Source organism: Lathyrus oleraceus, chromosome 3 (assembly GCF_024323335.1).
Source record: "Lathyrus oleraceus cultivar Zhongwan6 chromosome 3, CAAS_Psat_ZW6_1.0, whole genome shotgun sequence".
NCBI lineage: Eukaryota > Viridiplantae > Streptophyta > Magnoliopsida > Fabales > Fabaceae > Lathyrus > Lathyrus oleraceus.
The window spans coordinates 289,073,249-289,145,337 of NC_066581.1; the positions used below are offsets into that span (position 1 = coordinate 289,073,249).

The 72,089-nt window shown below is 37.8% G+C and overlaps 4 protein-coding genes across 5 annotated transcripts; 2 read left to right on the forward strand and 2 right to left on the reverse strand.

Moving 5' to 3' along the window:
* Positions 1 to 36,033: 36,033 nt before the first annotated feature.
* Positions 36,034 to 41,979, forward strand: LOC127127112 (DEAD-box ATP-dependent RNA helicase 8). Of its 2 annotated transcripts, XR_007805229.1 has the most exons (10): positions 36,034 to 36,781; positions 37,740 to 37,800; positions 38,381 to 38,615; positions 39,300 to 39,538; positions 39,845 to 40,096; positions 40,180 to 40,360; positions 40,716 to 40,804; positions 40,886 to 40,959; positions 41,037 to 41,167; positions 41,643 to 41,979. XR_007805229.1 is itself a non-coding variant. In XM_051056230.1 (9 exons), the coding sequence occupies exons 1-9, from the start codon at positions 36,504 to 36,506 to the stop codon at positions 41,113 to 41,115; spliced, it is 1,488 nt and encodes a 495-aa protein (XP_050912187.1). In that variant the 5' UTR covers positions 36,034 to 36,503; the 3' UTR covers positions 41,116 to 41,222. The 2 variants fall into 2 exon arrangements, 1 of the variants encoding a protein (XP_050912187.1); XM_051056230.1 differs by lacking the exon at positions 41,643 to 41,979 and having other exon boundaries at positions 41,037 to 41,222.
* A 504-nt stretch (positions 41,980 to 42,483) lies between these two features.
* Positions 42,484 to 43,294, reverse strand: LOC127127113 (kiwellin-1). The gene has a single exon (XM_051056231.1). It carries the CDS (start codon positions 43,268 to 43,270, stop codon positions 42,701 to 42,703), a length of 570 nt encoding a protein of 189 aa, XP_050912188.1. The 5' UTR covers positions 43,271 to 43,294; the 3' UTR covers positions 42,484 to 42,700.
* Positions 43,295 to 56,263: 12,969 nt separating this feature from the next.
* On the forward strand, positions 56,264 to 58,635 carry LOC127127114 (transcription factor MYB17). Its single transcript, XM_051056232.1, has 3 exons — positions 56,264 to 56,974; positions 57,545 to 57,674; positions 57,800 to 58,635. Exons 1-3 carry the CDS (start codon positions 56,839 to 56,841, stop codon positions 58,413 to 58,415), a joined length of 882 nt encoding a protein of 293 aa, XP_050912189.1. The 5' UTR covers positions 56,264 to 56,838; the 3' UTR covers positions 58,416 to 58,635.
* An 82-nt stretch (positions 58,636 to 58,717) lies between these two features.
* On the reverse strand, positions 58,718 to 59,984 carry LOC127127115 (uncharacterized protein At3g61260). Its single transcript, XM_051056233.1, has 5 exons — positions 59,761 to 59,984; positions 59,573 to 59,635; positions 59,376 to 59,463; positions 59,179 to 59,260; positions 58,718 to 59,085 (listed from the first exon to the last, which is right to left on the reverse strand). The coding sequence occupies exons 1-5, from the start codon at positions 59,873 to 59,875 to the stop codon at positions 58,891 to 58,893; spliced, it is 543 nt and encodes a 180-aa protein (XP_050912190.1). The 5' UTR covers positions 59,876 to 59,984; the 3' UTR covers positions 58,718 to 58,890.
* Positions 59,985 to 72,089: the final 12,105 nt, after the last annotated feature.

A 72,089-nucleotide genomic window follows, 5' to 3' on the forward strand; every position in this document is an offset into this window, starting at 1 on the left:
AACAAAGGATCTTCAGGGTAGGTTCAAGCATGACCGGACCCCGGAATAAAAAGGTTCAATGACAGGTTCAAACATGACCTGAATAGGATTGAACAAAGAATCTTCAGAGCAGGTTCAAGCATGACCGGACCCCGGAATAAAAAGGTTCAATGACAGGTTCATACATGACCTGAATAGGATTGAACAAAGAATCTTCAGAGTAGGTTCAAGCATGACCGGACCCCGGAATAAAAGGGTTCAAGAACAGGTTCAAACATGACCTGAATAGGATTGAACAAAGAATCTTCAGAGCAGGTTCAAGCATGACCGGACCCCGGAATAAAAAGGTTCAATGACAGGTTCATACATGACCTGAATAGGATTGAACAAAGAATCTTCAGAGTAGGTTCAAGCATGACCGGACCCCGGAATAAAAGGGTTCAAGAACAGGTTCAAACATGACCTGAATAGGATTGAACAAAGAATCTTCAGAGCAGGTTCAAGCATGACCGGACCCCGGAATAAAAAGGTTCAATGACAGGTTCATACATGACCTGAATAGGATTGAACAAAGAATCTTCAGAGTAAGTTCAAGCATGACCGGACCCCGGAATAAAAAGGTTCAATGACAGGTTCATACATGACCTGAATAGGATTGAACAAAGAATCTTCAGAGTAGGTTCAAGCATGACCGGACCCCAGAATAAAAAGGTTCAATGACAGGTTCATACATGACCTGAATAGGATTGAACAAAGAATCTTCAGAGCAGGTTCAAGGATGACCTGACTCCGGAATAACAACAATTGGACTTTGAAATGAGTTCCAGTAACAACTGAGCTTGGAATAATGCCTAACAACAACTGATTTTTAGGAGACACCAATGAGCCTTGAAACAATTCCAGGGAATGACATAGGGGTTCTGGAATTTCGTCAGAATAAAAGTGACATGTCTGGGAATTCATCAGAGAGTAAAAGAAACAAATTCTGGAAATGCATCAGAATTACAAGTGATATTCCGGAAATACAACAGAATGCAGACACATTTGGTAATATATCAAGGAAATTCTGGAAATACATCAGAATATAGACACATCAGAGAACACCTCAGATAGATGGTGAAACATCTGGAAATACATCAGACAAGTTGTGGAAATTCATCAATAAACCAAGGAGTAATCCGGAAATTCATCGGATAATCCAAAAAGAAAATGAACCTAAATGGAAAATTTTCTAATAGGTGCCGACTGGGTTGGATTTGAAAATGACTACAAAAATCGGATGATGGTTTAAGGGCACCAAAGACAAACTGGAATTAGAGGTCAAAGGATATAGGATCAACAACAAGACCTGGGTCAATGCAAAATGAGCACGAAGTACATTTCGGCCATGCATGATTTGTATTCTTTTATGCATGATATATGAATGATCATGCTATGAGAATGCTGACGCCTGAGTGGACTGGGAGTTGGTAAAGGCTTTTTATGGAAGCTCATGATTCCTCAACACCGAGAACTCAACCAAATATTTTATGATAGATGTTGTCAAAGGAGGATTCTATCCAGTTTGATAGCCACAGCTTAGCCAATGGATCCTTTTGGAGGATTAATGAATCGTGCTAGCATAATTTTCGGGCACTCGTCTTGAACTCAATAGTTGTTGACGTATGGCAAAATTTGTTTGAGCAGTTTGAAAGCACGAAGAAAGAGGTTCTTCCCCTCTGTGGCTCATCTTGCCCCAGTCTGTTGGGACTTCGGAAATGTTCACCTTGAAAGTGGATTTGGAAACGACTGGCCATGAGACTACCTCGATATGGCTTGCCCCAAGTGTTTGAAACTTGCAATGGTCCGAACTTGACTAACCAAATGCTGGAATGGTAGACTCTTGACTGACTTTCCTTGGATAGTTGGACTCATTGAGCTCTGAGGTGGCTTGCCCCGGTCTAAGTCTTGAAGCAAATAACTCTTGGTTAACTGAACCTTGGAGTGATTGGACTTACTGAACTCTGAGGTGGCTTGCCCCAGTCTGATTCTTGAAACAGATTACTCTTGGCTAGATGATCCTTAGGGTGATTAGCTCGAATTAACGGATGCTCAAAGTGATTTGCCCCTGACTAGACTTCTTTCACTTTATCAATTTTTCCATTGTATTTGGCATTTCTTTGATGCTAAGCGTCGACTCGCAAATAAAATTGTTCATTCAAAAATGGTAATTTTAATGCAATGTTTATGCAAAAATTTGAACTCAAAATTTATTGATATGAACGGGTGAAATACAGTGAACGAGTCGTTGATAAGAACACAATGGTAATCAAGTCATTCACAGTATGCAAGTTGGTGCTATCAAATGATTAACAAAAATCGTTTGGAGTCAAGTTAACACAAACTTGTTATAGTATGCTTTCAAGATAAACCCTGCCTCAATTAGGTCTTTGAAGGGTTGTAACGTGGTTTGGTTCACGGTTTTTTGAAACAAAAGGATATAAGGCTCAAAATTTATTTTTACCCACCCCTTCTTCTTGATGATCTCCAGTTCCTACGTTCAGTTAATTCAATACACGCATTCGACTTCCAAGAGGGTTCGAAGGTGTGATGAGGATTCAAGACGAATTTTTCTTGAAATGGCAGTCACCTTATTTTTTTGTTTTGTTGAGGGTTTTGGTGACCTCTTTTTGTTTTTCTTTGTCCCTTATTTGCCTGGACCGCTTCTTTGAAGCTTTCGGTCCATCGGGATACCCTGACTTTTGCCTAAGTCATTTTTGTGGTGTTTGACTTAGCGGACTTTTATTTTTTATTTTTTAAAGGTATTGACTGCCACATTATTGGTGGATAAGGATCAACCAACACTAATTTTAGCTTTTCTTAACTTCTTCAACACTTCAACATGTGTGCGAAGGATAACACGTGGTTGAACCTAATTGGAGGGTGTTCATATGGACGATTTTTGAAAGATCGAATACATGATCAAAATATCTGAACACAACTACCCTGCCCCAGGTTAAGATTAAGGGTTTTAGATCCAAAATAAACACCAACTTCTAGGCTCAAAGTGGTTGACTAGGGATTAACTCCTTATAACTTCAGTGTTTGGGGATTTGAAACAATGCCTTACATCATCGGCAAGGTTTTACTTAAAAGCATACCACAACAATTTCAGGTGTTTCGTTTTCATCATCCTCCCTCCAATCTTTGTTAACACAACAGTTTGATAAACAAAAGTGAATGAGAGGAGTATTTTGTTTTTAAAAACGAGTGAATACGAATGGATCAATTCAAAAGATGCATAAACATTTCATTAATCTTACCAATTCAAATAAAACAACAATGTTTAAAAGCAAATAACAACCAACATGCAAAGAAACTACAAAAGAAGTGTTGAAACAACCAAATGATTGCCAGCTCTAGGGAATTGACTTCTTCAAACTTGAAGGTTTGGATCAACAAGCTTTTCGACATTGGCATGATGATCTTCAAATTCTTTTCCTTCATTCTCATCGTTGAACGCAACCCTCTTGGATCCACTACTCACTTCTCCTTTTCTTTCATTGGTTAGGGTCGCGACATTGGAAATCCAAGACGGTATCTCAATGCTCTTACCAGGAAACAATGATAGCTCACTAGCCATATCCCTGACATCTTCCTTGTGGTACAAAACCTTGAGGGGTATCAAGGGTTTTTTCCCTTTATCATTACTTGGCCCAGAGATCAAGGTATATGTACTTGAGACTTCCTCCTTGAGTGTTGGTGACCTTGTGTCAATCAATCTTTGCAACTTGAGCTTAAAACTCACGCATTCCTCGATGGAGTGCCCCATTGTTCCAGTATGGTATTCACACTTGATCTTCGGGTGATCTTCTTCAAAGACTAAGCTCTTCTGGTTAATCAGTCCTCGTACCAAATATTTTAGCGCACAGCAAGAATCTAGGTCATGTCCCAATGCCCCTTTATGGAATTCACATGTTGCATTTGGATTGTACCATGGTAGGTCTGGTGACACAGGCGTGAGAGCTCGAGGGGTCACCAAAGCATTCTGGATCAGTAGCGGGTAAAGCTTGCTATATGGTACCGGAATCGAGTCATTGTGATCCTGGTTCTTCTTGCTCTGATTCCGATTTTTGTTTTGAACCTGACTTCGGTGATTTTGAGGAGGAATGGCCAGAGGATGTTGATGATGACGCCTTGAGGGAGGTCCATATACTGGTAAATGAGGAGTTGCCACATAGAATTTCCCTTGACTTGGGGTAACACCATATGGATGTGGCGTAGTAGCTCTCTTTGTTGCAGCAACGTATATTGGGTGACCCTCTTTTCCCAACAAGACTTGCAGGGTTTCTAAGACCCATCTCATTTGGATCTTCAAAAGATTAAGTTCCTCATTCAGTGCTTCTTGGCTTTTCCTTAGCTCGTCCATCATCTCCTGAGACATGGTTCTTTGTTCTAAACGCGTGTTAGGAATCACTTTGCTTCACGGACAAAAGATGGATGAGTTTTTTTTTGGTATTTTGTCTGGAGAATGACATGCATTATGATGCGATGCAAATGCAATGGAATGCGAATGAATGCAATGCAAGCCATGCACATTTGTTTTTTTTTATACACGGGTTCAAAAGTCTGAGGTACTGATGAATCTGATTGCTTTGTATAGAACATGGTTCTCACCAGGTATGGTCTAAGATTTTTGAAAAAGTTCCTAGAGTCATGGATCCATTAGACTGTTTGCTACCTGCGGCAACTTACTTGCCGGGCATCAACTCCATCTAAAGAATCTACTCTAAGTGAGGTTCTCGCATCGATCCAACGAGAAATACATCTCGCAGACCCACACTACGCAACCATCTTTCCTAGTTGGGCAAAGAACTAAGGTTCTACAAATGGTTCTCAGAGTCATGGATCCTAAAGAAAATATCGAAGCTTTCGGCAACTTACTTGCCGAGCGACAACATCCTCTCAAGGATCTACTCTAAGTAAGGTTCTCGTACCGACCCAACGAGAAATACATCTCGCGGACCCGCACTACTCAACCTCGTCCTATCTTATGTTTTTACTCGAGACTCGGGTAAAAGTCTTTCCCACAAGGTTTGCAATCAGAGTCTCTCCAAGTACCAAACCATAATCGAACCAATACAACAAATTCATATAACTATGACAATAGAGATAGTAAAAACAATAAAGAAAAGCCACATAGGTAAACAAACAAAGGCACACAAACGACCTAACTAGGCTTGACTCACTTAGGGATGATAGAGTCCCCAGCAGAGTCGCCATCTGTCGCACCTCGAAAAAATGGGGATACGACTTCAAAGCGAAGCGCGATCGCACGCTCGCAATGATGGATTGAACAGAGTCGCCACCGAACTTTATTTATTCCTAAAAAGGAAAGGGGAAATATCGATAAAACCCAAGACAAAAGAAAGGATAAGATATGGTCATCGCAACCAATATCAGGGTTCGGGAGTCGATTACGCAAGGGGAAGGTATTAGCACCCCTCACGTCCGTTGTACTCAACGGGAACCATTAGGTCAGTTGTGTGCATTAATGTTAGTTTGAAATGTTAGGCTTTTCAAATTATTAGGTGGGAAAGAAAGAATAGAAGATAGAAGAAATGTTTTTGGATTTTTGACGAAGGACTAAACCTAAGTTTTTTATTAGTGGGCCTGACAAGATTTAAAAATCCTGCTCCTACGTATCTCAAAAGAGAAATCAAGGCTTACGTAGTTCTGGGTAGAAAAATGTTTGTTTGTGGGTCGATTTTAGCGAAAGCCATATTGTATTAATCGACAAAAACATCGTTTTACCCAAAACAGATGAGGAGTGGACGCGTACCACACATCGAACGGATTCATAAATCTACATTCGGAAAAGCGTCACTTATCTCTACTCAACAATCGTGGCCGAAACATTGTTTTGTATCACTTAAGACAATATATCTTCCATTTAGGAAAAAGGTTTTCTGATTAGTCGCACGGCGGCGAGAAAAGAGTTTGATTGGTTGGATGTATTTTGAATGATGGTGAGAACTTGGATGAGCGAGATATACATCTCGAATCCTAGCCTCAGGAGTGCATGGTATACACCATGTTCCATTTCCATCTTTATTGAAAAAGTATTAAGGTAGGAATTAGGTGTTTTGAAGTTTGAAAGACGAGTACTTGTGACCTACAAGCTCTTACAGCTTGGGTCTAGTACTCGGGACTACATCTGGACCTTCCACCCAGGCAGTCTGTTTCTTTCCAATATTTGTTAAGAAAATGAATCGAATATTTATGAAGGTTTTGGAGGGACGACGAATATTTATGGCTTGCAAACTCTTACAGCTTGAGCCTAATATTCGGGATTACGACTGGACCTTCCATCCAGGTAATCTTTTTCTTCACGTTTTATTTAGAAGGTGATTTGGGATATTTACGGGTATTTTGGCGAGAAGACGAATATTTATGACTTACAAGCTCTTACAGCTTGAGCCTAATATTCGGGATTACGACTGGACATTCCATCCAGGTAACCTTTTTCTTCACGTTTTAATAAAATGATTTTTGAATATTAGAGTGTTAAAGAGAAGACGAATATTTATGGCTTGCAAGCTCTTACAGCTTGAGCCTAATATTCGGGATTACGACTGGATATTCCCTCCAGGTAATCTTTTTCTTCCAACCTTATTTAGAAAATGATTTTTGAATATTAGAGTGTTAAAGAGAAGACGAATATTAACGGCTTGTAAGCTCTTACAGCTTGAGCCTAATATTCGGGATTACGACTGGACCTTCCATCCAGGTAATCTTTTTCTTCACGTTTTATTTAGAAGGTGATTTGGGATATTTACGGGTATTTTGGCGAGAAGACGAATATTTATGACTTACAAGCTCTTACAGCTTGAGCCTAATATTCGGGATTACGACTGGACATTCCATCCAGGTAACCTTTTTCTTCACGTTTTAATAAAATGATTTTTGAATATTAGAGTGTTAAAGAGAAGACGAATATTTATGGCTTGCAAGCTCTTACAGCTTGAGCCTAATATTCGGGATTACGACTGGATATTCCCTCCAGGTAATCTTTTTCTTCCAACCTTATTTAGAAAATGATTTTTGAATATTAGAGTGTTAAAGAGAAGACGAATATTAACGGCTTGTAAGCTCTTACAGCTTGAGCCTAATATTCGGGATTACGACTGGACATTCCACCCAGGTAATCTTTTTCTTCCAAATTTGCTTAAGGAAAGGGTTTGAATATTATGTTTGATTTGTGAAATGATCTTGAAATGATTCACGTTTATTTTTGGAATGTATTTTGAAATTGAGGAAAGTTGAAATTGATTTTGAAATCAAATGAAATTTGAGTACGATTATTTACACGTGTAAAAGTATGGATATGGGTATTAATAACATAACTAAACTAGTTAACACACAAAAGTCGACTAATCGAATAAAATAATATCGGAAATTCAACCATTAATTAAATCTAAAAGGTAAACATTTAAAGATACAAACAACTAAATATTAATTAAATTAGATTGATAGAAACTTCAAATAAAATAAATAGTAGAAGTTATATACAAAATTTAAATAAAATAGTAAGTATAACAAATATAAGCATGAAGATTTGCTATCTCCAAGTATTGAACCCACCCCCCTAAAGGCAATGAAAGTAATCTCTCTCCACTAGGCCATTCATAATTATTTATTATTACAACAACAACCGAAATACATAAACCAGAACAGATTGGAATAAAAACTAAAAAAAGAAACTAAAATAAAGTAGTCTGTTAGACTACCAATTAAAAGTAGAAAAAACAAAGTCCCAAGACAAATAACCCAGCCGCCTGGCTGTTGGGTTCATGGACTAATAACTAATAAATTTCTAGGGAATAAAAAAGACAAAGCATTAATATTCACTATTAAATAAAACATAGGAAGCTTAAACGTAAAAAATTAAACGTTTGTTTTGTTAATAAATAAAAAGGGATAAATGATTAAAAAAAAAGGGTGAAAGGTGCTGTAACAGAACCTATTCCTCGTCCTCAATCTCTTTCAAACTTTGCTCACCTCTCTCAATCGCACACTCCCAAAATCACTCTCAACCTCGCGTCTCTCTCCCAATCGCCCTCTCTCACTATGAACATGCAAAAATTCCATGGCATCAAAAGAGAAGTCAAGTAAAAAGCTCACCTCCGGCGGTGACGACGGCAACGGCGAGGTTAAAATCTTCCTGCTTCAACCTCAGTTCTTTCGCCGTTTCTCGATTAGGTTTCTTTCTTCTCTTTTTTTTGAATTAGGGTTTCGTGTTTATGGTCGCCTCCCTCTCTCTATTTTTTCGTGTGCTCTACTGATTTCGTTCTCCCTATTTATGCTCTGTTGATTTAGGGTTTCGGTTGGTGCTCAAAGGTTCCAAAGGAGAAAGTTCTCAGAAGCACTTTTGTCCGCTCAGAAACGAGTTATCCTGTTTGATGCTATTTTCTGGAAAGGTAATCTGTACCTAGCTTTTTCCTTTGCTTTTGTCCCAATTCCAATTTGGGAACTTTTTGAGATTTAACTTTCCGCTGTTAATCTTTTGTTACTGCAGTGAAATCGGTTTGGCTTTTCTCACAACCTTGTTGGCGCACTCGGTTTAACACCCGTCCAAGAATTCGGTTTGGCCTTTCTCACAACCTTGTTGGCTTTTCTCACATTAATGCTGATGTCTTTAATGAAACCAGAAGCTCGCAAGCAAATTTCCCCATCCACTCCTGAGCTCTTCTTTATACCGGTTATTCGCAGCAGCTGGTGTGAATTTTCCTGAAGGTAGTCGTTTGGGTCACACTTGATTCTTATGAAGCTTCTAACTACTTTGGTCTCAAAAGTTTCAAGATCCTTTAAGAGTTCCTCAACTAGACTCCTCTTTAGATAAACAAACTTGATGTTGATAGGATTGATAGCGACAAAACAGCTTCTTGGTTTTTCCACAACAGAAGACAATGCTTATTGCTCTTGCCGGCTAGTTTTGGCACACGGTTACATTTCAGGTTTGCCTTTGACAAACTCGGCAATGATGATATTTTTTGCTGCTTGTGACCTTGGTTCTGTTACGATTCCTCTTGTTTTTTTTTAGTTTTCTATGCAGGCAACTTGGTGAATGGGAGTTATCTCACTCAGTATCCTGTCTCTGCAGCCCCAATGACATCCTCCCCTTGATGAGCAGCAGACGGAATACAACTTTTTGTATCGGTGTTGGTTCCTTGAATCCCAACTTGTGTATTGCTTCCATTAAAAGAGGATGAAGCCTTAACTCGTTCCATGCATAATATTCAGTTTCATCAATGGTCTCTTCAAGTGAAAGAAAACCTCCTTCGAATTCAATGGAGCCGGTGAAGAGTGAACAAGTGTTGTCGTCTTGTTCATCATGTTGAGGGAGAGAAGAGTTCCATGGAAGCGATTCGAGGCGGTCGAGCTCGGGATCCACTCTGGAGAGTTTCCTAAAGATTTGATTTGTTTTTCTGTTTATTGTTTTTTTTTTGTTTTTCTGAGTTGGGTATGGATGCAACTGAAGTCACGAGAATTTGGTTTGATTCTTTGCAGGTTTCATGTGTGTTTTGAACCGTACCAAGAACTACTTCTGCATTCAACTGATCGGCCAACTTTGAAATAAACCGGCTCTCAACAGGAAGTTGTTGGTTCATGAGAAAGAGGTAATATTGTAACTCACTGTGGCCAGTAACAATTATTCCCTCGCCATAAGAATCATATTGGGGCCTTTAATTATCACTGTATGGGTAGGAAGATTCACACCCCAGGCAAGGATAGCAGTGGATACCAAAACTTGTGCATGTCCATCAGCAAACAGATCCTCAACAAGTTGTGCATAAGTTCGGTCTCCGGACTTTCGTGTGATAATATCCCACTTCTCAGGAGTTGTCACAATGGTTTGAGTCTCTTCTATCTGCTGTCTTGTTAGTGCTTTCTTGATAATCTCCATGGCTGCCGTTGTTGAATTCCAACGTTTGATGATTAAAAAGATGTGTTGGATGCAGAAACAACATGATGTTGTTGGGTCTGAAAAAAGAAATTTGCAAGTTGTTGATTCCCCTCAGAATTGTTCTTCCAATTGTAGCTGAGCTATTCCGGATGATGTGAATATGTCCATATCATTTTGTATAACTGGCTGGACTGTTGAAGATGTTCCTTGCGGTAACAGAACTGCTTTTGCTGCTTTTGCATAGTTCTTTAATGTCGTCAATTATTATTCATCTTTGTCTCTGTTCCTGTTAGGTGTAAGTCCTTAACGCGTGTTTCCAACTCTGTTTCAGGTAGCGTTGTAGCAGAAATACCCCCAATCTGAAGTTTGGGCTGCGGCGGCTGGAAGCATTGCAGAATTGGCATGGCTTCGGGATGGAGAGAATAGCATTTGGAGGAAGTTCTACATTGTGATTAGCAGATAGTTTACCGGCTTTTCTTTCATCATTATGTAAAACAACAACTGTATACAATCCTGTCATAATTATATACAAGTCATAGGCTTACGGTTGAAATGACCCCAAAAGGGGTTTGCGAAATCAAAATGTTGTCTAGATTTGGAGCTCTGTGGTAAGGACAGTTATGAAACCATTTTTGTTATTGTCTTTCCATTTTTTCGAACAATGCAAATCCATACGGTAACCGCCTTTCATGCACACATGGCATGGAAATAAGTGGAGCATTTGTAGCACGGTGTGCAGGAACCGTGAATTTGCTTGCAAATAACACAGGTTTTCACAAAAGAAATTGATGGGATACTAAGAATTCCCAAAGCAGGTTCCAACTTCAACAGATAAAATCAAATGTCCAATTGAGATAAGCACTACCAACATTTGATCATCTAACCATATGCCAACCCTATATTCGTCCCGTCGAGAGACCATTCTCCAATACTTTCAATTTTATTTCAACAAATCTTGCAACCTGACCTTTCCGCCCCCAAACAAATGCAAGCGACGAAACTCTTTCAACAACTCTGGCCGACACATTTTCAGCAGAAACTACATGTTTGTGGCATGTGCTATTTTGATTTTGAAATGTACTATGGATATAAAATGGATTTTTTTTAGAAATAATCAAAGACTAATTTTAAATATCAATTTAAATAATAATAACAAATCAGTAAAAAACCAAATTAAAATCAAATTAAAAATAATTCATTTAAAATTACTTGGATATCGACTCTAACATTCATTTGGAAATAAAAATCAATTAGAGTTTTAATCGTTAGTAAAAATAAACAATTAAGATTAAATTGACAATTGGAATTAAACTTAATTCGAAATTAAAATCAAATTAAAAATAAAAAAGTCAAGATATTAAAATCCGTTTTATACTGATGAATGTATGCAAAATGCAAAAAAATAAAAGAAAAAATGGAAAAATTTCAGGATCAAAATCGGGGTATGACAGATAGATTGCATATCCCTACCTTCCACCAATTGCCTCTTTAGAGGACTTTACCTGCTTAGGCACAAAAAATAAACAACCACAATCATTGCCTCTTAAGGAGGACTTCAGACATTTATTTGCCCGTCCCGGTAACAGCCGGGTCTCCAGACTACATGAAGTTAGGAAGTTATACCTCAATGCAAGTTGCTTAAGCAAAGCAAAGCAAAAGTTCACAAGGAACTGAGCAACTAAAAGTACCTGGAAACAGTCAAACACAGTTAGTATTCAGACAGACAAAACTAAACAGCAAGTATCAACCAATTAATCTATACAGATCAATGCACAACAAAGCAAGCTCAAAGCTTAATCCCAAACTTCACAACCTACAAAACAATGTTATGTTAGTGTACAAACATCAAACAACATCAATTGCATTTAACTTGATTCATTCTCCATGTGCATTATGCTTTTGATCCTGAAAAATCAAGCAAATATTAGCAACAAGACCACTAGGCTAAGCCTAGGGTCCAAAGGCAAGAAAAAATCCTAAACAGCAAGGTATCTCTAACCAAACTCAAGCTAAAGTCAAACAAGAGCCAACACAATTAGTCCCATGTTTATATCATTCATCATGCTCATGTTATGCACAAAACAATCCACCTTGGTCCAAATGAAGCATCAAACATGCAAACAGAACTATTGCATTCAAATCCACATCAAAACAACTTCAAAAATTCTCAAATAAATTACACATAAACAGGGGATATTCAAAGTCTACCATGTCAAATTTGAGCTCAATTGGGTAAATGGAACCATGTCAATGAAAATCAACAAAAACAGATACAATTACATGCTCCAATTCACAACATCAATACATGAACTCACTTCAAAAATCCATAACTTCATGAAAACAAAAAAGAAATGGATAAGACCAAAACAGGGATGTCACACAATGTGTCTATTACAAGCATATCAAATTTCATGACAATCCAATACCATATGAGCATTTCTCAAAAGATTTGCCAACCTATGTCACATGAACTTGCAATTTCAACCACCAGAGATGAAAAATACCAAACAATTTGAAAATGCAATGTAAAATTCCACAAAAATTCACAAAGCATCTTAACATGTTAATGATTCACCATGCAAAATTTCATTTCATTCTAACAAGTATAGACCACTCAATTAAATCCAGCAAGTTGACATAATGAGGTGTGACACAAATTGTCACACCTAAGTTCAAAAATTTGTATCTCCATGGCCAGGTATCAAAAACTCATGAAATTTACATATAAATGAACATCAGCCAGTCAACAATCATCTCAAAAATTTTCAAGAATTTATTTTACATTATGAGCATTTCATAAACCAAATGGTAAAATGTATCAATTTTGAACACATGTGAAATAAGCCTAGGTCAAACAATATTTTTGCCATGCACAACTTTGACCAATAGGTCAAACAAATTCTACCCTCAACAACAAAGTCAAAGAAACAATTCTCATATTTTTCTGATATTTCTATGATTTTTTATGAATTATTTCATGTGTTAATGATTTTTTATGAATTATTTAAATTAAATGAAATTTACAATGGCAGTTTGGTAATTAAATTAGGCGGGGGCGGTAAACGCCTGGTTTGAAAATTCAAACCAAAAATTGGATCAAACAGTGTTTCATCATCACCTTCAGCGCAACATTTCCAGAAATTCACAAAATTGAAGAACATCAAATCTTCATGGAAATTAACAAGCATGGGACCATTCGAACCGTATGAACATCAACAACACGAATATGAACTTATTTTTGTCCAACTCTTCCTAAATCATGTGAATCTATCGATCTAGGGTTTGGACATGAAACTTCAAATCACGATTGCGCAGCCTATGGTTCATTATTTGCTAAACTACATATATCATCATAACCTACGTAGCATGAACTTCCAAACACATATGAACAATTAACAAATCGTGAGAATCGAATTTCTTCAAACCTGGAAATGGCAGCAGTGAGATCAGTGTTCTTCGAGCTTTTCTTCCTCAAACAGATGCGCTATGACCTTGTGGAAATGAGATGCTATGCTCAGATGCACTCGATTTTGCTCCTAATGCTCGAAATCACAATTCACCATTGTTGAGGTTGTTATGAACAGTCACGATCCAAGCCTTTTCCACCTTCAATCTCCACAAACAGATGATCACGAGGATAGAAGAAGTTCAATGCAAAAGGAATTATGAAGATTGATTGAGATTTGGTGAAGAATTGTGGATTTGAAGTTCAATGTTCTTGAGAGAAAACTTGAGAAAATGAAGAGTTTTAGATCTGAATTTTGGTGAAATGATTTTTTTGTTATGCTTAGCATGTGATTAAGATTATATATGATGCACTAATCCAAGCTTAATCATGTAATTATGCAAATTGGAATTGTTAATGAAAGTGCTAATTTTTCAAGCGAGGGCAAAATGGGAATTTCATAGGACAGCTCAATGCCACCTGTTTGACAGCTCACACAACTTCCAAATGCCATGTGTGAGCTGTTGAAACTTGTCCCACTCTCATTGGTTGTGTAATTTGCAAAATCACATGTGAATGCCACTTTGTCCATTTTTGCCATTTCATTTTTCAAGCCAAATCTCAAATTACAAGCCTTAGGCATGAAGTGATGATTCCAACAAATTTTAAATACCATTCATGAGGTGTTGCAAAAATCCCCACTCAAAAATTCCAATTATTTCACAAGTTGGACAATTTTGCCCCTGGTCCATTTAACTGTCCAGTTGAAATTTGACTTTTTGCATTGACCACTTTTGGAAAAATCCAATTATGCACCATGAAAGTACATGTCAAATGGAGTTTGTGCATATAAAGAACTTGCAATTTGGACAAACCATGTGGAAGTTATGGCCTCCTGATTATGGGTCATTTTTGAAATTCACTGAGCCATAACTTTCCAACCATACATGGGATTTTCAAGTTCTTGGACTTTTTGGAAAGGTGAGAACAAGATCTACAACTTTCATGTTGAACAATTTTTCATTTGAAGCTTCCTTGGACACGTGGCTCTGAGGTCCAAAACTTTCCATTTTTGGAAACTTCAATTACAAGTCACTTTCTATTTTTGGCAGTTTTTGTTCTGACTTGATTTTCTTCATTCTTAAGCTTTGAGATGTCATATAACACTTGTTCCAACATGAATGAAGTGTATCCAACTCATTTCCACCTCCAAATCCATCAGATCATGTACAGTTGACCACAGTTGACTTTTTCATCTGATAGATGAATCTGGCCATGCATAGATCAATCTGAGCCCCAATCTTCAACTGAAATGGCTCAAGGGTGAAACCCTAGCCTCAATTATCTCCATAAAATCACATAATGAACCCCATAACCATCATAAACCTCATCTCCTGATCATGCCCTGACTGGCCCAATGCAGCTGATTAGGGTTGACCAGTGGTCAAAACCCTAATCTCAAGGAATCTTCTTCAATCACTTGATGACACCCAATCATGATGATGATGATGTATCATTGCAATCAAGATGAAGACCAACCTCCATTGAGAATCACAAAACCCTAATTCACAGCCCAATCCTCAGATGGCCAATGATCAGTCAATAAACCCTAGCTCGCACTTTGACTTCCTCATCTCCTGATCAAGACTTGGGAGAATGGCTTGCACAATGTAACCACATGATATGCAATATGCAATGCCTAATGACCTAAAAATGTAATGCAATATGTTAAGCTTAGTCCCAAGAGAGGAGGGCAAATTTTGAGGTGTTACAGCTGCCCCTATTCAATCCACTGTGAACCTGTTGATACGAAATAGCCTCGGCTTTCGGATGATCAGGATGAAGAGTGATTGAATACCAAGAACAGACGAACAATTTGCACTCTGATGGGATAATAATTAACAACGCCTGTCAGCATCGGCGAAGAACAAACTTGAAACCGTCGACCTGGATACCAAAATACATGGTAACGCAGGGATAACCATGGCTTGACCACCACATCCGCTGGGGATTATTATACCTCTTCTTTTTATGCTTTTCTTGGACCCCGAATTTTCTCTCCTTGTGATGACTCCGCTGGCAATCGTCGGAAATAACACCAATCACCACTCTGATGGCGACATATCAGAGGGTACACCTTCAACCAGACACTGACAGATGACCGGGAAGAAACTCGATGTTTACTGGACATCGAACGATGATGTTTTACAGGACACCAAAGAAAACTCGACCAAACATTAAACAATGACTGGGAGAAAACTCGATGTTTACAGGCATCGGACAATGATGTTTACAGGCATCAAACAATGATGTTTACAGGCATCAAATAATGATGTTTACAGGCATCGAACAATGATGTTGACAGGACATCGAACTATGATGTTTACAGGCATCGAACAATGATGTTGACAGGACATCGAACTATGATGTTTACAGGCATCAAATAATGATGTTTACAGGCATCAAACAATGATGTTGACAGGACATCGAACAATGATGTTGACAGGACATCAAACAATGATGTTTACAGGCATCAAGCAATGATGTTTACAGGCATCAAACAATGATGTTGACAGGACATCAAACAAGGATGTTTTACAGGACATCAAAGAAAACTCAACCAGACACTTACTGATGACTGGGAAATACTGCTGCTCACAATGCTGAACTCCTCGGAGTATCGTCTTCACTGTCCGGCAAAACCAAATCCCAAGCGGTAACCACGGCTTGAATCGCGCTGATCGCGTAACGTCCTTTGATGTTATTTCCATCTCTGTCCGACGGAAACATTTCCTCCAATATCGCACTACTGGGGAACATTGTTGATCTGACGTCGTGATGCTGAACCCATCAGAGTAACATCTTCCAACTTCTGTCGAAACCACCTCTCAAACAATAACCACAGCTTGAGACTAGCTTATGCTTGCAATATGATGCATGATCTTTTTCTGCGTAATGCTCCATAATTATGGAAATGCTACGCAATTTATTATTTTTTCTATGCAATATGCTATGCTCATTTACATGATGAATGCATAAAAAGTATCCCCCTCAAGGGACTCTTCTGGGGAGCACGAGACACTCTACTGAGGAACTCATCAATACTCCGATCTCCACCCTGCTGGGGAATACCACTGCTGCTGGGAAAAGGTAACCCTTACTGGGGAAGAACCTCCTTTGCACCTAATCCGCTTGGGAAACTGCTGGGGATAAGCACCACCAACACTCTGTGGGGATACAACAGTTTTTGACTTGCTGGGGATATCAATCCCGACTCTGCTTTGAGAACCCTCACAGATACCTGACGACTTTACTGAGGAAATGCTCACAGATACTCCGCTGGGGAAATAGCAATCTTCAGGTCTGGCAACTGGGGAAGCATCGATCTGACACCTGCTGGGGATAACCATCCGGACCATGCTAGGGAAACGAATGCTACTCCGCTGGGAACAACCCATGCAATCCACACGTAGGATACACTCAGCTGGGGATGCAAAATCCGTCCGCTACGGGAACTTGTCCAATCCACTGGTAGGATGAACACTGCTGGAGATATATTTCATTGAAACCCGCTCCACTCGGGGAATAGCAACCTTCGGGCCTGGCTGCTGAGGAAACACCGCTGTTGTAAACCTGCCGGGGATAACCATCCTGACTCGGCTGGAGAAGTCCACAGACATTGGATCTGCTGGGGAGCTAGTCCTCTAACTCTGCTTGGGGACCTAGCTGGGAAATGAGAAAAGTTGGTATAGAACACCCATCGACTCGTCGAACCACGGCATCCACCTCCAATACTCGCATCGGCTTTCCACTTTTGAGAATTCCCAGACTCGTCTGGACCTTTTCTGCTCCATCATCTTATATTCCAAGTCGCTCCGTGCTCGACGAGAGATGTACTCCTGGGAGTTATACAGAAATTTCAATCTTTCGACTTTGAAGAGTCTTCTTGATTAATTTCAAGGGTCGTCGGACGCCTCTCGTCGTCTCTTCGTCACCCTTCTTCGTGCACTCGTCCCTGATCGAACTCTGCGGGGAATTACATACTTTCCAATCTTTCGATTTTGAAGAGTCTTCTTGATTACCATCAAGGATCGTCGTATGTCTCAACGTCCTCGCCACTTTCGTTCCTGAGCGAACTCTCTGGGGATCTGTTACAAAGCTCCCACATCACAACCTGCAAGTGAGTGAAGAATATCCAACAGTTCCTGCAAAACAGATCGTTAGATAAAACCGTGCCCCAGGCGTGTCAAGATTTCAACACTTGGGTCACTCAACCTTCCAAATAAGATTTCAAGTTTTCAATCTTATAAACATGCATTGGAAGGAACCTGTATGTCTTAAAATGCAAGATTCTTTATCAAAAATATCTGGATGTTTTTGCAATCAAAGCGGTAATGAAAAACAAAAACAAAATTATTTGACTGAATATGCATTTTATTGATTGGAAAAGTGTGGATCAGATGAGCAATACGAAAGGAAGCAACTCCTGAAAAGAGGTAATTGCACACAAAAGGAAAAATCTATCCTAATGGCAATGTGAAACTCATGATCTCATCGAGTTCCAACTCGGTTACACCCCATATGTCCTCAGACTCTCCATGCTTTCTGCCTTCTGAACAAGACGATTCTGACTGATCCCCACCGGGTATTATCCATGATGCTTTAACCAAAGCGCAAACGATCATGCTTGACGCAGTTGTTCGTTTCAATCCCTCTTTTGCCTGGACCGCCCTTTCGGGTTTTCAATCCACCGGGATACCCCTTTTTGCCCAAGTCGCCTTCTCAGGTTTTCGACTTGCCGGGTGTACAGTTATTTCATTTTATCCCTAATTTTTGCCCGAACCTTTCTTTCTGTTTTTGGTTCGCCGGGATGCCCATTTTTGCCTGGACTATTTTGTTCTTTTCGTCCAGCGGGTCAATTTATACGAAGTATTTTTTAACTGCGTCCGCATTCACAGGGGATGGAAAATCCTCGCCATCCCTGGTCGTTAACAACAAGGCTCCGCCAGAGAAGACCTTCTTGACCAATAGGACCTTCGTAATTCGGCGCCCATTTGCCCCTTCGATCGTTTTGAGGAGGAAGGATCCTTTTCAGCACCATATCACCCACGTGATATACCCGAGGTCGCACCTTCTTGTCAAAAGCACGCTTCATCCTCTGCTGATACAACTGCCCATGACGGATGGCCACCAGCCTCTTCTCTTCAATCAAGCTCTCTGAGTGAGAAAGGCGTTTGCCCCCGCAGACGTACGTACCGCGGTACGGTACCCAGGATACAAACTTCGTATTCAGTCACCATCGTCGGTACATTCCCTCGTGCCCCGGGAAGCACTACCTCATCCACCTTATCCTCCCCCATCAGACATCAGAACCCGTTCGGATTCAGGGTCAGGCCCCTCCTCCGGGATCGGTCACTCTCAATCTTTCGATTAGAGCACCTCGAGATGTCCTCATCAGGGAACTCAAACTTCATCGGTTGATAACCCTCAGTGAGTTGCGGAACGACGTAATCAGACGATACACTCCTTGATTGCTTTCTGAGAGTATCACAAATCAGTCAACATTCTCTTGCACTCTCATAACCCGTCCGGTCGATGCTGGATGCTCAAACCCATACTTGATCGGATCCATCTTGGAAACCCACAAAGTGGTATGAACCAGCATACACTGTCTCAGTCGGCGAGCAGCCTATGCCAAAGTACAGCAAGTTTTCTCGAACAGTGAATGTACTGTTTCACAGTCAATAAACTTTTTGCTAAGGTAAATTGCATGCACTTTTCGACAAGACTCGTCACGCTGACCCATTTCACCTCGTAGACCCCTTGAAGGCCGTCAAGTACAAGATTGACAATTGCTCCTTCCACAGGAAGTATCAGAATCAGAGGTTCCTGCAACTTATTCTTTCTTTCTTTCAATGCCCCTTGGCAATCATTATCCACCTGACCGTTTGATTTTTTTTTACAGCTTGAATATGGGTTCACGTGGTTGTTAGATAAGATGTGAACCATGACAGGTAGTTCCATCTTTCTAAGAAACCACGAACCTCTCTTTTCTTTTTCTCGGTTCAGGCGCTTCTCTTATTATTTATTATTATTAGTATTATTATTATTATTTTTTTTAGCAGGATGAACCTCGATTCCTCTCTGACAATGAACCCCAACATCTTACCGGATCGCACTCTGATAGTGCACTTACTTGAATTCAACCTCAGTTTGAATTGTCTCAACCAGTCGAACGACTTGCCCCGGTCTGCCAGATGCCCCTCTCCTGCTTGGGACTTTGCTATCATGTCACATCATAGCTTTCATGATGAATCATATCATGAAACAAAGTCACCCTGGCTCTTCTGATATAGGCACTGGCGTTCTGCTCCTCTAGAGAACAGTCTTCTCCCCGTGGTAGCTTGTGCATAATGACATTGGCATCCGACCCTGGCATATCCTGACATGACCAGGCGAAGGTATCAAGACTACCCTTCTGCTCTCGGCTTGCCTCTGAAATGGCTCTAATTTCACTTCCTTCCTGACCTCGGTGGTGCTTGGAAAAACAATCTTGAATCGCCCCTCGTGCGACCGAATCACCTTCTCCTCTTGTTTAACATCCTGGCTAATTCCAGCAGATCACAATCTTCTTCGCCTCCTTCTTCAGCCTGATCGCTCGGATTGTCGAAGTCATATGAAGGTGTAACCAAATTGTTATCAACGAGATCCGGAGAATTATTTTTGAATTCGGAACAAGACAAATCAAAAAGGAAAAAACAGAAAACAAACATTGCCATTTTTATTTGTTTTTAAACTGCAAAAATAAATGAAAAACAGGGAACACCGCTTTTTGACTGAAAAACATCCATTTATTAATGATGCAAAAAAATGCAAATTTAGACATGAGGTGGCCCTTACAATGAACCATTACGTGTCGGGCAACACGTATGGCTTTCATGTAGATAAAATCAAAACAGAAATCATTACTCTTCCGGACGAGTGTCAGTGCTGATCTCTTTAAGCCTTCCAGCTTCCTGGTACGCACGGCTTTATCCAACCACTGAACTTGCAGTCATTGTCAGTCTCTCCACCTACTGCACAGGCGTGATCCGAATCTTCAGCAATTGCACTTACCATTGCCTGACCATGTGCCGGCATAGGATTAGCATTAACATTCGGTGACGGTGCAAAGTTAATAGCCTTGGAGTCCACCAGGTCCTGAACAACATTCTTGAATGCTCTACAGCCCTCAATGTTATGCCCCGGTGTTCCAGAATGAAATTCACACTGGGCGTTCTCATCATAGTTAGGAGGCCTCTGATCTGATCTCATCGGAACCATCGCCCTCGGCTGAACCAACCCAAGATCCATCAGTTTCTTGAACAAAACAGCGTATGTCACAGGAGGCTTGCCAAAATGGCGATCAACCCCTTTTCCTCTCATCTGGTACCCGGTTCTCTGTTGAGGTGGCTGACGTTGTTGTCGTACTGACTGATTGCCAGCAGGAAGGGTTACAGCAGCAGTGTGCTGGTAGTAACGATCCCTACCGTGTCCTCCCTGGGCATACACAGCACTTGATTCACCTTCATTCTTGCGCTGACCGTTCCCGAATGGCTTCTTCGATCCCGATGATGAAGCATTACCTTGTATTTTCCCCATTTTCAGCCAACTTTCAATTCTTTCTCCGGCCACCACAATATCGGCAAAGTTGGTTACTGGACAACCCACCATCCTTTCGGCAAAAACCCCTTGCAGGGTACCCATGAATAGGTCAGACATCTCTCTGTCTACTAATGGAGGTTGAACTCTGGCAGCCAACTCCCTCCACCTTTGAGCATACTCTTTAAACCCCTCATTGTTTTTCTGAGACATACCCTGCAGCTGGGTACGACTCGGAGCCATATCAGCATTGAACTGATATTGTCTAAAGAATGCATCTCCCAGATCTTGCCAACTCTTGATGTCAGCAGATTTCAGCTTGGTATACCACTCCAAGGATCCTCCGGACAGACTGTCCTGGAAGAAGTACATCCAGAGCTTCTGATCTGTTGTGTATGCGGAGATCTTGCGGACGAAAGCTTGAAGATGGGTTTCCGGGCAGGAACTCCCATTGTATTTGTCAAAACTGGGCGCCTTGAACTTTTGTGGGATCACGATCCCCTCTACCAGCCCCATGTTGGACATGTTGACAAACCCCGGAGTAGCATGGCTTTCCAGAGCCCTTACCTTCTCTGCCAGTAACTGAATTTCTTTGCTTTGTGGTTGAACACCATATTGCCCAAGTGGCTCATTATGCATTGAAAACTGGTCTGCTTCCCGGTCTTCCTCTCGGTCCTCATCAAACCCATAGAACGGAGGCACAAAATTGTCTTTCTGATTCTGCCCCGGTTGGCCACCAGCACCAGCATTATTCACCACACCAACAGTTTCTCTTTTTTCACCGTCTCTGGATCTGCCCAGCCCCTGATTGGAGACACCATCCAGATTAACAACACTGTTAGCAGCTGAAGCTCGCTCGAGCTTCGCGACCTTGTCAGCTAGAGCCTTCTGACCAACTACAAAACCCTGCATGATGTTGATCAGCTCAGTCATCTTGTCCTTCAGCTCGAGGATGTCTGTGTTGGGAAGATCCATCAGTCGAGGAGTATTGCGTCTGGTGAAGTATCTGTGAGGGCGTGTTGAGTGCAAAGGTACAGTTCTACGAGCGCGAGCAATGATTCCTGCAAAACAGCAAACAGGTTAATATGCATGAATGCAACGTCCGTCCATATGAGGAAGATTCTGTCCTTTGATTCTGGTTTCATCGAGACAGATAATATTTCACCAATAACATTTTGACATCCAGATGTCTCTCAACCAGATTCTCAATCCATCATACTCCCCATACGGCTAGACGTAAGTTTGGTGCAGATGAATGCAAAATGAGAATGATGCAGATGAGTGAATGCAATGCGTTGCCATCCCCCAAGTCATCTGATCCTCTGTACTGAATTTGGTCTCTGAACTGATCATAACCATCTGAGGAGTGTACAATCATCAATCAGACCCCCGGGTTCCGAAATAAACGGAAGACAGATACATCATCATCATCACTGGTCTCTGAGCAGACACACCATCACCTGAATCGGCCCGGGGAATCCTGAAATAAACGGATCCCCACTGATAAATATCTCGGCCCGGGGAATCCTGAAATAAACGGATCCCCACTGATAAATCACGGACAGCACTCCGGCGTCACGGCAATAAATGACCATAAATCCGACTTATAAATATGTCTCTGAATCACAGACCAAAAGTCACCATCTGAACATGCATCTGAAAGAAACAACCTCCCCTCACAGGTAAATTCTAAACAGGTCATCCTAAGGCGGATAATAGTCTCGACAATCGGGCGGAGATACTCAATGGGTTTGCCCTTTCGGGTGTGCCATTGTAGCTCCCTTAAGACCGTTTAAACCAAAGATCCGGGAAATGATCGGTCACCAGAGTCCACAGCTCAGATGAAGTAACTAAGCCAAAGTGAAATATTCCACAATGGAAAGCACTATCGACTGAACCTCGTCCGGCTTGTGGTATGTCACGTTACAACATCATGCTGATTTAGCAAATGAGGAACGTGAGACCCACACTAATCCTAGGTGTATACTCGGGCCTGGGTTTTAGCCCCACTCAGAACACCCACCCCAAATAACGGAATCACCTGCATAGAGGATGGCAACAACATGATAGTATGATGCATGCAAGTATTTAATGCAAATATATAAACAAGGGTTAGAATAATAAATGCAATAAATAACACAACACAAGCAACCCAAACTATCCTAGAACGCTAGGAGAGACTCGCTTAGGGACGATGGACCAGCATAGGTCTACATTGAATGTCCCCAGCAGAGTCGCCAGCTGTCGCATCCGCGAAAAAACAACCGGCGAGCTCAAACAAAAATACAACACAGAGCCGCCACTAAACGTTATTTATCCCAAGATAGGGAAAGGAAACGCTCAGAGAAACCTGGAAAGACATGGTCTCGCGACCAGAGAGAAAAGGTTCGGGAGTCGGTTACGCAAGGGGAAGGTATTAGCACCCCTCACGTCCGTCGTACTCGACGGGATCCACGTCCTAGAATAAAGAATAGGTTGCTAAACATCACACACACACACGGGGAACGCAGGTGGGGTTAAGAGGAACGAGCTCGATAAGGTATCGCACCTTATGCCTACATATCTTGTCTGGAACAAGAATCAGAGCCACTGTAGTCCGGCTTACGCACGCCAAACAACACAAAACATACAAACACACAAGGGTGGCAAACATGGAGCCCGACAACCACTGGATGGAATTACGTCGGCATCCGAACCAAAACACGCACAAAACGGCAAACGTGGAGCCCGACTGCCAATCACTGGGCTTACGTCGGCATCCGAACCAAAACACACTCAAAACGGCAAACGTGGAGCCCGACAGCCAATTACTGGGCTTACGTTGGCATCCGAACCAAACACACAGTCAGATAACAAGTAAACGCACGCAAAAAAGAAAAAGGTTGCCCGGAGTGGTCTCGCACGACCACCTGCCTACATACCTCGTCTGGAACGAGGATCAGGGCGATGTAGTTCCCCTGAAAGGGAAGAAAGATTCCTAACCAGAAACCAGGGGAAGACACGACACTAGGGAGACTACGACTCGAGCCTAGATGTTGTCATGCAAAGTCACCCTAAGTTCGATTTTCTATCCTACTTGCATAAGCAAACTATTCCTATCCAGGAAAGAAGCAAGCACACAAGCATACAACATAATTCAAGCATACATCAAATGAGAACAAGCATCTCAAACAGATATCCACACAGCACGCACTATAACCAAACAAGCGGCTCACACAATAGGTTTGACTGCCGAAGCGAGTCGTCTGTACGGGCTGGGTTTGCTCTTAACCTTGCCATTACGAGGCTAAGGTGAAACAGATGAGAGGTGAAGTGAGGATCAGACCTCACAGCTCTTATCCCTAACCAGGGAGAGCTTCTGACAAATGAGCATGGGTCCAGAATAGGGGAACCCTTCTATACTCGATGACTCTGACACAATGTGCACTGCACGGATCTTGGGCTTATGATCTCAATGCTACAACCATGTAATGGGAGCAAGGAGAAGACTCAACTGAATAGTGGGGGATAGATTGCATATCCCTACCTTCCACCAATTGCCTCTTTAGAGGACTTTACCTGCTTAGGCACAAAAAATAAACAACCACAATCATTGCCTCTTAAGGAGGACTTCAGACATTTATTTGCCCGGCCCGGTAACAGCCGGGTCTCCAGACTACATGAAGTTAGGAAGTTATACCTCAATGCAAGTTGCTTAAGCAAAGCAAAGCAAAAGTTCACAAGGAACTGAGCAACTAAAAGTACCTGGAAACAGTCAAACACAGTTAGTATTCAGACAGACAAAACTAAACAGCAAGTATCAACCAATTAATCTATACAGATCAATGCACAACAAAGCAAGCTCAAAGCTTAATCCCAAACTTCACAACCTACAAAACAATGTTATGTTAGTGTACAAACATCAAACAACATCAATTGCATTTAACTTGATTCATTCTCCATGTGCATTATGCTTTTGATCCTGAAAAATCAAGCAAATATTAGCAACAAGACCACTAGGCTAAGCCTAGGGTCCAAAGGCAAGAAAAAATCCTAAACAACAAGGTATCTCTAACCAAACTCAAGCTAAAGTCAAACAAGAGCCAACACAATTAGTCCCATGTTTATATCATTCATCATGCTCATGTTATGCACAAAACAATCCACCTTGGTCCAAATGAAGCATCAAACATGCAAACAGAACTATTGCATTCAAATCCACATCAAAACAACTTCAAAAATTCTCAAATAAATTACACATAAACAGGGGATATTCAAAGTCTACCATGTCAAATTTGAGCTCAATTGGGCAAATGGAACCATGTCAATGAAAATCAACAAAAACAGACACAATTACATGCTCCAATTCACAACATCAATACATGAACTCACTTCAAAAATCCATAACTTCATGAAAACAAAAAAGAAATGGATAAGACCAAAACAGGGATGTCACACAATGTGTCTATTACAAGCATATCAAATTTCATGACAATCCAATACCATATGAGCATTTCTCAAAAGATTTGCCAACCTATGTCACATGAACTTGCAATTTCAACCACCAGAGATGAAAAATACCAAACAATTTGAAAATGCAATGTAAAATTCCACAAAAATTCACAAAGCATCTTAACATGTTAATGATTCACCATGCAAAATTTCATTTCATTCTAACAAGTATAGACCACTCAATTAAATCCAGCAAGTTGACATAACGGCGAGGTTAAAATCTTCCTGCTTCAACCTCAGTTCTTTCGCCGTTTCTCGATTAGGTTTCTTTCTTCTCTTTTTTTTGAATTAGGGTTTCGTGTTTATGGTCGCCTCCCTCTCTCTATTTTTTCGTGTGCTCTACTGATTTCGTTCTCCCTATTTATGCTCTGTTGATTTAGGGTTTCGGTTGGTGCTCAAAGGTTCCAAAGGAGAAAGTTCTCAGAAGCACTTTTGTCCGCTCAGAAACGAGTTATCCTGTTTGATGCTATTTTCTGGAAAGGTAATCTGTACCTAGCTTTTTCCTTTGCTTTTGTCCCAATTCCAATTTGGGAACTTTTTGAGATTTAACTTTCCGCTGTTAATCTTTTGTTACTGCAGTGAAATCGGTTTGGCTTTTCTCACAACCTTGTTGGCGCACTCGGTTTAACACCCGTCCAAGAATTCGGTTTGGCCTTTCTCACAACCTTGTTGGCTTTTCTCACATTAATGCTGATGTCTTTAATGAAACCAGAAGCTCGCAAGCAAATTTCCCCATCCACTCCTGAGCTCTTCTTTATACCGGTTATTCGCAGCAGCTGGTGTGAATTTTCCTGAAGGTAGTCGTTTGGGTCACACTTGATTCTTATGAAGCTTCTAACTACTTTGGTCTCAAAAGTTTCAAGATCCTTTAAGAGTTCCTCAACTAGACTCCTCTTTAGATAAACAAACTTGATGTTGATAGGATTGATAGCGACAAAACAGCTTCTTGGTTTTTCCACAACATGTTTCTTTGGTTGACTCTTCCTCTCCGAGGGCGCTGGTTTACTACAGAAGACAATGCTTATTGCTCTTGCCGGCTAGTTTTGGCACACGGTTACATTTCAGGTTTGCCTTTGACAAACTCGGCAATGATGATATTTTTTGCTGCTTGTGACCTTGGTTCTGTTACGATTCCTCTTGTTTTTTTTTAGTTTTCTATGCAGGCAACTTGGTGAATGGGAGTTATCTCACTCAGTATCCTGTCTCTGCAGCCCCAATGACATCCTCCCCTTGATGAGCAGCAGACGGAATACAACTTTTTGTATCGGTGTTGGTTCCTTGAATCCCAACTTGTGTATTGCTTCCATTAAAAGAGGATGAAGCCTTAACTCGTTCCATGCATAATATTCAGTTTCATCAATGGTCTCTTCAAGTGAAAGAAAACCTCCTTCGAATTCAATGGAGCCGGTGAAGAGTGAACAAGTGTTGTCGTCTTGTTCATCATGTTGAGGGAGAGAAGAGTTCCATGGAAGCGATTCGAGGCGGTCGAGCTCGGGATCCACTCTGGAGAGTTTCCTAAAGATTTGATTTGTTTTTCTGTTTATTGTTTTTTTTTTGTTTTTCTGAGTTGGGTATGGATGCAACTGAAGTCACGAGAATTTGGTTTGATTCTTTGCAGGTTTCATGTGTGTTTTGAACCGTACCAAGAAGTACTTCTGCATTCAACTGATCGGCCAACTTTGAAATAAACCGGCTCTCAACAGGAAGTTGTTGGTTCATGAGAAAGAGGTAATATTGTAACTCACTGTGGCCAGTAACAATTATTCCCTCGCCATAAGAATCATATTGGGGCCTTTAATTATCACTGTATGGGTAGGAAGATTCACACCCCAGGCAAGGATAGCAGTGGATACCAAAACTTGTGCATGTCCATCAGCAAACAGATCCTCAACAAGTTGTGCATAAGTTCGGTCTCCGGACTTTCGTGTGATAATATCCCACTTCTCAGGAGTTGTCACAATGGTTTGAGTCTCTTCTATCTGCTGTCTTGTTAGTGCTTTCTTGATAATCTCCATGGCTGCCGTTGTTGAATTCCAACGTTTGATGCTTAAAAAGATGTGTTGGATGCAGAAACAACATGATGTTGTTGGGTCTGAAAAAAGAAATTTGCAAGTTGTTGATTCCCCTCAGAATTGTTCTTCCAATTGTAGCTGAGCTATTCCGGATGATGTGAATATGTCCATATCATTTTGTATAACTGGCTGGACTGTTGAAGATGTTCCTTGCGGTAACAGAACTGCTTTTGCTGCTTTTGCATAGTTCTTTAATGTCGTCAATTATTATTCATCTTTGTCTCTGTTCCTGTTAGGTGTAAGTCCTTAACGCGTGTTTCCAACTCTGTTTCAGGTAGCGTTGTAGCAGAAATACCCCCAATCTGAAGTTTGGGCTGCGGCGGCTGGAAGCATTGCAGAATTGGCATGGCTTCGGGATGGAGAGAATAGCATTTGGAGGAAGTTCTACATTGTGATTAGCAGATAGTTTACCGGCTTTTCTTTCATCATTATGTAAAACAACAACTGTATACAATCCTGTCATAATTATATACAAGTCATAGGCTTACGGTTGAAATGACCCCAAAAGGGGTTTGCGAAATCAAAATGTTGTCTAGATTTGGAGCTCTGTGGTAAGGACAGTTATGAAACCATTTTTGTTATTGTCTTTCCATTTTTTCGAACAATGCAAATCCATACGGTAACCGCCTTTCATGCACACATGGCATGGAAATAAGTGGAGCATTTGTAGCACGGTGTGCAGGAACCGTGAATTTGCTTGCAAATAACACAGGTTTTCACAAAAGAAATTGATGGGATACTAAGAATTCCCAAAGCAGGTTCCAACTTCAACAGATAAAATCAAATGTCCAATTGAGATAAGCACTACCAACATTTGATCATCTAACCATATGCCAACCCTATATTCGTCCCGTCGAGAGACCATTCTCCAATACTTTCAATTTTATTTCAACAAATCTTGCAACCTGACCTTTCCGCCCCCAAACAAATGCAAGCGACGAAACTCTTTCAACAACTCTGGCCGACACATTTTCAGCAGAAACTACATGTTTGTGGCATGTGCTATTTTGATTTTGAAATGTACTATGGATATAAAATGGATTTTTTTTAGAAATAATCAAAGACTAATTTTAAATATCAATTTAAATAATAATAACAAATCAGTAAAAAACCAAATTAAAATCAAATTAAAAATAATTCATTTAAAATTACTTGGATATCGACTCTAACATTCATTTGGAAATAAAAATCAATTAGAGTTTTAATCGTTAGTAAAAATAAACAATTAAGATTAAATTGACAATTGGAATTAAACTTAATTCGAAATTAAAATCAAATTAAAAATAAAAAAGTCAAGATATTAAAATCCGTTTTATACTGATGAATGTATGCAAAATGCAAAAAAATAAAAGAAAAAATGGAAAAATTTCAGGATCAAAATCGGGGTATGACAGATAGATTGCATATCCCTACCTTCCACCAATTGCCTCTTTAGAGGACTTTACCTGCTTAGGCACAAAAAATAAACAACCACAATCATTGCCTCTTAAGGAGGACTTCAGACATTTATTTGCCCGTCCCGGTAACAGCCGGGTCTCCAGACTACATGAAGTTAGGAAGTTATACCTCAATGCAAGTTGCTTAAGCAAAGCAAAGCAAAAGTTCACAAGGAACTGAGCAACTAAAAGTACCTGGAAACAGTCAAACACAGTTAGTATTCAGACAGACAAAACTAAACAGCAAGTATCAACCAATTAATCTATACAGATCAATGCACAACAAAGCAAGCTCAAAGCTTAATCCCAAACTTCACAACCTACAAAACAATGTTATGTTAGTGTACAAACATCAAACAACATCAATTGCATTTAACTTGATTCATTCTCCATGTGCATTATGCTTTTGATCCTGAAAAATCAAGCAAATATTAGCAACAAGACCACTAGGCTAAGCCTAGGGTCCAAAGGCAAGAAAAAATCCTAAACAGCAAGGTATCTCTAACCAAACTCAAGCTAAAGTCAAACAAGAGCCAACACAATTAGTCCCATGTTTATATCATTCATCATGCTCATGTTATGCACAAAACAATCCACCTTGGTCCAAATGAAGCATCAAACATGCAAACAGAACTATTGCATTCAAATCCACATCAAAACAACTTCAAAAATTCTCAAATAAATTACACATAAACAGGGGATATTCAAAGTCTACCATGTCAAATTTGAGCTCAATTGGGTAAATGGAACCATGTCAATGAAAATCAACAAAAACAGATACAATTACATGCTCCAATTCACAACATCAATACATGAACTCACTTCAAAAATCCATAACTTCATGAAAACAAAAAAGAAATGGATAAGACCAAAACAGGGATGTCACACAATGTGTCTATTACAAGCATATCAAATTTCATGACAATCCAATACCATATGAGCATTTCTCAAAAGATTTGCCAACCTATGTCACATGAACTTGCAATTTCAACCACCAGAGATGAAAAATACCAAACAATTTGAAAATGCAATGTAAAATTCCACAAAAATTCACAAAGCATCTTAACATGTTAATGATTCACCATGCAAAATTTCATTTCATTCTAACAAGTATAGACCACTCAATTAAATCCAGCAAGTTGACATAATGAGGTGTGACACAAATTGTCACACCTAAGTTCAAAAATTTGTATCTCCATGGCCAGGTATCAAAAACTCATGAAATTTACATATAAATGAACATCAGCCAGTCAACAATCATCTCAAAAATTTTCAAGAATTTATTTTACATTATGAGCATTTCATAAACCAAATGGTAAAATGTATCAATTTTGAACACATGTGAAATAAGCCTAGGTCAAACAATATTTTTGCCATGCACAACTTTGACCAATAGGTCAAACAAATTCTACCCTCAACAACAAAGTCAAAGAAACAATTCTCATATTTTTCTGATATTTCTATGATTTTTTATGAATTATTTCATGTGTTAATGATTTTTTATGAATTATTTAAATTAAATGAAATTTACAATGGCAGTTTGGTAATTAAATTAGGCGGGGGCGGTAAACGCCTGGTTTGAAAATTCAAACCAAAAATTGGATCAAACAGTGTTTCATCATCACCTTCAGCGCAACATTTCCAGAAATTCACAAAATTGAAGAACATCAAATCTTCATGGAAATTAACAAGCATGGGACCATTCGAACCGTATGAACATCAACAACACGAATATGAACTTATTTTTGTCCAACTCTTCCTAAATCATGTGAATCTATCGATCTAGGGTTTGGACATGAAACTTCAAATCACGATTGCGCAGCCTATGGTTCATTATTTGCTAAACTACATATATCATCATAACCTACGTAGCATGAACTTCCAAACACATATGAACAATTAACAAATCGTGAGAATCGAATTTCTTCAAACCTGGAAATGGCAGCAGTGAGATCAGTGTTCTTCGAGCTTTTCTTCCTCAAACAGATGCGCTATGACCTTGTGGAAATGAGATGCTATGCTCAGATGCACTCGATTTTGCTCCTAATGCTCGAAATCACAATTCACCATTGTTGAGGTTGTTATGAACAGTCACGATCCAAGCCTTTTCCACCTTCAATCTCCACAAACAGATGATCACGAGGATAGAAGAAGTTCAATGCAAAAGGAATTATGAAGATTGATTGAGATTTGGTGAAGAATTGTGGATTTGAAGTTCAATGTTCTTGAGAGAAAACTTGAGAAAATGAAGAGTTTTAGATCTGAATTTTGGTGAAATGATTTTTTTGTTATGCTTAGCATGTGATTAAGATTATATATGATGCACTAATCCAAGCTTAATCATGTAATTATGCAAATTGGAATTGTTAATGAAAGTGCTAATTTTTCAAGCGAGGGCAAAATGGGAATTTCATAGGACAGCTCAATGCCACCTGTTTGACAGCTCACACAACTTCCAAATGCCATGTGTGAGCTGTTGAAACTTGTCCCACTCTCATTGGTTGTGTAATTTGCAAAATCACATGTGAATGCCACTTTGTCCATTTTTGCCATTTCATTTTTCAAGCCAAATCTCAAATTACAAGCCTTAGGCATGAAGTGATGATTCCAAAAAATTTTAAATACCATTCATGAGGTGTTGCAAAAATCCCCACTCAAAAATTCCAATTATTTCACAAGTTGGACAATTTTGCCCCTGGTCCATTTAACTGTCCAGTTGAAATTTGACTTTTTGCATTGACCACTTTTGGAAAAATCCAATTATGCACCATGAAAGTACATGTCAAATGGAGTTTGTGCATATAAAGAACTTGCAATTTGGACAAACCATGTGGAAGTTATGGCCTCCTGATTATGGGTCATTTTTGAAATTCACTGAGCCATAACTTTCCAACCATACATGGGATTTTCAAGTTCTTGGACTTTTTGGAAAGGTGAGAACAAGATCTACAACTTTCATGTTGAACAATTTTTCATTTGAAGCTTCCTTGGACACGTGGCTCTGAGGTCCAAAACTTTCCATTTTTGGAAACTTCAATTACAAGTCACTTTCTATTTTTGGCAGTTTTTGTTCTGACTTGATTTTCTTCATTCTTAAGCTTTGAGATGTCATATAACACTTGTTCCAACATGAATGAAGTGTATCCAACTCATTTCCACCTCCAAATCCATCAGATCATGTACAGTTGACCACAGTTGACTTTTTCATCTGATAGATGAATCTGACCATGCATAGATCAATCTGAGCCCCAATCTTCAACTGAAATGGCTCAAGGGTGAAACCCTAGCCTCAATTATCTCCATAAAATCACATAATGAACCCCATAACCATCATAAACCTCATCTCCTGATCATGCCCTGACTGGCCCAATGCAGCTGATTAGGGTTGACCAGTGGTCAAAACCCTAATCTCAAGGAATCTTCTTCAATCACTTGATGACACCCAATCATGATGATGATGATGTATCATTGCAATCAAGATGAAGACCAACCTCCATTGAGAATCACAAAACCCTAATTCACAGCCCAATCCTCAGATGGCCAATGATCAGTCAATAAACCCTAGCTCGCACTTTGACTTCCTCATCTCCTGATCAAGACTTGGGAGAATGGCTTGCACAATGTAACCACATGATATGCAATATGCAATGCCTAATGACCTAAAAATGTAATGCAATATGTTAAGCTTAGTCCCAAGAGAGGAGGGCAAATTTTGAGGTGTTACAAGGTGCCTATTAAAATAGTTCTTTTAAACATTCGTCGATGATGTTAACAAAACAACATGAATCATCGATAGTTGGGGCTTTTAAAAACTGGGAAAGAATGAACTCAATTTTCCTTTCACCGGCCTCAAAAGTAAGCTTCCTTCGTTTCACATCAATGATAGCTATAGGGACGTGCATTACTGACCAAGCTTGTTTCACCTCCCCCAGCAAAACCTCCTGAGATGGTATTGAGTGTGTGGTGTGTTACTTTGGTTTCGCAAACCTCCATTGTACTCTTCCCCTTCTTAGTGGATAAATTATAAGAGTTTGCCTCTCTCTGGAAAGGATCTCGTTTCCAGCTTCTCCTTTAGTATCTTTCACGTATGATAACAAACGGCCTCTTGGGATCAGGATCCTGATTTCTTTTTTTAGCTGATGACTGTCTTTTGTATGATGGCCTCACAAATGATGATAAACACATTAAGCATTCTCGTCTTCCCATTATGGCATTGGCTTTCTTGGGGCGATTGGGTTCTGGTATTAATTTGAGATGGTACACTTCGTGCAGAATATCCACGCATTTTGAATTAACCGGAGTAAGGCTCTCAGTGAAGTTGTCGTATGGCCTTCAGGAAGGCTTCATTGTCGATATGTCCATTGACCCATGCCTATGGTGACCTTTCTAGGCCCGGGTCCGTCATGCATAGGTTGCACCTTCTCCTTAGCATATCAGAATCTCTTCTCCATATTGCTTTCTTCACCCTTAATGTAATATTTTGCTTTATTCATGACTTCATCCATGATGGTGGTCGGCTTTTGAGCCAAATACTCATTGAAATGACCAACCTTTATGCCATTCTGGAAGGCTCCTATGAACATTTCTTGATTTAAATGAAAAAGTTTTATTGTCTCTTCATTGAATCATGCCATATATTCTCAGAGAGACTCAGAGGCCCTCTGACGGATGTTGAACAGGATGGTGGTGGACACCTTTCTATGCTTGCTGGCGGAAAAATATTGCATCATCTTCCTGGTCAGATCCTGGTACCCGATGATGGATAATCTAGGCAAACTCATGTACCAGTGTATGACAACATCTTTGAACGTTCCTGCCATAAGTTTTCACTTTAAAGAATTAGAAGCACCAACTATCGTCGTTTGATTGTTAATTGAAATTATATGCTCTAGTGGATCATTTTTGCCATAAAAAGACGACAAATGTAATGGTTTGAAGTTTTCAGGAAGTTGGTCCTCCCAAATTGCTTCTGAAAGAGGTTGAGGATCCCAAAGTTCCTATTCTGCCTCCTATTCTCCAGTGCTTTGTTGAAGTGTGTGAACACTCTCCTGCAAGGACTCGTTGTATTGGCGCAGATTCTCAACATTTGTCAAAAGTTACGCCATGTCTGGTGGCGTGCGAGGTTCACTCCTGGTGGGAGATGATCCATACATCGTGTTGTTGAGGTGTAAATGATGTTTTTGTGCGACATGAGAAAGTTTTGCCGAGACCCCACAGTGGGCGCCAAATGTTCTTGATAAATACTTTTTGGATGATCTCCCTCATGCGAGTCATGTGAGACCACAAATGAACTGTAATTTAGATGATACTTGTTGCCTGTCTTTTCTTCATTCTGTGGAAAGCCTTTTATACTCATCTCACTCTTCAGGATCATTAAGGAGTGTCTCCTCAAGTTTCATATTAAATAATAGCCTTAACGTCAACCACTTTCATTATTATCATGTAACGTTCTCGATCACTATTTGTAACCCTCATGAAACCCCATATCAATTACGCCGATCTATATATGTCGTCCAAAAGTACGTCACTAATAACCCTATAATCCGACTTTCGATTTGTTTCATCTATAACAACTCGCCATTTTATCATTCTTTACAAATCCTCGGCATATTGACATTCCCTAATCGACTTCAGAAACTTATAAAGTATTATTATTATTATGATTATTCAATCCGTGGAATTTATTAAAAAATTTAATAGTTAGCGTAACCTTCAATTTAGTATATTAGTATATTATGTAACGTAATTAAAATAAAAAATAACTTCCAATTTTATTAAAAGACAAAAAAGTTAACTCGTTAACTCTTGGAATTACAAGTTTTTGTAATAATAGAATAAATAAATAAATAAATGTATTTCCAAATTACATTTTATATAATTAATAAAATTAAACCTTATATCTAAATAATGAAAAAATTGAAAGTAGTCAAATATAAATTAAGAAAATAAATTATTAAATACTAACATAAAGACAAAGTAGTATAAGAACTATTCATTTATAAAATTAGCTTAAAAATTTAATGGATATGCAAATCAATTTAATTAAAAATTATAAACCAATTTTTCTAAAAATAAAAAATCACTGAAAACAATTTTTAATAAATATTTTTGGAGATGTTTTGACCCGATCTAATACTAGTTTATATAAATAAACAATTTTTTTTACAAAATTATTAAAACAAATATAATTCTCATATGAAAAGATATAATGTTTTATTTGTCTGAAATAAGGCATCGCAATGCGGTTTAAATTAATTTTGAGATAAAATAATCATCTAATTCAAAAATAAATTTATTCGTAGTTCATTTGATTTTGAATGATTGATTAAAAAATATCAATAAGATCTAATTCAATTTCATACAATTTAATTTAGATTAATTTATGAATATCCAAATTATAAAATATATATATTTTTATTAAAATTATAAAAAAGTTGATAAATAATAGATTTGATATAATATAAAATATATAATATATTAAATATTAATATTAAAAAATGAAAATGATTGATTATGGGTAAAATAAATAAAATAGTAAAAAATAGATTAAATTAAATTAATAAATAATACTAAAAAATAAGTATTATTAAATAATAAATTAATAAAATATATTATATTAATTAAAAATAATCAAAAAATTAATGAGTATAAAAATATTAGAAAATGAACTATACGCCGAATGTAAATTTATTTTACACTGGTAACCAAAGAGGACCATTCATCCGTCAAATCAGACTAAAAATTTTAAAACGCTTGTTTAATATAGCAAAATGATATATTTTTATTGGACGACAATATAAATTTCTTTTTACACTGTCAAAAATATATACAAACAATTGAGTTTGGTTTTGAAAAATCAAAACTATTTTTTTAATTCAGGATATTTTTATTAATAAAATATCAGTAAGTCTATCTCTCAATTAAAAATATCTTATGTAATTAAAAAAAATAATTTTTAATTATAATTTGATTAATAATATGTAATTAACTTTTATATTTTTATATATACGAACTTAAAGCAAATACACTCTCAAGTGTTGGAAAAACAGAAAATCCACTCCATACACAAGGAGCAAGTTTAGAGAAACACAATTCGAAATGCTTCCACACACCATAACATGAAACAACACTGAATCAAATTCAAATTTCATCTCTTCAATTTTCAATTTCTTCTCGATTCAAACCCTCCAACACCTGTAGATCTGTACAAAAAAACCTTCCATTTCTCTTCATCCCAATTTACCCAATTTTTTTTGGGATTCTTGTAGTTGTATCATACCCTTAGAAATTTCACATTTTTCTTCTCAGATTTCGTTACTTTAGCCTTTAATCTTTAATCTTTAATCGTTAACCCCATTTTGAGAAATCACCGTTCGAGGGGTTCGGCTTTAGTATCATTTCAGTGATTTTGAAGAAACCCTAGCTTATTGGTTGAGTTTAGCTTACTGTACATTCTTTTTCGGTAGAATTTTTTTGGGATTTGAATCTGTAACATGAACAATAGAGCGAGATATCCACTTGGGAATGGGTTAGGTCGAGGTGGTGGTGGTGGAGGGTTTCAACAGAGACCAAATCAACAACAGTATGTGCAGAGGCACATGATGCAAAATCAGCATCCACAACAACAATACCAGCAGCATCAACAGAATCAACAATATCAGCAGCAGCAGCAACAACAACAGTGGCTGAGAAGGAACCAGTTGAGTGGAACTGACACCAGTGTTGTGGAGGAGGTCGAGAAGACTGTGCAGTCTGAAACAAACGACTCTAGGTGCTCTTTGGTCTTTTGATTTTTGTTTTGTTTTTTAAGCTTTTTGAACCTAACCAGATTAATTTCTTGTAGTTACATTTGTATATTTGTTTGTGTATTTGTCTTATACCTATGGCTTGTCTGTGTTTGTGTTACACAGTCATATGCATTTTGATGTGGATAATTAATATAGTTTGTATGTTTGTCGTGTTGAGTATTGAATTTTTGATGTTAGGGCATGAGACCTTTTCGATGTTTATACATTTGTGTGTGTGGTTGTTTGCCCAGGCTGTCTATTAGGTGATATCTTGCTGTAGGAGGGAATCCTGTCCTCTTATAAAGGGTATTTGCTGTTAATGTTTGTTCGTTGATATGGTTTATGTGTAACTTTGTTGATATGGTTTATGTGTAACTTTATAGCTTGATTATTTTAGCCCGCTCACTCTTTTCTTAACTGTTGATAGCAATCTGTCTCCTTCCACTGTGGTTTGCTTAATTTTCCTGTCTTAGAGTGTAGTAAATTGGTTTTATTTTCTTTTTCTATCCAGTGGAGAATCAAATTAGAATTTTTTTTTTCATTTAATCAAGAGCCTTAGATGATTTTGAAAGTTATTATCATGGTTTGTAAATGATTGCTGAAACTCAAATTTGTGCAGGGAACCTGAATGTTTGATAGTGTTATATGAAGTTCTAGGTTCTGAATGTTTTATCTCTGTCTAACATAACCAGAGTTGCATTAATTTCTGTATAGTGCTCTAATGTAAAGTTGGTTTGATGATGTTTACAATGATTTCTAATGCCTTGCTATTGCAAATCTAATATGATATGGGTTGATGTTTGCTCTATCATGTGTTTATGAAAGGTTTGAAAATAGCTTGTAAAATTCAATTATTCTACTGCCAGATAAAGCTAATGTGATTGTTTTTCCCTAAGAAAAGAATGTCTTTTAATTTTATTCTCAATTGATTTTGTATGTTAGTTCACAAGATTGGAAGGCAAGACTAAAGATTCCACCAGCTGATACACGCTATAGGACAGAGGTATGATTACAAACAATTTAAAGCTGTTATCATATATATTCCAAGTGATTGTTTATTTAAATTATGTATTATGCTTTGGTTTTTGTCATATATTTTGTTTAAGAATTGGGATCTTTGAGTTTGTCAGGAACAGTACGCATCCCTTGTTGAAGTTGATTCTCTGCATTGGCTTTAGCTTTCATTTTGTTGAGTCATGTCATTTTTAGTACCCTATGGCCTGTGCTCAGTGCCTATTAGACATTTTATTTGATATGCCATTTTTCAGTCATTAGATGATTACGGCTTAGAATTTAGAGTAAAAACATGCTTGTAAAACGGCAAACTCTTAATAAATTTTTTTTTACGTCTAGAAATATAGGAAATAATATCAGATTCTACTCATTCTCACCCTTCAAACTTCATTGTTACAGAATTAATTTTTTTAATCATAAATTAAGTGCTAGATGTCAGATTGTTGCTATATTTCCAAATGATATTCATAATATTCTTTTAATGGTCTGATAAATATTATCTATCATCTTGCGGTTAGTAATTTAAAACATTGTGCTAGTCTTGACCTTTTGTTAATTTTTCTACTCAGGATGTGACAGCAACTAAAGGAAATGAGTTTGAGGATTACTTTTTGAAGCGTGAGCTGCTAATGGGAATATATGAGAAGGGGTTTGAAAGGCCATCCCCTATCCAAGAAGAAAGCATTCCAATTGCCCTTACTGGTAGTGACATTCTTGCTAGGGCTAAAAATGGAACAGGCAAAACAGCTGCATTTTGCGTTCCTGCATTGGAAAAAATTGATCAAGATAACAATGTTATTCAAGGTAGGTTTCCTCTTCTTTGATTACAAGATGCTTTGAAGTCTAGTAGAATGGATTACACTTTATTATGTCTCAGTTCCGTTCCGGTAGCCTGCTGTTTGTTGTCAGCACTCAGCAATGTTTTCTTATTAAATTTTTTAAAATGTAATGAACTTTTTAATAGGGTAGGTCGGGCTATTTATCAATTTCATTTTATGAATATTCAAAGAGTACAAGTTTGACTTCCTATCTGTTTTCAGCATTTCAACCAGAATATGATGTTTGTTATGGGAGCTATTTATCAATATAATCTCAATATAAGTGCTTTGGTCAAATTTTGCTTATATTTCATTCTGAAGGGAGTTTAATTTATCCGAGGCTCCTATAGTATTGTGTGTAACCATTAATTGTTCCTTGTTCATATTATTAATTGTTAATTTATTATTTATGATAATTACTTGGCAAAATTGTGTTAAGGCCCACCAAGTCTTTTCCTATTTTTTTTCAATGACAAATGTGCAGACAGTGTTTTGGTGCCAAACTGCCAATTGTCAAAGTTAACTGAATAGAAAAAGATATGTTTTGTTGTATTAATGCATGCTTTCATTTTAATTGTTCAGTTATTTAGTGTCCATTTTTTATAATATGAACCGATTTTAGGGTTACCCATGTTTTGACCATTGCCTTTTCTTTTGTCCTGTCATGCAGTTGTTATACTGGTTCCAACACGAGAATTGGCTTTGCAAACATCTCAAGTATGTAAAGAGCTTGCAAAACATTTGCAAATTCAAGTTATGGTCACAACAGGCGGTACAAGCCTGAAAGACGACATTATGCGTTTATATCAACCTGTCCATCTGCTAGTTGGTACTCCGGGAAGAATTTTGGATCTTGCAAAGAAGGGTGTCTGCGTTCTGAAAGATTGTTCTATGCTTGTGATGGATGAGGTAAAGACAGTTTACCAGATATTTACCAATTTTATAACTTTGTTAGAGAAGTATACTATTGTTAATCAGATGAGAAATTATGATAAGAGTAAGGAATGTTTAATATTGTCTGATATCTGGTCGCGTTTCTCTTGTTTTTGTCTGGTTTGCTAGGGTAAGGAATTTCTGTCCCTGTCTAAGTTGCATTTTGAACTTTGCAGCAGATGCAACAACTTTGTATATTGCATCTCTGATTTATGTTTTAAACATATAGCCGAACATCTTCACCTTCGATTACCATTTTCTCTTTCTTTATCTTGGTACCAGGCTGATAAACTTCTCTCCCCAGAGTTCCAGCCTTCAATTGAGCAGCTGATTCAATTTCTTCCCTCAAGTCGTCAAATCCTTATGTTTTCAGCTACATTTCCTGTTACTGTAAAGGATTTCAAAGATAGATATCTTCGTAAGCCGTATATCATTAATCTTATGGACGAGCTAACTCTGAAGGGTATTACCCAATTTTATGCATTTGTGGAGGAGAGGCAGAAAGTCCACTGCCTAAATACTCTTTTCTCTAAGGTATATGCTCATGCCAAAATATTGTAAATTTTTTATTTTATTTTTGAGATTTGGATATGATAGTAATATGGCTTCTATTACAGCTGCAAATAAACCAGTCAATCATCTTCTGCAATTCGGTTAATCGGGTTGAACTCCTTGCCAAGAAAATCACAGAACTAGGGTATTCATGTTTCTATATTCATGCTAAGATGTTGCAAGACCACCGTAATAGAGTTTTTCACGACTTCCGCAATGGTGCCTGCAGAAATCTTGTTTGTACTGGTATGTTAATGACAGTTTAGCATCCTGCCATAGATGAGCATGCTTGTTTCTTTGTATTTACTATGACTTTCTTAAATGTCTAACTGTTTCTTATCTGTATTTCCTTTATTTTCTGATACTATATCCATTTGTTTGTTAGAAATCAGTTTTTAAAGTTAATAGTTGCATAATTTATTAGTAGTATACTTTATATGATTTACGTATGCAATTCATTAATGGAATGGGGATATTCTTGGTAATAGTAATACGAAAGTGTGTCATAAATCTTGTTTGATATAACTGCTTTATTAAGCTTGTTAGATTTTTATTATTCCAACTCGATGATTAACTTTTTATCATTCTCATTCTGAAACAGATCTTTTCACTAGGGGAATAGATATCCAAGCAGTGAATGTTGTTATTAATTTTGATTTTCCCAAGAACTCGGAGACATATCTGCACAGGGTATGTTTGATTTCTGCCTTTTCTCCTACATTGGTAATGATTCTCTGTATGTGTTGTCATGGGTGCTCCATTGATATATAGGTTGGCCGATCAGGGAGGTTTGGACACCTTGGTTTAGCAGTGAACTTAATAACCTATGAGGATCGTTTCAATTTGTAAGTATGTCTGTTAGATACGAGTTTCCGAGCTACTCGGTGCAGATTTCTGATGCGTTTCTATGTATGTTGTCCAGGTATAGGATTGAACAAGAACTTGGCACTGAAATAAAACAAATTCCCCCATTCATTGATCAGGCCATATATTGTCGGTGACTGGTGGTAAATACCCTGTTTGTATTCTCAACTGTGGTGAATAGCATCATCGGTGAGTGATAGGAACCATTTTCCTTTGATATTTATGATCATGGCATCTTGTTTGTGGTATTTTTTCATCCAAGAGTGAAAATAGATATCTCTATATTTTTATCTAACTGTCTGCAAGTTTGTTTCATTAGAGAAACAAATTGGCTTAGTTAAGAGCATAAAGGCAATAGTAACTGTTCATCCAAGAATCAATGGAATTAGATTAAAAACCTATATAGCCATTTAAATCATAATCATTAATTTTCCGATGAACTTTTATAATTCCACACTTTATCTTCTAAATGCACCCTCGAATGGAAAAGTAAAATTATTTCCATAAGAACTAAACCAAATGTTAATCAATTAAATATTATCTTTATTATACTTCAAATATACTTCTTGTGCACCTTATATTCATTCTTTTTCTAATGATTTGTCAACTATGATTCATTAGTTGGTGTTTCTGTTGCTTATTGCTTTTGTATCTTTTTTTACAGCATGACCTGATTGTCACGCAAGCAGGTGTGAATGCGCTGCACGAGGATTCAATAAGTTAGGGTATTTGTTAGACCCCTTTGTTGAATGTTTTGTTATTTATTTATGCTTTTAAGAGCCCTGGAAAAATAATTAGAACCTAAAGTTTAATAATGGGTTTTTAAATGCCAGACATATGCTTGGCTCCTTGGATTGCATTTGCAAATTGGTTATTATTAATTGTTATTACTCTAGATTTTCCCATCTTGTTGGCCAACTGTTTACAAGTGTGCCTTACTGTGATGACTTCCCTTCACACTGGCTATTTCCATTATGACATTTGAGTCTTTTGATTTCTCATTGTGGTTCTCACAAATATTTTGTTCTCATGGGAATTTTCACATTTTCTGCTCAAATTGTGATTGCATGTTTCATGATAATGATGGTATATCTGTACAATTTTTTGGGCTAATGTATTTGATTTGATACTAGTTTGTTGATTGAACCATGCTTGGATGACTTTGATGTTATCAATCAATTCACTTGAAAAAGTGAGAGACTTAATAGTTTGAAGCACCTAGAGTCATTTTTATTGAAAATTGGTTGCTCCAAGGTTCGCAGATAAGGGTATACCGAGTCCTTAATACTAACACGGTGCTATTAAAGTTCAAGAGACAAATATTTTGTATCTATAACAATCTGTCTTGTTATTATCAAAGTATAAGACACTTGTTAATACACAATATTCTTATAGTAGTAGATATTGAAATAGGAACATCAATTTAAATCCGGTTCTTGCTACCTATTTTCCATAAGGAAACGAAGATCAATTTTAGAAAAGCATTACTAACTAGATCTAGATTTAATTCCAAAATGCTTCTTATTCTGCCAACCAAGTTTAGTAAGAGATAATTTGGAGTTTTAATATGAAAACACATTTAATTTTAGGATTAGAGCTTTATAAATAAAGGTATGTACTGTATTTTCTTAATTAACAACAAGTATATGATACAAATAAGATGAGAAATAAAAGTGCATAATATAACTAAATTAAACACCTTAGAAACAGCAATGTACAATATCAAGCATCTGACCAAGTAATGTCAAGGCCACCCCATTGATCTTGAGGCACACCTAAAGCTTTCCACACAGCCTTGGAAGCATCAACAATATTGTTTGGACAAGGAGGTTGGTAATCATGTTCTTCATCACACCCCATTGTAGAGTCACACTCATCAACCACCATGGCCACCACACTTTTTCCATTAGCACTGATGGTAATGTTTTTGAGGCACCTACTCTCGTGGTTGAACCATCCGGTGGAAAGTGCAACAACAGGAGTGTCATCAGAATGATATTGTTTGTCACATTCTGAAGGACCGCCTCCATCTCCACCTTTTTGAAAACTATTAAGAGTGAGATACGCTTTTGTGTAAGTAGACACTGATGGAGAACATTGATAAGTTGTGTACATTTTTCCTTGTACACAACAATCAGAATCATTTTCTTGATTACATTGTCCTGCCGGAGCATTCTTTCCTTCAATTCTACCGCTTGGACGACAACTTTGAGCTTCCGAGTAGACACAAGTTGTTAAAATAAAAGTAAGAAGCAACAAAAGAAAAGAAACTTTGGAGCAAAATCTATTCATTTTGTGTATGCAACTGTGTTTTTTCTCTTTGTTGTTGTTGTTTGATGATTTGGGGGGAGATTTAAGTGAGTATATATAGAGAATTCCACTCTATCTTTTTTGTTGTGTTTACTACAAGTTAGATATTGGGTCAAAGGCATGTGTTTACTACTACATCACTAAATGATCAGTTTTGAGGTCAAAGAACAAGTTCTACACTACCTTACTCATTCTTGTATTTGGTCCTTTTTGATTTAAAACATTAACAAAAGATTATGATTTAGTACAAAATTAAAGGTACAAATTTACAAACCATCTATAGAGAATTACTCAAGTTATAATAAACTAAACAGGTAATTAAATGAAAATTCTTTACATAATTATGTTTTTTCCTTATTAGCAAGCCAAATATGATTGTAGGCTATGATTCATTCATTTTACGTACTTTGCAATATTTTATTTAATACTGATAAGCGTGAAGACAATAAGAATTAATTAATCAATTGAATTTCATATTCTCGTCCTTTGTTCTTGCCAAAAACTAAAATTGTAGAGAGTATATGCATGGACATGTAGTGGGATATTAGTTCTCCTTCGTGTCCTACATGAAATTACCTGTAACGTGTAAAAACAATAACCATCAAAGGTTTAATAGAAAAACAAAGGTACTGTCTCCATGACAAAACAAATAAAATATTAATTAAGAAAGATAGATAGCTTGCAAACATGTATTTCAAATATTATTAAAATCAATTCAGTTATTAGACTTTTATTTTGATAGTTAGTTATTGAACTATATGATTTCCTAATTGACTTTTATTTTACTTTGATAGTTAGTTATTGATAATGCCCTGGTAGAATATAATGATAGAGAAAGAGAAATTGTCAGGAACTTGTTATTTTTCAGTGATAAAACAAAAGAAATATAATCTAAAAAATTACAAGAGCAGTTTGCTCTATCCGAAGATAATTTATTCTGGTATACTAACTTCTAAATAAACTTTCCATCTCCTCTAAAAAATAATAAACAACAATTTAAATATCACCCATAACATCAGCCAATAACTAATTATTTGAAATTAAAATAACACATTAAAACTATATTATTTATTTATTTTATTTCTCCTTTGATAAACCCTCCAAAGAACGGATTTACCTTTATCCTTAGTTTGTGCGCTATCAATGCCGCCTCCAAAAGAAACAACATTGTCCTTAAGGCTGAGGGAAGGAAATTGAATAATGACGAAATCCTTATCTTCCCAAGTAGCTTCCTCAATAGTTTTGTTCTTCAAATGGATAAGAACTTGAGAAGTAGATATACCATGTCAAACCATTGTCCTTTGATCTAAAGTTCTCTCTGGTTCCCACACCGAGTCTTCATTATTCTCTAAACTAGCAGGGAGAGTTGGATTAACAACAACATCACCGGCCGCTTTCTTAAGCAAGGAAACATGAAAAACATGATGGATCCAAGAGGTAGAAGGTAACTCCAACCTGTAAGCAATAACCCCAACACGTTCAATCACCTTAAACAAACCAAAATACCTTGGAGGCAACTTGGGACAGGTTCTCGCCACAACAGATTGTTGCACATGAGGTCTCAGCTTCAAGAAAACCAAGTCACCAACTGCGAAATAACGTTCTTTACGATGTCTATCTGCCTATGTCTTCATCCGGTCTTGAGCACTGGATAAATGATGCTTCAGTTGTCGTAAGCATTCATCACGATCAACCAAGTCTCGTTGAACAACCTCCACTTTAACTTCGCTCGGTAAATAATTAGTGATTATTCGGAGGGGAACAACCATACACCACTTCAAATGGAGTTGTACCCGTAGAAGAATGAAAAGTAGTGTTGTACCAATATTCTACCAAGGAAGCCACATGGCCCAAGTCTTAGGTTGGTCAGCAATAAAACAACGAAGAAAAGTCTCCAAACAATAGTTAACTACTTCTGTCTGACCATCAGTCTGAGGGTGGTATGCAGTGCTAAGCTTCAAATATGTATCTTGCTGTTTAAATAGTTCCTGCCAGAAATTACTAACAAAGATGGGATCTCTGTCACTCACAATAGATTCCGGAATTCCATAAAGTCATACAACTTCTTTGGTGAAAGTTCTAGCCAAAGATCTTGCAGAATAAGGACGCTTAAGAAAGATGAAATGAACATATTTGGACAACCTATCTACCACCACAAAAATGACTTCGAATCCCTTGGACTTTGGAAGACCAATAATGAGGTCCATAGAAATATCTGCCCACACTTGATTTGGTATTGAAAGTGACTAGAGAAGACCACCGGGTGTTGAAGTTGCATACTTGTTGGAGTTTTTTTTAAAAAATAACCACAATTTTCAAAATAAATTTCAAAATAACCATTTTTTCAAATTTTCCCCCAAAATAATCACCTTTTAAAACAGATGCGCCAGATGAACTTGCATATCCATTTTCCATCTGGCGCATACACCCTTGTATTATTATTTTTTTTATTTTTTTATTTTTTATTATTTAATAAATAATAAAAAATAATGTAAAAAATAATTTATTCATGATATAATAAATGTTACATGAGATTGACAAAAATTTAATGACCGACCCGATCGAAACGTCCCCTGTTCCACATCCAGGTGCGCTAGTTTTTCTTCGAGGTCTCCCACGATTTTCCTGAGGTGTTTGGGGTCTTTGCGTGCCGACCTGATCGAATGATGGCTGGTGTGAAGGTCTAACGGAAGTTCCAACGGTATTTGAGAGATGTGTCATCATTTGTTCCCAATATCCGGGGGGGCTTTGGCCAACGATGCTTCCGTAATGGAGTTCGATGCCCATGTCATCGTAGTTAGGTCGATGGGGCTGGGTGGATTGTGGATGGTATATTTGTCCAAATTGGGATATTGAATCGTTTTGGAAACGAAGCAATGGTTCCTGGGACGTACTATAGTTAAACAATGATTGTGTATTTTGGTGATGAGATGTTTGAGTGGTCATTGGTGGGGGGCTACAATGAAGTGACCCATATGAATCATCTGGGCTATAGACGGTTGTGGTTGAAGCGTATAGTTGTTGGTGGGTAGGGTTTGAGTCTTAGTTTTGTGGTTAGGTGGGTGGCATGAATGGATCGCGATGTTGGGTGTTTGGTTGTTGGGTGGATGGCATGAATGAGTTGCGAAGTTGAGTGTTTGGTTGTTAGGTGTATGTGGTAGGTTGATGGTGTGAGGTTGGTTGTTGGGTTTGAGTGGTTTGACATTAGTACTGGATGGGGACTTGTTGTTGGGTGTACGATGATGAAACTAGTTGACGTGGATCTATAAAATACCACGGCTCAGACACACATTGTTGCGTTGTTACCGACCTAAACCATACCATATATTGTTGAGTTGGTCTTGCACCATGGATGGCTGGTTCGTTTAAGATGTGTTGTCGTTGATTCCTCCGTTGACGACACATCTCTTTTGGAAAGTCTCTCCAATCGGCAAAAGATGGCAACAACAACATTTTTCCAATCGCCTATGCCCTTGTTGAAAGGGAGACTGCTGAGGGATGAAGTTTTTTCCTAAGAAATCTCCGATTACACGTTGCACCTCAGCCTAACTTATGTTTGATCTCCGACAGACACCCTTCAATCATCAGTGCATATTGTAACACCTCAAAATTTGCCCTCCTCTTCTTGGGACTAGTTTAGCATATTGCATTTCATTCTTTAGGACATTAGACATTCACATATTGCATATCATGTGAAAGTAATGAGGTCATCCTCCTAAGTCTTGCTCAGAAGATAGAGAGTTTAAGAGATTCATGCCTGAGGGTCTTATTGAGTTGATCACCAACCATCTGAGGGTTCGTGCTTCAATTAGGGTTTTATTGGTTCCTCAAGGAGGTTGAGTATTATCTTGTTGGTAAGGATATGTCATCATCATCATGGTTATGTCATTTTCAAGGGGTTCATTATTCATGCTCAGGTTCCTTGGGATTAGGGTTTTGACCTCTGGTCAACCCTAATCAATTGCATTCTTTCAGCCAGAGATTTTCAAAGAGATGAGGTTATTTCTTGGATGAGGATCATATGATTATCATGTTGAGCTTATATGAGCCAAGGTTCATTTTGGAGCGAATTGGCCAAGTGTTAGAGGCTCAAAGTCATCTGTGCCTTGCCTAGTCATCTGGGGCCCATAAAAGTCAATAGAAAGTCAACTGAGGGCTATGAGGTGGAGAAATGGTTTGAGACACTTCATTCATGTCCAAAAGAGGTTTATTCATCATGTCAAACACCTATCTTGAAGAATTTGAAGCCAGATCAAAAGTTTCCAAAAATGGAAAGTTTTTGGTCCAAATTCAACTTGATCTTACATCATCAAAGAAGCTTCAAATGAATTTTTGTCAAACATGAAAGTTGAATATCTCTCTCTCCCATTTCCAAAAAGTCCAAGATCATGAGCATCTGATGAATGGTTGAGGAGATATGATCAAATCATTGCCAAGTGTGCATGGAACTTCCAAAGGCCATAACTTTTGACTCATAACTCCAAATTGAGTGCTCCTTTTTGCATAATTCTTCTCATGACATGAACTTTCCAAATCCATCAAGGCATTGCATGAATTTTCATCACATAATCATTTGTTCATACATGTGATTTTTGGAGGGAAAATCATGAATTCAAAATTGGTGCATCATATGGACTTTTTAACCATTCCAACATGTTCATAAGAGGATTTTAAGTGAAAATGCATGGCCATTGTTACTGTTCACGTGGGATTGCATGCATGGGGTGAAAAAACCAAATTTTACATAACACCTTATTTCTCACTAATCTCCAATTAACCAAAGCTTAATTAATTTTCAGTAGGATTAGCACATCATATAAATACATAATCCTAACAGAATTTGTGATTGGACACCATTTCTAGATCTAAAACTTTTTCCCTCCAAATTTTTCTCTCAATCCAAATTCAAATTTCTTTCACATAACCTTGCTATTTTCTTGCATATTCTTGTTCTGTGACATTGATTTGGTGTAGATCAAGCTCTTAATTGCAGCATTTAGCCAAGATTCGTGTGGTGCAAGCTCAAGAACACAAGTATGGAAGTTCAGATTTGAGCAAGATCTAAGCCACTACGGGCTCCAATTTCTTCATAAAGCTTCATAACAGTGATAGAGGAATGGATTTGAAGCTTGTCAAGCCTTGAATCGCGCGTTTTCTCAAACTGTTCTTCAAGAGGTAGGTTTTTTGAACCTCTTAATTATTCAAATAATGCACATGTTTGTGTAGATCCTTCCATGCTGGTTAATCTGAGCTAAATTTCATGTGATTTGGATGAGAAATGCATGAGATATAGTGAATTAAAGTTTGACATGTCAAAATGTTTTTGATCGATTCTTAAGTTTCATGATGATTTGGCCTTGGTTAATGATTGATCTGTAACCTACATTGAAAGAGCTTTCAAATGATATAATTATTTTGGAATTCTGGAAAAATTTTGGTTGCTGTTCGCTGTTGCTCCGCCGTCTTCGCGAAGAAGACGGTGGAAACCACCACGTACCGTACGCGTACCATACGCGTACAATATGCTTTGGTTTAGACTGTACGCGTACCATACGCGTACCACAACTAGGGTTCGCTCTGGTTCAGCGCTCCAAAGCTACTGTGCGCGCGCTATTTGCCTTCGTGTTGCCTGTTCGATTCCAGCCTGATGACATTTCCATTTCTCCATTTTATTTCATTATTTTTCATGTTTTGCAATGTTTATTTCATTTTATGCATGATCTTCAAAAAATCACCAAAAATAGTATAAGGATCCAAATAATGCCAGGTTTTTTTCTACATGATCCTTGAGATGTCTGGAATTTTATGGTTCTGATTTTATGATTTTACCATTTCTGGAATTTGAATTGTGTTAGAGTGATTGAACATGTATGCTTTTGTGACCTTGCTTCATTCATCCTATCATAAAATGCTCATACATGATCCAAATGCCATGAAATTTTGCATGATGATTCTTAACATGTTGATGGATTTGTGTGATTTTATTTGGCATTTTTTGCTATTTCCTTCACTATTTGGGACACATGTACTTTAGGTGTGACAATTTGTGTCACACAATTAGATGTCTTGCTTGTGCATTTTATTTCCAAGTCATTTGAGTTCTGTTGATCCTGATTTTTGGCATGGTGATTGTGTTAGACATGTTGTATGCTCATGAAAAATTCCAGAATTGTTTGACTCATTTCTGTTTTGATATGGAATTTTGATTCTTATTATCCGTTTGAATGCTTTGAAATTGTCTTTGCCTTAGCTTGCTCATGAATTGACTTTGCTTGATGATTTTGATTTGGTCCTTTTTAGGACATGTTCATGATTGATTAAATGAGCTTTATGTTGAGTTTTAGTTGCTGTTTTGACTTTTTTCTCCATCTTTGACCCTAGGCTTTGCCTTAGGGGTTTGGACTCACATTTTGAGTTGTGCATTTCAGGTTTTCAAGCAATTAGCCACATTGGTTGATATGATCTCATCACTTGAGATACAAGTTATTTTGGTTGACTAACCTTGCTGTTTTGTAGGTCTTTTGGATGGTGAATCAATTTAGTTTGCTTGCACCTTAGGCCTTACACCATTGCTGTTTGATAATTGGTTGTCTGACTGTTGTTGATTGTTTGATTTGTCTGAATGTAAATATTGACTGGTTTAGCTTTTCTCACAGGTACTTTAGCCGCTTGAACTCATTATTTGAGTTGCTTTGCTTTGCTTGTGGTTGGCATACCACTTAGGTAACTTCCTATTCTCCATGTAGTTTGGAAGACCTGCTATCTTTGGCAGGCACCTGTCTGAAGCCCTCCTTAAGAGGCCATGTTTTTGTTTGTTTATAGTGTGTGCCTTGTACATGTAAAGACCTCCTAAGCGAAGAGGCATTGGCAGATAAAAGGGATGTGCAATCCATCCCCTGCTATTCAGTTGAGTCTTTCATCTTGCTCACACCATGTGTTGATGCACTTTGAATAAAAACCCAAAATCTTGTTGTGTCAGTCATGTGGAATAGAGTCCCACATTCTGGACTCCCACACCTTCATTGATCTGAAGCTCACCCAGGCCTGGGTTAAGAGCTATGAGGCATAACCCTCATCTCCATTTCATCTGCTCGACCATCGCGAGGAATCATATTTTTCGAGATGCGACACATGCATATTATGTACTTACCTCTACTTAGACATGTAGATAGAATAGGAAGTTACAGTTGGGGATCTGCTTGTCTAGCCTATCTCTATAGCTCCTTGTGTAAAAACTCACACAAAGACACATCTACATTTTCTGGATGTGCTGTTTTGCTACAAGCATGGGGTTGGTCAAGACTACCGTCTCTAGCACCCGTCAATAACAACCCTTTCACATTTTCATATGCACAAAAGTAAGTTGTTTAAATTGCTATATCTTTACTTTATTTTTTAAAGATTATTACCTCTAACTAATATTTTTTGACTTTTTGGTGTAGATGGTCTGCACGTGGTATGAGTTACAACAGATGTCCAAGACACTGTATTACTCAGTATCGCAACCTGTTGGATCACCTTCGACCGACAGACGTAAGTAAAATAACTTAATTATTTCATTATATTTTGTTAACTTCTTCTACATTGACTATAATCCTATCTTCTTTCATATTTCAGTTCATTTGGCGTCCATACCTTAATTTGGATCATGACCATGAGGTCAACGCTGAAGACGCGGCCGTATGGAATGTATGCACACCAATAATACGGTTCACAACTGTGGAGATGCACAACAGTGATCGTGTGAAGCTGCAGTTCGGTATGCTCCAAAATATCCCAGATCCCCCAGCTAGCCTATGAGAATGACATCTGCGTAAAGTTAACGACCAATGGAACTTCAATCCATGGCAAAGCTTCGCAAGATCGGAGTGTCGCAAATAGAAGCACCGTCATGACCATGTGTTAACTGACGCAGTCATGTCAACTGAAGAAAAACCAAGCCGTACTTATATGGCTTGGTACAGATCGGTTGGTTTTCAGTTCATCGCCGAGGATATGTATCTGTACGACCCACACCAACAAACTTACACACCTGACACCTCAACATCAAACCCCCAACAATAGTGTCAGACCGGATACACACAACCCCCTGTTCGTCAAACGTTCCGTTCAACCAACACACAAACATATAACCAAAACATACCCCATATCACCAACAACAAATTGACCATCAACCTGAGACTCAACATCGCTTCGCACCCACCCCATCACCCTACCAAAGTCGCCTAAGCCAGAACACCCAACGATAATTCAACACCAACCGCCCTTCCTCCTACCGTAGCCAAGAAGCCCAAATATCACAAAACCAAAACATCCAACAACCCTATCTCTACCAAACACCCCAACAACCTTTCCAACCTTTCCTCGACGCATCGTTCACACCCATGTCTCCCTTCAACCGTCCCGGTCGCCCATCAATGAGTCAACCACATCCCAACTTCTCTGGCATGGGTCATGAGCTCAGCTACGGCGGTACACCATCGATGCATACTGAAGACTATGCCGACTTGTCTGAATACCTCAACAGACCTTCTCCTATAGTTGGTAGTGACGCTCCTGGCCCCTCAGATGATCAAACACCGGTACAGAATCGTCAACATGGGTTAGGGTAGCTAGAGGATGTGGGACCGGAGGTCGGTTAGGTGATCTCGGTCATCACCATTAGGTTTCTTTGTGTAAACGGCAAATTTTATTAATATCAAGTGGTCCTATATCAAATTTATCTATCACGTATACCATATAACAAAAAAAATTGCATTTTAGGAGGAGTCTCCAATTGCATTGGCGACTCCTCTTAAAACCTACACAGGGGCGCCAATTGGATTGGCTAGGGCACCTGCCCTAGCCAATCCAATTGGCGCCTCCATTCAAGTTTTAAGAGGAGTCTCCAATTCAATTGGCGACTCCTCCTAAAAGTGGGGTAGTTTGAGATTTTTTTTGAAACCAGGGGTATTTTGGGAATTTCCTTGAAAAAGTGGGTTATTTTTGTAAAAAAACCACATTTGCGCGTATTTGATAATCATCATAAAAATTATTTTTGTTTAATAATGTATTTTTAATATTTTTAAATGACAAAAAATGCATCAGATGATAAAGTGAGCAAAATATCTTTTCAAATTTTCTCAAATTTTCTCTCTTCCCACTTTTCATCACTCACACTTTTCTCATCACATTCTCACACACTTCACTCATACACTCTCACTTACATTTTTCACTCACTTTACATACACTTAATATAAAAAAAAAATCGGCACCTACAAACCACCCAATCAACCACCATCTTCATTTGGTCATTATCTTCATACCCTCATCAACAATCTTCATCAGCAACTTTCATCAACAACCTTCATCACAACATACACCTCCATAAGAATCTCCATTAACCACTTCCTTCACCTCAAACCACTTTCATAAAAATAATCTTCTTTCTCACAAATCACCACAACTACACCATAACCAAAACAAAGGAGAAAAGAAAAATGTGAACCAAAGCATCACTCACAACAATCACTGTTCATCTTCTTCCTCGCATTCAATCTCACAATTTCATCAATATCATCCAACAACCATTATCAATAACATCAATCATCAACAAAAAAAAATCATAATTGATTCGACATTAACAACCACATCCACAACAAAACCAAAAACAAAAATCAGAGGCAAAAATAAATAGAAGAATAAGAATAAGAATGTGTAACACGAAATCGGATCCGGTGGAAAGTTTTTGAAACCTTCACTTGCCACCACGAAATCCACCTGTGAAACTACTCATCACAATTTCTGACCATCGTGGGGAGCTATTTTTGATGCTGGAGATCCCCCAAACACCACTGCTCGCATCTTCGTGCCCCTCGCCACCACTCGTGGCCGCCAACTCACTCGGCCGCGTAGTTCCACCATTACCCATGAGTACTCTTCTTTTCTCCATTCACGAATCGACTTCCATGACTTGATGATTCATGTTTTTTTTATTGAGATGATGAATTTTGATTTCGTTCACGATAGTATGAATGACAATTTGACCAATCTCCAATGAACACCGTCAAAATTATCCATAATGGGTAGGGTACAAACCCGTAAAAATGGATACGGGCACATACTCGAGTAATTACCTACAAAAATAAGTGGGTATGGACACATTGATATCCACTCCATCCCATACCCGCACATCATATTTATGTATTTTAATTTATATTATTATATAAAAATATATGTTTATCAATTTTAAAAAGTATATTAATGTTAAACCTTTACGAATTTAATATAAGTGTTGGTTTATTTCCACAATAAATTTTTTTTAATGTTTTAAAACACTTAAAATGATATGACATTTTATAATTGATCTATTTAATTTTAATAAGAATGCGGGTAATGGGTACGTGTATAGATACTTATATACCCATAGGGCACAAGTACTGATGCTAACTTTGGCGCCCAAGCGGCTATGGGCTCGGGTACATAGATTTTTTAAAATCGCGGGTATGAGGATGAGTATTATAGTACCCTGCCCATTGCAATCCCTACACGAGAGAAGAATGATATCGAGGGAAATGAGAAAGAAGAATGGGTCTGAACCCATTTTTCTTTATTTTTTAATTTATTTGTTTTAATTTTATTTGAATTGGGGGTCTTCACCACATGGCCATATCTGGCGCATTGTATTTAAGTTCAGAGGTGATCTTGTACAAGAACCCCCAATCGTATATCTAGGAACACAACCACTTAATCATAATCAGGTGGCTTAGAAGAATGGAATTTGGCTACATCATAAGTATGGATCAGAACCGTCTAATTTTCATCAGACAGTCAGGACAATCCATACCCTTTTATTTTATTTTATTAAGACTGAGATTTAGGCCCTAAAAATTACTCAACCCATACCTTTTATTTCTCTAATGCACCTCTGCTTTGCTCTTTAATTTTATTTCATTCTCAATAACACATTATTATTATTTTTTGTATTATTAATTTTTATTATTTTATAAAAATCAGATTAAAAAGAGAATAATTGGGTGCACATCCTTTTTATCCTCGAATAATCAAAAGAAAGATGTATACCTTGTTCAAATTCGATTACTCGTCTTCTGCTAAAAATATCATAAATAAAAATCGGATTAAAAAAGAATAATCGGTTTCACACCCATTTTATTCCCCGGATAACTAGACATGTGGCGTATGCTTCGTTCTAGCCGAGCATTCGTCTTCCATATATTAATAATGATCTTTAAACACTTCTTTCATAAATCAAAATTGGATTAGAAAGTGAACAATTGGGTGCACACTCTTTTTATCATCACGTAAACGAATGCGAGGCGTACGCTTCGTTCTAATACCTGTCTTCCACCTAAAAATAATAAAAACCAATCAAATTCATTTTTTCGCCTGTGCACGACTAAGCAATTTCTCAAGCAACGTCAATTGTCTAAGTGCGAGTCTTTTTATTTCAAACAACTTTTATCGCGAATCTTTTTTAATCAAAGAATCTTTTACCGCCCAAGCGCGACTAAAATCATTTTTTACAATTAAAATAAAAAAATATTTGATGCCTAGAACTACATAACTTTAAGTTCTCCATCACACCTAAGAATACGTAGAAGCGACATTCAACGTCTCGTCAATCACCCTAATAAAAAACCTATTTTCCCCTTTTCTTTTTGTAAATACGTCATAATAACTAGGAGAAACCAATAATATCTTAGGCCAACACTCTTATTCCCAAACCTAATTACGCGGTTCTTGTTGGTTACAACAGATGTCACGTGGTGATAATACATTCCTTGCACATAATCGACTCCTGAACCTGTATCTGGTTGCGATGACCATTCGATGTTTCTCTTTTAAAAATAAAACTTCGGTGGCAACTTCATTAACATTCGATCATTATCGTGCTCAGGTATTTTATGCGCCACGGTAGAAGTGTTTTTAACCCAGACGTGAAAGTTGGAGACCATATTATTTTTCAAGTCACACAGTTTAAATATCTTGGGTCCATAATACATAATGATGGAGAAATAGAAGTGGATGTAAACCATCAAATTCAATTTGAGTTGTTGAAATGCAGAAAGACATTAGGTGTTTTATGTGATGCAAAGACACCACTCAAGCCGAAGGGAAAGTTTTATCAGATTGCGGTAATTAAGGTATGTGATTTTGTACGGGACAAAATGTCAAGCAGTTAAGAATCAACACGAAAATAAAGTAATTGTAGCATAGATGAGGATGTTGCGGTAGATATGTGGTAAGATTCAACAAAATAAAATTAGAAATGGTAGTATTAGAGATACTTGCGAGATGTAGACCATGTTTTAAAATATCTCAAAGCCACTATAAGGAGAAGACTCTTGTTTAAAAGAGGTGAAAAATCTAATTATAAAAACTTACACGAATCTTAAGGATGAAAATATTTTTCTTTTATTCCTATTCTAACAAATGTAAAATAAACTCATATCTTTCACTATGTATGGCTGCATATAGCTGATCCAATTGATAGATGCAAATTCAATGGAATCTTGTTGAAAGTATCATATATTAAATATGATAAGAAGACGGTTTAAAACTATTACCATCTTTAGAACACCTAATAGTAATAAAAGAGAAATTAAAAATGTAAATCACAAACAACAAACATGATAGATCAACGACTACATAGCATAGTAATGCCGATATTTCCAAACATCAGTTCGGTTGATAGTTGTGTAAAAACACTAAAATTCCTAAATCTATATATATATATCGTTTGCATGACCAACTAATGTATGTATCCGATTTTTTTCTGGTATCATTCCACAGATGGTACCGCAATCGGTTCACTGTACAATAATCTATTCAAGGTCTATAAGACCACGCGCTATCAGATTCTCGCTATCAAACCAGCATGGTCACATTCTAGATGTTCATCTTAAGAGGTGGACCATGATCACCTCTCCCATTGCACATGTGCTAACAGATGAACGAAGCTCGTGTCTAAAAGTAGATTACTCAAGTATTCAATTCCTGGTGTGTGACTGTGTTGGTACCCTGTGCAAGGCATTAATAATTGAACCCTCCATTAATGCTAATGTCCTTCCTCTTCTAACTGTCTGTGTTGGTTTTCAATCTCACGCTGACTTTTCTGCAAGAGAATCCAACATAAATGCATTCATAGTTGTTCTGTCTCAGCCATTAATGCTATCACTATCATCTTGACTGCAATCTCTCTCTCTCATCCTAGTTCTGTGTAAATTGAAAACCAAAAAATTTGCAAAAAGTTTTGTCACAATGATGATGATGATGCAACTTCACCAATGCTACAGAACTTGCATTTATTGCTAATAAATCCAGCTTGAAACTCGCTGATGCATGCCCCTATCCAGTAATAATGCCACCTCAGATCACTTTTTTCAACATCCATGTTCTTCCCTATTTATTACCAGCTCGTATCTCACAGTACTCTCAGAATCTTCAAGTATTCAAAACATGCTTTAAATTCTGCTTTTTCTTTGTTTTCGCCTTTTCTTTATTAATGTGTGTCCTAGCTTTTGTTGAGAATTGAAAGAGAGAAAGTAAGAATGGGAAGGACACCATGCTGTGACAAGAAGGGTTTGAAGAAAGGACCTTGGACTGCTGAAGAAGATGAAATTCTTGCTAACTATATCAACAAAAATGGTGGTCATGGAAGCTGGCGTTCTCTCCCTAAGATCACAGGTTTTCATCCCTTTTCTTCTTTTCCTTTTTGCTTGTATTTTTTGCATGTAACTCCTTAGTATATTTCTTTTTCTGTTAAATTCACTGTCAATATTTTGCGTACCGAGCTAATATAAATGTTTAGAACGAAAGTAAGGTTAAAAGGAAAGTTTGCATTTTGGTTTTATATACATTCATGGTAGTTGTTGGTTTTTTGGTGATGGAAACACATCACTTACCAATTTAGGCCATATTTATTCACTCTACATCGGAAGCAATTCGCGTCGCAGTAGTTACTGCAATGACCACAATCTCAACACCCGCATCTGCAATCGCATTCACAGTTTAAAACCATGTCTGAAACATATCTTAGTGGATCTGAATCTGGTTCCACTTGGAATAACATAATGTTGGTGTATTATATATTCCTAACCAAAACTCTTGCTTCATTTTTCATTACTCTAGATCAGCTAGCCACTTGACAAACCATGACTACTTTATCTTGAACACTTTTTCTTCATAGTTCTAATCAAAGGCTTCATGTGTAATTGTGTATGCAGATTAATAGTAACATTATTGTTTTACTTTCAGGTCTTCTTCGTTGTGGTAAGAGTTGCAGGCTTAGGTGGACCAACTATTTGAGACCGGACATTAAACGCGGACCCTTTACTCCCGAGGAAGAAAAACTAGTCATACAGCTTCATGCCATTCTAGGAAATAGGTATACAGTTAAGCATTTATTAGGCTTCTTTTGATTTTTACATTTTCTTAATGAGATCATAATCTTATTTTGAGTTCATTAATTAATAAAGAATAATTTTTTGAAAAATTTAACTAATATTTCAGGTGGGCTGCAATTGCATCTCAGTTACCAGGAAGAACAGACAACGAGATAAAGAACTTTTGGAACACGCATTTGAAGAAGCGTCTCAAAAGCATGGGGATTGATCCAAAAACACATGAGCCAGTAGCCTCGTCAACTAGTTACCCCAATCACAAGTCACACGCATCGATTTTGACACGTCACATGGCTCAATGGGAGAGTGCAAGGCTTGAAGCAGAAGCAAGACTCTCAACTGAATCATCACACTTCAACAACAGCAACAACAACAACAACAACAATCATAATTCTTCTGAAAAAACTGATTCTTCTTCTGACTACTTTCTCCGAATATGGAACTCTGAAGTTGGAGATGCATTTCGCAATGTTCAAAAACCAGATACAGATCATGATACCAAAATGAGTCGCTGTCAGAGTCCTATCTCTGCTGTCACAGCAAGCAGTAGTGTGAAAGAAGAGTCGGAGTGGAAAACTGACAAGTTTTGCGCTGAAGATGTGATTCTTGAATCCGATTCAACAAGCTCTAATGACTTGGAAGATTCATCAGACACTGCTTTGCAGCTCTTGTTCGATTTTCCTATGAACAATGATATGAGCTTCTTAGAAAACTATTTTGCTTAACCCCTTTAGGTATTTGTCGCTACTACTTAGAGTCCGTGAAAAACAATGTCATATGTTCTAATTCTCGTCACGAAATTTTGTGAAAGAATTAGATACATATTTCATATTTATTTTACGATAAATTCCCGACTAATTTTACTTCTTTTCTTTCTGGTTGTGTGTATATCTATGTCATTTGTAGTATCAATGTATCATGTACTAGCTTTCGAATTAGTACTACTTGGTTGCGTTAACCACATATTTGAACTGCGTTAAATATATAATTTGTTGTCGAATCTGATGTAAAAATCGTGTGATTGAGATAAAACCATAATCGAACATTCCATGTATGTCAATGATTTACAAAAGGCATTAACAAACTTTGCTTATTCTTTGAGCAATTTTCTTCTGCTTTTTACACAGAAACATATTGAGCTCAAAGAAATATAAAGACAAAATGTGCAACTAGATAATTATTGTGGAAAAAGAAAAATATTCAAAAGCAGCCAACTATTTTCTTCGGAGTAGTTCCGGTTGCACGGTATTTTGCAGCCATTTCCTCGACCTTAAGAACTTCCTCGCCTCGTTTGGCTTCAATTACTGCTCTTTTCTCTTGTGCTTCCCTGTGAATTACTGCTATCTTGTTTTTCATTATTTCACCATAGTGTGCTTTCTTTTTCTCTAGTTTTTCCTGCTCATGTAACAACTTTTTCTTAGTTATGACTTACGCGAGACCGCATGAGCGATTTTTCTGTTATAGTATTGATAGTCAGGTAAACGTTACCTCGATCTTTTTGAGCTCGGCTTCGAGAGCAGCCTTCTTGCTGTTTTCCCAAGAAGCAATGGAAGAGATGTATTTATGAGCTCTGCGAACAAACATATTATGATTATTGTGTCATACAATAACACCAACAAACTAAAGAGAATTGTTTTCGCAATGTGACTTGATAATGCGGAAAAAAAAACTTGAAACATTCTTACTTGTTATCTGCTTTGGTTTTTTTACTCTCTTCCCATGCTTTCACATAGGATAACTTTTTCTCTTTGGAAAGTTCTGCTAAAGCAATATCTGCATATAGTAAAAATGTACATAAATACAATTAGTTACGAGTGTATGTTCCGATGATCGATAAATTTGACAAAATTGCATCGAAACCGCGACGCGAATCAACACTAACCTCTATCTAGAGATCCTCCTTTTGAGCTTAGTTTGTTTGCAGGAACTGGTGTCTCTGGTGTTTCTGCATAACCAATTAAAACAAGATTTTGATAACATCTCATTGAAAAAACCGATTAAATAAAGAAAGTAACAAAACATGAACATGCAAATTAAAATCACTCTCAGGCTCAGCTACAACCGCAACACCTTTAGATTCCTCAGCAGCCTTAGCCGTTTCAGAAGCATCGTTTGATGGTACCTCAACTACAACCGGAGCTGAAGATGAAACAGATGTTTCTGCTTTCACTTGCGTCTCTGCCATTGCTATTGGTGTTAGAAGACAGAGACGCAATGCAGAAGCAGAGAAAAAAAACAGAAAACCAGAGGAAGATGAAGCAACGTTATTGAACTTTATATATATTATTATTGTTATCTTAAAAGTTCCATGAATCATGGTGGTCCACTTATGAAATAGAATGTTTTTAAGGTTGTTGGCAATTTGTGAGTGAAAGCCATGCAAGAGTTTGAACCGTTGATTTAAGTTACTATTGCTAATTATGGCTTTGTAATTGCATTGCCATAAGTGTTTACATATACTAATCCTTAATTTAGAAATTGATTATAAAACTTTCTAATCATATATGACTTGCTAAAGGCATTGCCATAAGTGTTTACATATACTAATCTTTTTAGGTCAACATAGAAATTTAATTTTTGTATTGTTTGTGAATTTCAACAAAATATCAATTTTTTAAATCATTTTGTTCATGTACTTCGTTGAGTAGCTCTTAGTAATTTTTGTGATAAAATCTATAAGAATATATAATTTCATCCCTTTCATTGATACGATTTGTGAATTTTATTGTCAAATCTTATACGAATACTAATAATAGTTAATAAATATAATCTAATGAATATGATACATACAATGAATATAAACATATCGTAGTTGAAATGGGAGGTTGACAGACGCTGAAATTGTCTCTAAAATCCTGAAACTGTGCGAAGGGAAGACTTTTGGTAAAAATATCTGCAATTTGATATCGTGATGGAGGTGAAGAGCATTGACATGACCTCAAGCTACTTTTTCGCGGACGAAATGAATATCCATCTCGATATGTTATGTTCGTTGATGTTCAATTGGGTTATCAGAGAGATAGATTGCATTGACATTGAAAATCTTATATAGGATTTGATAAGAGTTGTATATAACTCACAAATTATATCAATGAAAGGAAGGGAATTATATTCTTAGATGGTATCGGCTTTCTCGATCCTACACATATAAACCCTTACCCCACCCACTACTCACTACCTCCATGGCAAAAATCATTTCCCCCATAAATCACGTTGATGACACTTTGTCAATGTCAAACCAAAATCCACCGATGACGAAAAATAAATTTCACTCCACTTTCACTATCAACAACATCAAAAAAATCCTTCTGGCGACGTTGGACAATGACTCTAATATTTACCTCTCGTGGTCACCCCTCCTTAAGGTGCAAGCATACATTCACAACGTGATCGATCATATCATCCCCCCTCTGATGAACAAGCAATCCACGCAACAACCACTTTGAAAGCTCTGATATTTTGAACAATCTAGACGTTGTTATGTTGCAATGGATGTATGTAAATGTCTCACAAGACATTCTAAATTCCATCCTTGTGATTGACGACTGAACCAAACAGTGTTGGAACCGCATCGCTGCAATGTTCAACGATATTAAATTTTCAATGGTTGTTCAACTTGAAAACCAGTTTAGCAATACGAACCTAGATTATTTTCCATCCACCAAAGCTTACTATAACCATCTCAAACTCCACTCCGATCAACTTGCAAATGTCAACTCTCAAATCTCCAATACCCGTTTAGTATTGAAAACGATCTACGACCACACTGATGCTTATGTCAACTTTGTGACTTACATCCAATAACACGGTCCTTTTCCAACATTCGCTAATGCAAAGACCATATTAGAACTCGAAGAATACACTATTCTTCAAAGGGTTACTCGTGATTCTTCCCCATTCACTTCGCAGGCGCTCGTTGCCAAAACTACCACACCAACCTCTGATCTCCTGCCTCAATCAGACAACCCGACAAACACCACACAATATATGACTGGTACAACCAACAATTATCACGGCCTAAGGAATAAAAATAACCGCAACAACAACACTGGCCAAAATTCTAACTGATGTGGCAGGATTGACGGTCGTGGACATCATCCATAGTGAGAACAATGGGGCCTTCAGAAGCAGTGGGCTCCTTGGAATATCCCACCTTGTCCTTACCTATCTTAAAATTGAATCGATCCAATAATGTTTCCCAACAAAGAGGAACTCTTGGACCAAGACGACATGCTGCTCTTAATGTGAATGCACCAGCCCAACTGATAGTGAAAATATTATTCACACCTCCAATCTTGGTCAACCAGACCAGTCTTGGTATTATGGATTCTGGAGCTACTTCTCACATGAAATCCTCGCAAGGTAATCTGTCGTCTTATTTTAAATTGAGCAAAAATAATAAAATAATTGTAGGAAATGGTCATTCTATTCCAATATGTGATCTTGGTAGCGCACACATACCCTCACACAACCTCCTCTTATCCTAAAAATGTATTGTATTTCCCAAACTTAATTAAAAATTTAGTATATGTTCGTAAATTTATAACATCTAATAAAGTTTCATTTGAATTTGATCCGTTTAGTTTTTTTGTGAAGAACTTTCAGACGAGGATAACTATAATGAGATGTGAGAGTTGAGGCTATCTATACCCCATCACCATCAACACCACCTCTATAAATAAATTCGAGCATACGTCATCCTTTGCAACCTTGCCATCTTTTCTTTGGCATGATTGTTTGGTCACCCGAGAGACCTAGTTTTAAATTCTCTTAGACAAAGTAAGTTGATCGAATGTAATAATCCTAGGAAGCTACATTCTCGATTTTGTCATTCTTGTCATCTTGGTAAACATGTTAAATTTCCTTTTTTGAATTCTCATCATTATAGTTTGTTGTCATTTGATATTTTATATAGCGATATATGGACATCTCTCGTTTTAAGCTCATTAGGTCACAAATACTATGTTCTATTCTTGGATAATTATTCCAATGGACATTTCTCATCTCACATAAATCTAAATTATATTCATGTTTTCAAAATTTTCGATCATACATAAATACACAATCTCAACGGAAAATAAAAACCATCTAATGTGACAATGGTCCTGAATATGTCAATAGTAATTTTTGAAAAATATGTGAAAATAATGGAATCAATTTTTGTCTGTCTTTCCCTTATACATCTTCTCAAAACGGCAAATCCGAACGAAAAATATGTTCAATTAATAATATTATTCGAACATTATTAGTTCATGCATCATTATCCCCCATCTTTTTGGCATCATGCTCTAGAAATGATAACATATCTTTTGAATATTTTACCTAGAAAAACCATCAATTTTGAGTCACCTCTTAAAATGTTGTATAAAAAATACCCTTATTATTCCCACTTATGCATATTTGGGTATTTATGTTATCCAATTTTCCCATCCACTACATTACATAAACTCCAACCCTACTTTATACCATGCGTCTTTCTTAGGCACCCGTTAAATCATAGAGGCTATAAATGTATTGATTTATCTTCAAATAAAATTATCATTTGTTGCTATGTTATATTTGACGAAACCTCCTCCCCCCATGCAATTACTTGTCCCAACTACATCATAAACCACCTTTTAACTCAAACTCAACCTAACTTAAATCCAAGCTGACTGACTCATCTACTACATTTCCCCCCACTAACCTCAGACCAACATCCAAGCCGACCGACTCATCTACTCCACCAGTCCCTCTCACTAACCTCAGAGCAACCACCAACTCTCCTAAACCAAAGCCTATCACCTCAGCCACCCACCTCAACTTCTCCTACACCATCAACCAACCAATCTTAGATGCCACACCATAGGCCGATACATAATCACACCCTTAACAAACCAACCAACAATCTATTCCTCTCATTTTCCAACCCTCTTTACCCACAACACCAAACTGGTTACTAAGAATCAACATGATATTTTTAAACCCTACCAAAAATATTATGGCCTACACACCCGTGTTCCCAAATCACCTCTACCTAGAAACTCCATGTTAGCAATTAAAGGTCCAAATTGGAAAATGGTTGATGCCTTTCTTAGCAAGTGTATTGATTGAGTCGAAGTAATAAAATAAAGATCGTCTCCATAGGGATTGTAAAATTTAACAAGGTTGTAATTGTGCTTTTGAAAGTAAACGCATGGGTTTTTAGATTGGTTTGCAAAAAGAGTTTGTGTGAATAAAATTGGTAAAATATACAATAATCAGAAAAGGATTAGATCTTATTTGAATCCCTTAATTTTCCTCTGTTGACGATTGTGCATTATTTGAATTGAATTGACTTATAATTTTACAGTGAATTAACAAGAACACTATGTCTAATTACTTGGTGTACAACTCTCTAATTTGGATTACAATTCCCTAATTCCTTAGGCGAATTTGAAGTAAAATTAGGTGATCTAAGTGCGTTAATTCTCTAGCCACAACTTATAATTACCTATTCCTAGTTAATTACTAAGTTGAATGATCAGTCACCATTTGCATTAAATTTTCGTTACTGATCTGACAAGAAACCAAAGATTTTGAAACACTGTGCATGCATTTTTGATACTTTTCAAGTCAATTTTACTCCCGGTATAATATTTAAGCATTTCCATTCATTGTTATATTTTAATTATATTTTCGTGATTTTATGCGTGGGATAGCTGTGCTTTTGTCCGACAGGTCCAGGTAGAAGAACCAGGGAACTCAGAGTGAGACAGTGCGAGATTTTGGCAAGCAAAGGAGTGGAAAACCCCTGTACAGGAGGCTTGACACGACCACTAGTGTCACCTGACATGGGCCGTGTCAGGCAAAGGAGGGCGTGGCAAGGAAGACAGTGGCCTGACCGGCCACCCGTGTCAGCTATAACGAGCCGTGTCAGGCATCATCCCCGACCGTGTCAAGAGGCCATGGGCGTGTCACCAATATCAGTAGGCTGACACGGGCCGTGTCAGCCCAAGCCCAAAATTTCCCTTTTTCTCGGGCTTTTGTTCGTCGGGCTTTTCAGAGAGATTTTTGGACATGTCCACCTGCTGCTTGGAATTTCCATTATAAAAGAGGACCTTCTTCCTAAGGAAAGATCATCTTGGAACAAGGCAAAATACAGTATTGTGAAGCAATCAAGTATTACATAGAACAAGGAGTTTGGAGAGCTGAAGGTTTTCATGAGCGGGAGCGATTGAAGATCAAAGTCATCTAATTACTTGTAATGTGTAATTTTTATCTTGCATTTGTTTTAAACAATATGAGTAGCTAAACCCCCCAATGCTAGGGGGTGTCCCTGATTTAGAATTGTAAGGAATTTGAGTTTACATTTGCATTTATAATATTATTTTTACGATAACCTTTTGATGTGTTTATTGCTTTCTCTTTCGGACCAATCAAGATTGATTTGTGGTTATCAATTAGGCTGGACCGCTATTGATAAGGTTTTCATAAGGTTACTATACAATAGATATCACCTAGGACTAGGGATACCCTGTATGAACCAGAGTATTCTTGATTTTATAAAGCTTAACTTTATCTTAATTGCCTATGGACATAGAAATTAGGGTAGATTGATTAAAGGTTTTCTCACCAAGGACTTGGGAGAAAATACCCTTAAGAACTGGTAGTAATTGATATTTGTTGATGAAATAGTGACTCAGAGTTATTACAGGGATAAATCATACACCTTCCCTGACATTGTTCCTTTTACCCTGCAAACCCTTATTTTCATTCTTATTTGTCTTTGCCTTTATTCTTATATTTTTACATCTAAAAACCAAATCAATACTTTTTGTTTAATTGAATGATAATTTAAACTCGATATTGACTTGCAGTCCTTGAGGTCGACATTCGGGGAATTTCCCTATTATTACTATAAAAGGCAAAATAGTACACTTGCTATTTTCTCGATCAAGTTTTTGGCGCCGTTGCCGGGGACTGCCAAAATATAGAGTTTAATTTTAAATTCAATTAAAATTTTGTTGCTCTGCAGTAAAATTATTTTTCTGTCATTTATAATTTACTAATTTGTGTATGCGAGGAGAACCCTCAGCTGAATTTCTTTTTGACGCAGAGATCGAGAGAACCCTTCACCGAAGACGCAGAAATCAAAGAGTGGATTCCAAAGAAGAAAGTACCTCTGATCACTCAGAAGTCAAAGAACCAATGGCTGAAGTTCCTCCAATTCCACCTCTTCCACCTCCGGAAAGACTCCTAGGTGACTATGGAGGTGCAAACGCATTGGGTGGTCGACTGGCCATTGTCAACCAACCAGTGAATGTGACGAGTTTTCAGCTACATCCTAGCATAATTAATCAATTGGAAAGAAAACCTTTCACCGAAAAGGTTAATGAAGATGCCAACAAACACCTGCAAAGATTTCTGACCATGAGCACCACCTTGAAAATTGACGGTCACACTGGTCAAGCAAAGAAATTAAGAATGTTCCCGTTCACCTTAGCTGAAGATGCGGAAGAGTGGTTCTACTCTCTTCCAGCCGGCAGTATCACATCATGGGAAGAGATAGAAACTGCATTCTTAAATGAGTACTTTCCAGCATTAGTATTCCTGAGAAAAAGGTATGAAATCCTTAATTTCAAACAAAATGATGGTGAATCATTGGGAGACGCCTACAAAAGACTCAATAGGGTCTTAGTAGCATGTCCAACTCATAATATGGATCAGACCGAACAAATGCAGATGTTCGTTAATGGGCTGAAAATAAAAATAAAACAATTGATTGATACAGCAGTCGGTGGCTCAACAAATTTCTCAACAACCACTAGTATTAAAAGGATTATTGAAGTTATAGCTGCCAATGAGCATATAGAATTATACGACAGGTGTACTAGTCAGCCAGAGGGGGTGATTGATCTCAAATTAGAGACAAATAAAATCCGTCTGGAAGACACAGTTGCTACCTAAGTAGACAAGAAGTTGAAAGCTATGAATATAGGTACTCAACAGATAGCTCAGGTCCAGCCGACCTAGGCTAGCACTTGTGAAATCTGTAATGGACCTCATCACATGGTCTATTGCTTTGCTACCCCCCAACAAATTGAAGAGATCAAATTCTTAAAGTAGAATAATCCATACTCTAACACGTACAACCCAGGTTGAAAGAATCATCCAAATTTCTCCTGGAAAGATCAGAGAGGGAATGTTCCGCAACAAGGTACAGGGCAATATCAGACTCAGTATGAATAACAACAGCAATAACAGGCACCTAAAAAATCTGAATGGGAAATCGCCATTGAAAAATTAGCCGCCCACAACATGCAGTTTCAAGAAGAAACAAGGACTAATCAGAAAAACACCATAGCCTCCATCAAAAATCTCAAAGTCCAAATGGGTCAGATAGCACAATAGTTAGCTTCAAATTCTCAAGCCCCGGGTACCCTACCTAGTGGTACGATACGAGAGAACATAACACTGTTAACGCTGTCGTAACCCGAAGTGGGAAGTCAATGGAGGAAAACAATATGGAAAAAGATGGATTGTTAGAAGTGGATTTAGAAATCAAGGAAACCAAGGACTAAGATGAAGAAGTGATAGTACCACTTGTCAAGGAGAAAGAAAAGGTTCCAAAACCAGTCATCAAACTCCCTTACCCTCCAAGACAGAAAAAGAAAGATCAACATGAGAAATTTTTTGAGAGGTTCCTGGAAATGTTCAAAAAGCTAGAAATAAACATCCCTTTTTCTGAGGCATTAGAACAAATGCCAATATATGCCAAGTTCATGAAAGACATCATCTCCAAGAAGCGTTCCACTGATATGGACCCGATCATCCTAACTGAAACATGCAATGCCATTCTCTAAGGCATGAAAATCCCAGTGAAAAAGAAAGACAGGGGGTCGATTACTATTCCATGCACTATTGGTGATAGAAAATTCAAGAAGACTCTGATTGACTTAGGAGAAAGTGTAAGCCTGATTCCACTATCCATCTATAAAAAATTAGGCATCGGTACTGTTCAAGATACTCGAATGACACTTCAGTTTGCGGATCGCTATGTTAGGCGACCCTATGAGATTGTGGAAGACGTTCTTGTAAAAATTGACCAGTTTGTTTTCCCAGTTGACTTCGTCATTCTGGAAATGCCTGAAGATGAGGGGATTCCTCTCATATTGGGTAGACCATTCTTAGAAACAGGACGGTGTATGATAGACATCGAGGAAGGAACAATGACCCTCAAAGTCTATGATGAAGAGCTAAAAATAGATGTGAGGAACACAATGCAATGCAAAGATGATATTGGCACAAGCCACACTATAGAGGTAATAGATCAAGTAATTGCTCAAGAAATTGAAAGGCATAGACCCTAGTCACCACTAGAACGAGTCTTAAGTCTATCAATTGTTGAAAGTGATGAAGATGAAGGAGAGTCTGAGGTGCTCGCTATGATGGAAAAACAAACTGAATGGATTAGATCTAGACCACACCGGTGGGAAGATTTAGACCACCACTACCATCAGATGTCACTGAAGAATTAAAAACAGGGGTGAATCTGAAGCAGTTACCAACAAATCTGAAGTATGTATTTCTGGACACTGAAAAAAAATGCCCAACTATTATCAATGCCAGTCTACAAAGTGTCCAAGAAGCAGAACTCATTCAAGTGCTAAAAAATACAAAGGCACAATCGGATGGGAAATTGAGGACTTGAAAGGTATAAGCACGACCATTTGCATTCACAAAGTCTTAATGGAAGATGATCACAAACCGGTGGTGCAACCACAACGAAGACTTAACCCAACCATGAAAGAAGTGGTATGCAAAGAAGTTGTAAAATTGTTGGATGCAGGCTTAATTTATCCTATTTCCGATAGTTCTTGGGTAAGTCCAGTCCATGTGGTACCAAAAAAAAGGGGGCACTACGGTGATAAAAAATGAGAAGAATGAGTTAATTCCAACCCGAACTGTTATAGGTTGGAGAGTGTGCATAGATTACAGAAGACTAAACATGGCAACACGAAAGGACCACTTTCCGTTACCATTCATTGATCAAATGCTGGAAAGGTTAGCTGCACACGATTACTATTGTTTCCTAGATGGGTACTCGGGGTACAACCAGATTGCGGCTGCCCCTGAAGATCAAGAGAAGACTGCATTCACATGCCCCTATGGTATTTTCGCTTATAGAAGAATGCCATTTGGGTTTTGCAATGCACCGACCACTTTTCAAAGGTGTATGGCATTAATCTTTGCTGACATGCTCGAAAAGCATATGGAAGTATTTATGGATGACTTTTCAGTATTCGGTTCTTCTTTTGATAAATGTTTAACTAACTTGTCACTTGTGTTAGAAAGATGCCAGCAAACAAATTTGATCTTGAACTGGGAAAAGTGCCATTTTATGATACGTGAAGGTATAGCGTTGGGACACAAGATCTCCAACCGAGGTATCAAAGTGGATATAGCAAAAGTGGAGGTAATAGCTAATTTACCACCTCCGATAAATGAAAAAGGCATCCGAAGTTTCTTGGGACATGCGGGGTTCTACCGCAGGTTCATAAGAGATTTCTCCAAGATCGCAAAGCCACTAACTAGTCTACTGGTGAAGGATACACCATTCCTATTTGACAAGGAGTGCAGGCAAGCCTTCGAGACTTTGAAGAAGGAACTTGTGTCAACCCCCATAGTTATTGCCCCTAATTGGTCTCTCCCTTTTGAGATAATGTGCGATGTTAGTGATAATGCAGTAGGGGCAGTATTAGGGCAACGAAAGGAGAAGTTCTTGCATGTGATCTATCATGCAAGCCACATATTGAACCCTACCCAAATGAACTATGCAACCACCGTAAAAGAACTCCTGGCGGTGGTGTACGCGTTTGATAAGTTCAGATCCTATTTGTTGGGATCAAAGGTAATTGTGTATACTGACCATGCTGCTTTAAAATATCTTTTTGCCAAACAGGAATTAAAGCCAAGGCTGCTGCGATGGATCCTATTACTACAAGAGTTCAACCTAGAAATCAGAGACAAAAAAGGCAGTGAAAACACTATTGCTGATCACTTGTCTCGAATGACTCCGAGTCAAGAAACAGAAGAAACACACCCCATCAGAGATGAGTTCACCGACGAACGTATCCTAGCCGTTACGCATATCCCATGGTTTGCAGATTATGCGAACTTTGTGGTAGGTGGACTAATACCTGATGACTTTGACTCTAACAGAAGAAAAAAGTTTTTGCATGATTGTAGGTTTTATGTGTGGGACGATCCATTCCTTTACAAAAAGGGATTAGATGGCCTGGTAAGGAGATGTGTTCCGGAGGAAGAGCAAAGGGACATCCTAAAATCCTGTCACAACTCAGAATATGGAGGACATTTTAGTGGAGATAGAACCACAACAAAAGTCCTCCAGTCTAGATTGTACTGGCCTACACTGTTCAAAGATGCACAAGAGATGGTAAAAGAGTGCGATAGATGTCAGAGAACAGGAAACATATCCAAGAGAAATCAGATGCCTCATAATGCCATGTTAGAGGTAGAACTGTTCGATGTGTGGGGAATAGATCTTATGGGACCCTTCCCACCGTCCTTTGGAAAGCAATACATTCTGGTCACGGTTGACTATGTGTCAAAATGGGTGGAAGCAGTAGCAATGCCCACGAATGACGCGAAAGTGGTAATAAATTTCCTCAAGAATTGTATCTTTGTACGGTTTGGGGTACCAAGAGCACTGATTAGTGATGAAGGTACCCACTTCCTCAACAAGCTGATGGAGAACCTGCTAAGGAAATACAATGTCAAGCATATAATCGCCATACCGTACCACCCCCAGACTAGTGGACAGGTTGAGGTATCAAATCGGAAGATCAAGCAAATCCTAGAAAAGACAGTTAGCGCCTCACAAAAAGATTGGTCAATCAAGCTAGATGATGCACATGCCGTGTCAGGCAAAAGAGGGCGTGATAAGGAAGACAGTGGCCTGACACGGCCACCCGTGTCAGCTCACACGGGCCGTGTCAGGCATCATCCCCAACCGTGTCAAGAGGCCATGGGCGTGTCACCAATAACAGTAGGCTGACACGGGCCGTGTGAGCCCAAGCCCAAAATTTCCCTTTTTCTCGGGCTTTTGTTCGTCCGACTTTTCAGAGAGATTTTTGGACATGTCCACCTGCTGCTTGGAATTTCCATTATAAAAGAGGACATTTTGCCTAAGGAAAGATCATCTTGGAACAAGGCAAAATACATTATTGTGAAGTAATCAAGTATTACAGAGAACAAGGAGTTTGGAGAGCTGAAGGTTTTCATGAGCGGGAGCGATTGAAGATCAAAGTCATCCAATTACTTGTAATGTGTAATTTTTATCTTGCATTTGTTTTAAACAATATGAGTAGCTAAACCCCCCAATGCTATGGGGGTATCCCTGATTTAGAATTGTAACGGATTTGAGTTTACATTTGCATTTATAATATTACTTTTATGGTAACCTTTTGATGTGTTTATTGCTTTCTCTTTAGGACCAATCGAGATTGATTTATGGTTATCAATTAGGCTGGACCGCCATTGATAAGGTTTTCATAAGGTTAATCTACAATAGATATCACCTAGGACTAGGGATACCCTGTATGAACCAGAGTATTCTTGATATTATAAAGCTTAACTTCTCCTTAATTGCCTATGGACATAGAAATTATGGTAGATTGACTAAAGGTTTTCTCACCAAGGACTTGGGAGAAAATACCCTTAAGAACTGGTAGTAATTGATATTTATTGATGCAATAGTGACTCAGAGTTGTTACAGGGATAAATCATACACCTTCCCTGACATTGTTCCTTTTACCCTACAAACCCTTATTTTCATTCTTATTTGTCTTTTCCTTTATTCTTATATTTTTACATCTAAAAACCAAATTAATATTTTTTGTTTAATTGAATGATAATTTAAACTTGATATTGACTTGTAGTCCTTGAGATCGACATTCGGGGAATTTCCCCATTATTACTAGAAAAGGCAAAATAGTACACTTGCTATTTTCCCGATCATTGAACAATTGCTTTATTTCTGATCGGTATTCTTACGCTCAATAATCCTTACTCATCTAAATTCACTTTCCATGCTTGTCAACACCCAAAGAGAAATAAAAATAAAAGCAATTGAATAGAATTTAATCAAAACATTCAAATAATATTAAATAATCATATAATCCAACAGAGTAAAATCAAGTTCATCTACTAAAACCTAATCAAGAGAATCTAGCTACTCATAGTGATACAAGTTATTACCATGAGATTAGATGAAGAGTACATGAAAATCAATGAAGAAATATGTCTCCAATGGCTCCAAAAATCTAAAAATAATTGATGTAGAACTCTTTGTTGTCAAATTCTATTATCTAATGTGGAACCCTTCCAAAAGTCTCAAACTTTTCCCTTTAAACTAC

Excerpts from the sequence above, each read along its gene's own strand:
- LOC127127112 (XM_051056230.1), top strand. The coding sequence starts at position 36,504 with ATGAACAATAGAGCGAGATATCCACTTGGGAATGGGTTAGGTCGAGGT. Across the intron at positions 39,539-39,844 it reads CTATGCTTGTGATGGATGAG|GCTGATAAACTTCTCTCCCC; the intron begins GTAAAGACAGTT and ends TCTTGGTACCAG. Across the intron at positions 40,960-41,036 it reads TATGAGGATCGTTTCAATTT|GTATAGGATTGAACAAGAAC; the intron begins GTAAGTATGTCT and ends TATGTTGTCCAG.
- LOC127127115 (XM_051056233.1), bottom strand. The coding sequence starts at position 59,875 with ATGGCAGAGACGCAAGTGAAAGCAGAAACATCTGTTTCATCTTCAGCT. Across the intron at positions 59,636-59,760 it reads GGCTGCTGAGGAATCTAAAG|AAACACCAGAGACACCAGTT; the intron begins GTGTTGCGGTTG and ends TTGGTTATGCAG. Across the intron at positions 59,261-59,375 it reads AAAACCAAAGCAGATAACAA|AGCTCATAAATACATCTCTT; the intron begins GTAAGAATGTTT and ends GTTTGTTCGCAG.
- LOC127127113 (XM_051056231.1), bottom strand. The coding sequence starts at position 43,270 with ATGAATAGATTTTGCTCCAAAGTTTCTTTTCTTTTGTTGCTTCTTACT.
- LOC127127114 (XM_051056232.1), top strand. The coding sequence starts at position 56,839 with ATGGGAAGGACACCATGCTGTGACAAGAAGGGTTTGAAGAAAGGACCT. Across the intron at positions 56,975-57,544 it reads TTCTCTCCCTAAGATCACAG|GTCTTCTTCGTTGTGGTAAG; the intron begins GTTTTCATCCCT and ends TTTTACTTTCAG. Across the intron at positions 57,675-57,799 it reads CATGCCATTCTAGGAAATAG|GTGGGCTGCAATTGCATCTC; the intron begins GTATACAGTTAA and ends CTAATATTTCAG.